This window comes from Oncorhynchus mykiss, chromosome 22 (genome assembly GCF_013265735.2).
Source record: "Oncorhynchus mykiss isolate Arlee chromosome 22, USDA_OmykA_1.1, whole genome shotgun sequence".
NCBI classification, from domain to species: Eukaryota; Metazoa; Chordata; class Actinopteri; order Salmoniformes; family Salmonidae; genus Oncorhynchus; species Oncorhynchus mykiss.
In genome coordinates this window covers 41,584,619-41,645,566 of record NC_048586.1, presented here as the reverse complement: position 1 = coordinate 41,645,566, position 60,948 = coordinate 41,584,619, and the positions used below count along the sequence as shown (strand labels likewise).

Genomic DNA, 60,948 nt, shown 5'->3' with positions numbered 1-60,948 from the left:
AGGCGGTGATACAGCCTGACAGGATGCTCTCGATTGTGCATCTGTAGAAGTTTGTGAGTGCTTTTGGTGACAAGCCGAATTTCTTCAGCCTCCTGAGGTTGAAGAAGCGCTGCTGCGCCCTCTTCACGACGCTGTCTGTGTGGGTGGACCAATTCAGTTTGTCCGTGATGTGTACGCCGAGGAACTTAAAACTTACTACCCTCTCCACTACTGTCCCGATGTGGATAGGGGGGTGCTCCCTCTGCTGTTTCCTGAAGTCCACAATCATCTCCTTTGTTTTGTTGATGTTGAGTGTGAGGTTATTTTCCTGACACCACACTCCGAGGGCCCTTACCTCCTCCCTGTAGGCTGTCTCGTCGTTGTTGGTAATCAAGCCTACCACTGTAGTGTCGTCCGCAAACTTGATGATTGAGTTGGAAGCGTGCATGGCCACGAAGTCATGGGTGAACAGGGAGTACAGGAGAGGGCTCAGAACACAACCTTGTGGGGCCCCAGTGTTGAGGATCAGCGGGGTGGAGATGTTGTTACCTACCGTCACCACCTTGGGGCGGCCCATCAGGAAGTCCAGTACCCAGTTGCACAGGGCGGGGTCGAGACCCAGGGTCTCGAGCTTGGTTTGGAGGGTACTATGGTGTTAAATGCTGAGCTGTAGTCGATGGACAGCATTCTCACATAGGTATTCCTCTTTTCCAGATGGGTTAGGGCAGTGTGCAGTGAGGTTGCGATTGCTTCGTCTGTGGGCCTATTTGGGGGGTAAGCAAATTGGAGTGGGTCTAGGGTGTCAGGTTGGGTTGAGGTGATATGGTCAGTGACTAGTCTCTCAAAGCACTTCATGATGACAGAAGTGAGTGCTACGGAGCAGTAGTCGTTTAGCTCAGTTAGCTTTCTTGGGAACAGGGACAATGGTGGCCCCCTTGAAGCATATGGGAACAGCAGACTGGGATAAGGATTGATTGAGTATGTGATTGATTGATTGAGCCGTGCGAGGGTTAACAAGTATAAATGTTTTAATCACGCAGGCTGCAGTGAAAGAGAGTCCGCAGGTTTTGGTAGTGGGTCGGTGTCAGTGGCACTGTATTGTCCTCAAAGCGGGCAAAATAGTTATTTAGTCTGTCTGGGAGCAAGACATCCTGGTCCGCGACGGGGCTGGTTTTCTTTTTGTAATCCGTGATTGACTGTAGACTCTGCCACATACCTCTTGTGTCTGAGCCGTTGAATTGCGACTCTACTTTGTCTCTATACTGACACTTGGCTTGTTTGATTGCCTTACGGAGGGAATAGCTACACTGTTTGTATTCGGTCATGTTTCCGGTCACCTTGACCTGGTTAAAAGCAGTGGCTCGCGCTTTCAGTTTCACACGAATTCTGCCATCACTCCATGGTTTCTGGTTTGGGAATGCTTTAATCGTTGCTATGGGTACGACATCATCAATACACTTTCTAATGAACTCGCTCACCGAATCAGCGTATTCGTCAATGTTGTTGCTGGATGCAATGCGGAACAAATCCCAATCCACGTGATCGAAGCAGTCTTGAAGCGTGGAATCAGATTGGTCGAACCAGCGTTGAACAGACCTGAGCGCGTGAGCTTCTTGTTTTAGTTTCTGTCTGTAGGCTGGGAGCAACAAAATGGAGTCGTGGTCAGCTTTTCCAAAAGGAGGGCGGGGGAGGGCCTTATATGCATCATGGAAGTTAGAATAACAATGATCTAGGGTTTTAGCAGCCCTGGTTGCGCAATCGATATGCTGATACAATTTAGGGAGTCTAGTTTTCAGGTTAGCCTTGTTAAAATCCCTAGCTACAATGAATGCAGCCTCAGGATATGTGGTTTCCAGTTTGCATAGAGTCAAATAAAGTTCATTCAGGGCCATCGATGTGTCTGCTTGGGGGGGAATATATACGGCTGTGATTATAATTGAAGAGAATTCCCTTGGTAGATAATGCGGTCACATTTGATTGCGAGGAATTCTAAGTCAGGTGAACAGAAGGACTTGAGTTCATGTATGCTGTTATGATCACACCACGTCTTGTTAATCATAAGGCATACGCCCCCGCCCCTCTTCTTACCAGAAAGATGGTTGTTTCTGTTGGCGTGATGCGTGAAGAAACCAGCTGGCTGCACCGACCCCATTAGCGTCGGTGGTGGGGGTGGGGGACACACGATCCTGTGAAGCAGTGGTTCCCAAACATTTTATAGTCCCGTACCCCTTCAAACATTCAACCTCCAGCTGCGTACCCCCTCTAGCACCAGTGTCAGCGCACTCTCAAATGTTGTTTTTTGCCATCATTGTAAGCCTGCCACACAAACACTATACCATACATTTATTAAACATTTTTAATATGTTTAATAATATGAGCTTGTGAGTTTTTGTCACAACCCAGCTCCTGGGAAGTGACAAATAACTTTTATAGGACCAGGGCACAAATAATAATATAATAATAATAAATACTTTTTCTCTTTATTGAGCCATCTTACATACAAAACCTTATTTGTTCATCGAAAATTGTGAATAACTCACCACCAATGAGAAGGGTGTGCTTGAAAGGATGCACAAAACTCTGCAATGTTGGGTTGTCTTGGAGAGACTACCAGTCTTAAATCATTTTCCAAACACAGTCTCTGCCTGTATTTAGTTTTCATGTTAGTGATGAGAATCTACTCTCATAAAGTATTCACCCCCTTCACATTTGTCCTATTTTGTTGCCTTACAACCTGGAATTAAAATATATTTTTGGGGGGGTTGTATCATTTGATTTACACAACATGCCTACCACTTTGAAGATGCAAAATATTTTATATTGTGAAACAAACAATAATTAAACTTGAGCGTGGATAATTATTTACCCCCCCCCCTACCCCCTCTTGAGAGAGAGAGACACCTCTTGCAGCAATTACAGCTGCAAGTCTCTTGGGGTCCGTCTCTATAAGCTTGGCACATGGGGATGGTGTTCTAGGAGTGATGAGAGGTATTGAGTTTGCATTAGACAAAACAATTTCCTTGATGACTTGAAGCTACATTTTAGTCTCATCTGACCAGAGTACATTCTTCCATATGTTTGGGGAGTCTTCCAAATGCCTTTTGGTGAACACCAAACATGTTTGTTAATTTTTTTCTTTAAGCAATGGCTTTTACTGACCACTATTCCATAAAAGCCCAGCTCTGTGGAGTGTGCGGCTTAAAATGGTCCTATGGACAGATACTCCAATTTCCGCTGTGGAGCTTTGCAGCTCCTTCAGGGTTATCTTTGGTCTCTTTGTTGCCTCTCTGTTTAATGGCCTCCTTGCATGGTCCGTGAGTTTTGGTGGGTGGCCTCTCTTGGCAGGTTTGTTGTGGTGCCATATTATTTAATGGATTTAATGGTGCTCAGTGGGATGTTCAAAGTTTCAGATATTTTTTTATAACCCAATCCTGATCTGTACTTCTCCACAACTTTGTCCCTGACCTGTTTGGAGAGCTCCTTGGTCTTCATGGTGCCGCTTCCTTGGTCGTGCCCCTTGCTTAGTGGTTTTGCAGACTGGGGCTTTTCAGAAGAGGTGTATATATACTAAGACCATGTGACAGATCATGTGACACTTAAATTGCACACAGGTATACTTTATTTATGTAATTATGTGACTTCTGAAGGTAATTAGTTGCACCAGATCTTATTTAGGGGCTTCATAGCAAAGGGGTGAATACATATGCATGCACCACTTTTCAATTTTTTTAGTTATTTTTTAAATTTCACTTCACTAATTTGGACTATTTTGTGTATATCCATTAGATGAAATCCAAATAAATATCAATTTAAATTACAGGTTGTAATATAACTGTAACGGCTTTCTTCTTCCTCTTCTTCACATTTTATATTTCAAAGTAGCCACCCTGTGCCTTGATGACTTTGCACATTCTTGGCATTCTCTCAACCAGCTTCATGAGGAATGCTTTTCCAACTGTATTGAATGAGTTACCACGTATGCTGAGCACTTGTTGGCTGCTTTTAATTCACTATGCAGTCCAACTCATCCCAAACCATCTCAATTGGGATGAGGTCGGGTGATTGTGGAGGCCATGTCATCTGATGCAGCACTCCATCACACTCATTCGTGGTCAAATAGCACTTACGAAGCCTGGAGGCGTGTTGGGTCATTGTCCTGTAGAAAAACAAATGATAGTCCCACTAAGGGTATCCCAAGCGGGATTCTATTGCTGCAGAATTCTGTGGTAGCCATGTTGGTTAAGTGTGCCTTGAATTCTAAATAAATCACAGACAGTGTCACAAGCAAAGCACCCTCACACCATTACACCTCCTCAGCCATGCTTCACGGTGGGAACCACACATGCGTAGATCATCCGTTCACCTACTCTGCATCTTCCAAACATGGAACCAAACATTTCAAATTTGGACTCATCAGACCAAAGGACAGATTTCCACCGGTCTAATGTCCATTGCTCGTGTTCATTGGCCCAAGCAAGTCTCTTCTTATTATTGGTGTCCTTTAGTAGTGGTTTCTTTGAAGCAAATCGACCATGAAGGCCTGATTCCTGCAGTCTCCTCTGAACAGTTGATGTTGAGATGTGTCTTGTTACTGTCACGACTTCCGCCGAAGTTGGCTCTCCTGCCTGTTCGGGTGGTGCTCAGCGGTCGTCGTCACCGTCCTACTAGCCACCATCGATCCCTTTTTCGTTTGTCTGTTGGTTTTGTCTTATTAGTTTCACCTGTATGTATTTTTGTTTATTGACGTCCTTATATGTGGTAGGTTGTCCCGCCCTTGTTTCGTGCGGGATTGTTTTGGTTTCATGTGTTGTCGTGAATACGTATTGTGTTATTTGCTCCGATACATTTAATCCTGTGTTGGATTATTTCACCCTGTATTTTGGGTTGACTGTGTTTGGTTCCGGAGAATAAACATTCGACTCACTGCACCTGCTCTCTGCGCCTGATTCCACCCACCTTGTTAATACGTGACAGAATCCCGCACCACCAATGGAATCAGCAGGAGCAGCCGCGTCTCCTCTCCCATCGATGGAGGAGAGAGTCCTCCACCACACCAGCGTGCTCCATCGGATTGGTTCTGCCATGGACCAAATGATGGAGAGGATGGATCGATGGGAGAGGAGTGGTCTTCCCACATCATCTCCAGCACCTCCTGTTCCTGCGACCACATCTGGCTCCGGGGCTCTGCGGTTGACACTCCCACGGGAGTATGACGGAACGGCGGCTGGGTGCCAGGGTTTCCTCCTTCAACTGGAGCTATACCTGGCTACCGTGCGTCCTGCTCCCTCTGGAGAGGAGAGCGTGAGCGCCCTCGTCTCCTGCTTGACTGGGCGAGCCCTCGAGTGGGCCAACGCAGTATGGAATGGTCCGGACTCGGCAAGGGATAATTACCCAGAGTTCACCCGCCGATTCCGAGCTGTTTTTGACCATCCACCAGAGGGTCGGGCGGCGGGTGAACGGCTGTTCCACCTGCGGCAGGAGACGAGGAGCGCACAGGACTTTGCTCTGGAGTTCAGGACCTTGGCCGCAGGAGCAGGATGGAACGACAGGGCCTTGGTCGACCATTTCAGATGCAGTCTCAGGGAGGACGTCCGCAGGGAGCTGGCATGTCGGGACACCACCTGCACACTGGATGAGCTCATTGACTTGGCTATCCGTCTCGACAATCTGCTGGCTGCCCGCGGGCGTTCGGATCAGGCCCTGTCGTTTCCACTTCCCAGCCCTCCTGCCCCTATCCCTATGGAATTAGGAGGGGCAGCTTCGAGGGAGACCGGAGGAGGAGTGTCCTCCTGCACCAGTTGTGGTCGACGAGGGCACACGTCAGACCGGTGCTGGAGGAACTCGTCTGGGAGTCGGGAGGGCAGGCGGAGCACTGCTCGATCACCCCAGGTGAGTAAGCACCAGACTCACCCAGAGCCTCCTGTCGGTCATGTGTATGTTTTGACTTCTTTCCCTGGGTTTTTTCCCTCTCTACAGCATAAGGCGCTAGTCGATTCAGGCGCAGCTGGGAATTTCATGGATCGTGGACTTGCGTTAAGGCTAGGGATTCCCCTGGTGTCGGTAGACCAACCTTTCCCCGTGCACTCCTTAGATAGCCGACCATTAGGGTCAGGAGTGATTAGGGAGGCTACGGTGCCACTGGACATGGTAATGCAGGGGGATCATAAGGAGCAGATTAGTCTGTTCCTTATAGATTCACCTGCATTTCCGGTGGTGTTGGGGGTTCCCTGGTTAGCTCAACACAACCCGGTGATTTCCTGGCGACAGGGGGCTCTTAAGGGGTGGTCAGAGGAGTGTTCAGGTAGGTGTAGAGGAGTTGCCGTTGGTGCGACTACGGTGGAGAGTCCAGACCAAGTTTCCACCGTGCGCATTCCCTCTGAATATGCCGATTTGGCTATCGCCTTCAGTAAAAGGAAGGCGACCCAATTACCACCTCATCGTCGAGAGGACTGCGTGATAAACCTTCTGGAGAACGCTGCACTTCCTAGGAGTCACGTGTATCCATTGTCCCAGGAGGAGACGGTAGCGATGGAGACATACGTTGCTGAATCGCTGAGACAGGGGTACATTCGGCCCTCCGCATCACCCGTCTCCTCGAGCTTCTTTTTTGTGAAGAAGAAGGATGGATGTCTGCGTCCGTGCATTGATTATAGAGGTCTAAATTCCATCACAGTGGGGTTTAGTTACCCACTACCTCTCATCGCTACGGCGGTGGAATCATTTCACGGGGCGCGCTTCTTCACAAAACTGGACCTGAGGAGCGCGTATAATCTGGTGCGTATCCGGGGAGGAGAAGAGTGGAAAACTGCATTTAGTACTACATCTGGTCATTATGAGTACCGCGTCATGCCATACGGGTTGAAGAATGCTCCAGCCGTCTTCCAATCCTTCGTAGACGAGATTCTCCGAGACCTGCTCGGGCAGGGAGTGGTAGTGTACATCGATGACATCTTGATCTATTCTGCCACATGCGCGGCGCATGTGTCTCTGGTGCGTAAGGTACTTGGGCGACTGCTGGAGCATGACCTGTATTGCAAGGCGGAGAAATGTGAGTTTTTCAAACAGTCCGTTTCCTTCCTGGGATATCGTATTTCCACCTCTGGGGTGGTGATGGAGGATGACCGCGTTACAGCCGTGCGTAATTGGCCGACTCCGACCACGGTGAAAGAGGTGCAGCGGTTTTTAGGGTTTGCCAATTACTACCGGAGGTTTATCCGGGGTTTTGGTCAGGTAGCTGCTCCCATCACCTCGCTGCTGAAGGGAGGACCGGTGCGCTTGCGCTGGTCAGCAGAGGCGGGCAGAGCATTCACTCGTTTGAAGGAGCTGTTCACCAATGCGCCCGTGTTGGCGCATCCGGACCCCTCTTTAGCGTTCATAGTGGAGGTGGATGCGTCCGAGGCTGGGGTCGGAGCCGTGCTGTCCCAACGCTCGGGCGTGCCACCCAAACTTCGCCCTTGTGCTTTCTTTTCGAGCAAGCTCAGCCCAGCGGAGCGAAACTATGATGTGGGGGACCGGGAGTTGTTAGCTGTAGTCGAGGCTCTAAAGGTGTGGAGACATTGGCTTGAGGGGGCTAAACACCCCTTTCTCATCTGGACTGACCATCGTAATCTCGAGTATATCCGGGCAGCGAAGAGACTAAATCCACGTCAGGCTAGATGGGCCATGTTTTTTAACAGGTTCCGGTTTACCCTCTCATACCGGCCCGGCTCCCAAAACACCAAGGCCGGCGCGCTGTCCCGCCTCTATGATACCGAGGAGCGGCCCGTTGAGCCAACTCCCATCATTTCACCGTCATGTCTCGTGGCACCGGTGGTATGGGAGGTGGACGCGGAGATAGAGGAGGCCTCACGGTCAGAGCCGCCCCCCCCCCAACTGTCCAGTAGGAACCCAGTACGTACCGAGGGGGGTCCGGGACAAGCTGATTCGGTGGGCTCATACTCTCCCCTCCTCGGGTCATCCTGGCATCGAGAGGACAGTGCGGAGTCTGAGAGTGAGATACTGGTGGCCCACGCTAGCTAAAGACGTGAGATTTTATGTCTCCTCCTGCTCCGTGTGTGCTCAGAGCAAGGCTCCTCGGCACCTGCCTAGAGGGAAATTACAACCCCTCCCCGTTCCACAACGGCCGTGGACACACTTATCGGTGGACTTTCTTACCGACCTTCCCCCGTCCCAGGGAAGTACTACGATCCTGGTCGTTGTGGATCGGTTTTCTAAGTCCTGTCGTCTCATCCCGTTGCCCGGTCTCCCTACGGCCCTGCAGACTGCTGAGGCCTTGTTTACCCATGTCTTCCGGCACTATGGGGTGCCTGAGGACATCGTTTCTGATCGGGGTCCCCAATTCACGTCCAGAGTATGGAGGGCGTTTATGGAGAGACTGGGGGTCTCGGTCAGCTTAACCTCAGGTTTTCACCCCGAGAGTAATGGGCAGGTGGTAAACCAAGAGGTGGGCAGGTTTCTGCGGTCCTATTGCCGGGACCGGCCTGGTGAGTGGGCAAGGTATGTTCCCTGGGCTGAACTAGCTCAGAACTCCCTACGCCACTCCTCAACTAACTTGTCTCCTTTTGAGGGTGTGTTACAGGTTACAACTTCCTAGGTATTACCGTATTAACCCCTCGTTTCATGTGTCTCTCCTCAGGCCGGTGGTGGCTGGTCCCCTGCAAGAAGGTGAGGTGCCTGAGGTCCCTCCGCCCCCCCTGGACATCGAGGGGTCCCCGGCGTACACAGTTCGGGGCATTCTGGATTCGAGACGCCGGGTGGGGGGCCTACAGTACCTCGTGGACTGGGAGGGGTACGGTCCGGAGGAGAGATGCTGGGTTCCGGTGAGGGACATTTTGGACCCTTCTCTCCTGAGAGATTTCCACCGCCTCCACCCGGATCGCCCAGCACCTCGTCCTCCGGGTCGTCCTCGAGGACGGTGGCGGCGCGCTGCGGGGGCCGCGCGTCAGGGGGGGGGTACTGTCACGACTTCCGCCGAAGTTGGCTCTCCTGCCTGTTCGGGTGGTGCTCGGCGGTCGTCGTCACCGTCCTACTAGCCACCATCGATCCCTTTTTCGTTTGTCTGTTGGTTTTGTCTTATTAGTTTCACCTGTGTGTATTTTAGTTTATTGACGTCCTTATATGTAGTAGGTTGTCCCGCCCTTGTTTCGTGCGGGATTGTTTTGGTTTCATGTGTTGTCGTGAATACGTATTGTGTTATTTGCTCCGATACATTTAATCCTGTGTTGGATTATTTCACCCTGTATTTTGGGTTGACCGTGTTTGGTTCCGGAGAATAAACATTCGACTCACTGCACCTGCTCTGCGCCTGATTCCACCCACCTTGTTAATACGTGACAGTTACTTGAACTCTGTGAAGCATTTATTATTTGGGTGCAATCTGAGGCGATAACTCTAATGAACTTATCCTCTGCAGCTACAGGTAACTCTGGGTCTTCCTTTCCTGTGGCGGTCCTCGTGAGAGCCAGTTTCATCATTGTGCTTGATAGTTTTTGCGACAGCACTATGATTTTTTTAACACTTTTTGGGGTTACAACATTACTCCATATGTGTTATTTCATAGTGTTGATGTCTTCACTAGTATTCTACAATGTAGAAAATAGTAAAATAAAGAAAAACCCTTGAATGAGTAGGTGTGTCCAAACTTTTGACTGGTACTGTGTACGTTTTTATTGTATAATTTTTTTAAATTAATTCAGATGGGCTTCGGCTAACAAAGGAAAGGAGGGGTGCTCAACAAAAAGGACAAAGTCATGAGAAGGGCTTACCAAGAAAAAGTTCCAAAAGGACTGATTCGAGGTAGAGAGGAGTTGGAGCACTCAACAACAACAAAAAAGCAGAGATTGATTTCTTTTAGCTCACTTTAATCCATTGTACAGGATGTGAACAGGTGACTGACATTTTGATGTCAAGCTGACATTGAAACATCAATCACCTGTTTGCATCCAGTACAATTGATTTATTTTAGCTCATTTTCACCAATCTCTGATTTTTTTGTTGAGTGCTCCAATCCCTTTCTACCTCGAATTAGTCATTTTGGACGTTTTTCTTGGTAAGCACATCTACTATTGTTTTATATATTATGTTAAAATAATAAAAAATATGTGCCTAATTTGTATAAATACAGGACATTCGGAAAGTAATTAGACCCTTCACTTGGTCCACATTTTGTTCACATTTTGTTACAGCCTTATTCTAAAATGGAGTAAATATTTTTTGTCCCTCATCAATCTTAACACAATACAATAATCACAATAATCACAATAATCACAATAATCACAAAGCGAAAACAGGTTTTTTGAAATGTATTTAAAAAAACAAAAAAACAGATACCTTATTTACATAAGTATTCAGACCCTTTGCTATGAGATTCGAAATTGAGCTCGCTATTGCTCTCCTATCCTCTGTTACATCTGCAATTGCCACACCCTCTACTGCTGACACTCCCGCTAACCTGCTGCCACTCCCCCAGTGCTCACTCCTTCTTTCTCTCTGTGTGTGTGTGTGTGTGTGATTGTGTGGGCGGAGACGTGTGCTGGAGGCAGAGCAGATCCCCACCAGTTGCAACCTGTACCATAATCAAGACCTCTACAAATAATCAGCCCTGCCAATTCCCCGCTGCCAGATCGTAACCTCTGCTCAGTCAGTCTGCGTTTTTATCCGTTTGTTCCGGCATAGATCATGGTTTCGTGTTGTGCCTGGTTTCCCTTGCCTGACGCTGTTTTCCTCTCCGCTACAGTTCTGTCCGCTCTAATTCTGGTCCCTGTCTCCAGTCCCATGTCTCGTCAGTCCTGCTACCATGTCCTGGACCCCCCACTCTAATGATTCCTTGGATTCCTCTCTGGACCTGCTTACCCAGCCCCAACTCCCCTCGCTCCAGCCTCAGCCTCAGCACCTGGCTCCCTGCAACCCGCCCGAGCATTCTCTGGCCTGCACCCCATCTTTCCCCTGTTTTTCAATAAATCCCTTAGTTACCTTATCCCTGTCTCCTCATCTGAGTCTACTCGAGTTCACCTGCTCCGCTCTGCGTAACACCCTCAGGTCGGCCAATTCCTCCATGCACTCTTTAAATAGCCTACCTCCATGTCAGTGAAAGGTTGTCAAGTTAAAACCAGGACATGAATTGAGGGGGTGTGAGAGGATATTTCATAGGCCAACTTTTTTTATTTAAAAAAAATGGCAAAAAGACCAGGCCTACCCATTGTTGGGTCTGATTATATAAAGTGATCTATAAAAGTGCTTTGGTCTACAATGCTTTATGCTAGAAACAAGCTGTAAAATACCTGTGAAAGACATGACTCTGATGCATTGGGGATATCAGTGTTTAGTTTCTTTGACATTTAGAGGCTGAGCTACAACATCCTATAGCCAAGGAGACCAAACATTTACTTTGCTTGGGAAAAAATCTAATTCTGTCACTATCAATTGAATAAGCTATTCACTTTCTGTACAATAGATGTTTAAATCCAGACAGCTTTTACAGAAACACTTGTAACATTCTCACGTTGGGTTAAGTCACATTGATCAGTAGCCAGCAGTTAAAACTGACGTTTTTTCTGCATTGGTAGACCTACTTTGTCTGGGGTGGAAAGGTAGGCCTTACTTTGTCTGGGGTGGAAAAGTAGGCCTTACTTTGTCTGGGGTGGAAAGGTAGGCCTTACTTTGTCTGGGGTGGAAAGGTAGGCCTTACTTTGTCTGGGGTGGAAAGGTAGGCCTTACTTTGTCTGGGGTGGAAAGGTAGACCTACTTTGTCTGGGGTGGAAAGGTAGACCTTACTTTGTCTGGGGTGGAAAGGTAGACCTACTTTGTCTGGGGTGGAAAGGTAGACCTACTTTGTCTGGGGTGGAAAGGTAGACCTACTTTGTCTGGGGTGGAAAGGTAGGCCTACTTTGTCTGGGGTGGAAAGGTAGGCCTACTTTGTCTGGGGTGGAAAGGTAGGCCTACTTTGTCTGGGGTGGAAAGGTAGACCTACTTTGTCTGGGGTGGAAAGGTAGACCTACTTTGTCTGGGGTGGAAAGGTAGACCTACTTTGTCTGGGGTGGAAAGGTAGACCTACTTTGTCTGGGGTGGAAAGGTAGACCTACTTTGTCTGGGGTGGAAAGGTAGACCTTACCTTTGAAAGTTTCATGCTCAGATTCCTAATTTAGTCTCAAATGTTATTATTTGCAAACAAGGACAGTTTCGTTGTAAACAAGACACTGATTTGGCATTGGAGAAATGTAAGATGAACCAATAGGCCTATCTATTTTGGTCATTTGTGTGGTATTAAAAATAGATTGTGCTAATATGTAGAATTGCATGAAATGTTCATTTTTTTCGTACCTGCAAGATTCATGCAATATGATGATAGAGCTCTTTCCACCCCTACTCTTCTCCACGGGATCTGAGAACCCACAACCTTCTGGCCCGCAGCCCTGTGCGCTATCAACATTCCCACGTTGCCATCTAATGCTAACAGGATGAAGAACAGTTTCTATAACTGAATATCTAAGGCTCTGGTCTCCAATAAATGAGGCTAAACTGACATGTTGTCTGCTATCCACTTTATGTTGTAATTATAGGGGAGCGTCATTTAATTACATTTTTTAAAATAACGTTCAGGGAGGGTTTAGATATAATATATTTTGCTGAAAGGAGGGCCATCCATTTTCATTTCAGAGAGTTACAATTTTCTCCATGTAACCCTTATTATGAATAACATTCAATCCCTCATATACACAACGGAAAGACAATGTACAGCAATCCATTGAGCGCATCTACACCATGTGTTTGACAGGTCATTGCAAAACATTTCCGCGGTCATAATGTACATGGGGGAAAAACAACAGGCACAAGCAAGAGTATGAAGAGTCGCAGGAGTAAAATAAAAGCAATCAATCAAGAGAGATTTAAGTGACAAGTGGAATTTTGCGTCCCTCAAACACAGGAAATAGATGGCTGAAGAAGACGGATCCTCAGGTGGGCGGGGCATGGACATTGCTACTCCCTGGCTCTCTGAAACTCTCTCTTTATCGTCTTTCTTTCGCTCCCTCTCTACTAGGTGGTGTGCCATCTATATGTTGTGGAGGTGGCTGGGTATTGAGTGGAAGGACAAACAGTGGGATGAAGGGATACATAGAGATGAAACCGAGAGGAATGTAGGTGAGAAGGAGAAATGAAGTGATAAAACTAATTGAAGATAGCATCTCTCTGTCATTATAATCTCGTTCCTATTTATTTAGTTATTTACGTTATCCATCATTTTGTTCCTGTAAATGGAGAGGCAATCAAAGGACATGAAATCAAATATTTATTCTCTCCCCTGCTACTAGAGGCAAAGAGACTAGAGGGACCACCTATTGAAAGAAACATTGCAGTTGCTGTGCTCCTAGTAAACCCTGATGCCATGGCAACCCCCAGAGTGCACCCTGGCAAAACGCCATAGCCTTTGTGTTGAAGAGAGAGAGAGAGAGAGAGAGAGAGAGAGAGAGAGAGAGAGAGAAAACAGGGGGTTGAGAGAGCTGGATAGAGGGAAGAGAGCAATACTACTAGTAGGATAGAGATAAATACTACATGTGGGGATATGGGTACACTGTGCTATACGCTGTTCCTAGAGGAAAATGGGGACACTAGGATTTATTACTGTGTACTAAACTACAAGCAAGTGATATATTCAATGATCAATAAAAAGTGCACAAATGGCTTTAATGAACAACAACCATATACCAGTAATCAGAATATCCAAACTTTGAGTGATGGGGTTTGTTGGAGCATGCATGTTCATTATTAGTTGGCATTGCAGACACCATTATCTCATGCTATTAATTCTGCATCCAAAATGTTTTGCCTCCTCATTTATTTATACGCAACATGGTATGTAAATTAGATCAAACTGTAGCTGCGAGATGGCTTGGTATATTCACATTAATAAAGGGCTAATGTCCACCTATTAGATTGCCATCTCTGCAGACAGCTGTGTGGAAGGGTATAATCAGTGGGCGAATTTGTTTTCATTTCCGCTCGTGTGATGGATCGCATCTCGCATCCTGAGGCCGAGGCTATCAGCATGTCCCCAGTTTGAGTGACGGCTAAGTTGATTTGGCTAGGGTTACATTTGGGAAGGCTGCTGGGTTCGAATACTAGTCATTTGAGGAATCTTGAATTTCATATCTCTATTACTCAGCTTGAAGTTATTAAGAGAAGGGCCGCAAGTAGCAATGAGATCCTACTCCTCTATCCAATACATGTTCCATGTTACATGTACAGTGGGGAGAACAAGTATTTGATACACTGCCGATGTTGCAGGTTTTCCCACTTACAAAGCATGTAGAGGTCTGTATACTGTACACTTCAACTGTGAGAGACGGAATCTAAAACAAAATTTTGTACGTTTGCCCACTGACAAAGAAATGATCCGTCTATAATTTTAATGGTAGGTTTATTTGAACAGTGAGAGACAGAATAACAACGACAAAAATCCAGAAAAACTCATATCAAAAATGTAATGAATTGATTTGCATTTTAATTTGCATTTTAATGAGAGAAATAAGTATTTGACCACCTCTCAATCGGAAAGATTTCTGGCTCCCAGTTGTCTTTTATACAGGTAACGAGCTGAGATTAGGAGCAAACTCTTAAAGGGAGTGCTCCTAATCTCAGTTTGTTACCTGTATAAAAGACACCTGTCCATAGAAGCAATCAATCAATCAGATTCCAAACTCTCCAACATGGCCAAGACCAAAGAGCTCTCCAAGGATGTCAGGGACAAGATTGTAGACCTACACAAGGCTGGAATGGGATACAAGACCATCGCCAAGCAGAGGGGTCAAATACTTATTTCCCTCATTAAAATGCAAATCAATTTATAACATTTTTGAAATGCGTTTTTCTGTATTTTTTGTTGTTATTCTGTCTCTCACTGTTCAAATTAACCTACCATTAAAATTATAGACTGATCATGTTTTGGTTTTGCCATGGCACTACACAGCTGATTCAAATAATCAACTAATTATCAAGCTACGATCATTTGAATCAGCTGTGTAGTGTTAGGGCAAAAAACACAACGTGCACCCCTTGGGTTCCAGAGGACTGAGCTTGGGAAACACTGCTTTGATTTAACATTTGTCAGTTAATGTATATGGTCCAGTACAATCTCAAGACCATGCAGAGTTGAAAAATATTGCAGAGTGAAACAAAAGCCAAAGTCGGATGTGTTATTGCTTGTGGGAAACCTGGTGTATTGGTACTGGTACTGGTACTGGTTGTAGATGGTGCAAAATCTGTTGTGTTGGTATGGGTTGTGGAAGAAGCATTTACCAGAGATATCCAAAGACGGAGTGTTGGTTTTTACCATGGCACAGTTTGATATGACCTAGTTCTATTAGTGTAATTCCTGAATGTTTAATGCATTCACTCTGTATCACAACGATACAATGACGAAACATGACAAGATGGAACATGGCATCAAATGTGCAGAAGTCAATGTGGTCGCTGGAGGGAAGACTAAAAGGATTTACCACAACCTGTGATGTACTGTGAGACTGGGGCTGACATATACCCACCACAGACTGGGGCTGATATATACCCACCACAGACTGGGGCTGACACTTACCCACCACAGACTGGGGCTGACATTTACCCACCACAGACTGGGGCTGATATATTCCCACCACAGACTGGGGCTGACACTTACCCACCACAGACTGGGGCTGAAACTTACCTACCACAAGCTGGGGCTGACATTTACTCACCACAGACTGGGGCTGACATTTACCCACCACAGACTGGGGCTGACATTTACCCACCACAGACTGGGGCTGACATTTACCCACCACAGACTGGGGCTGACATTTACCCACCACAGACTGGGGCTGACATTTACCCACCATAGACTGGGGCTGACATTTACCCACCACAGACTGGGGTTGACATTTACCCACCACAGACTGGGGCTGACATTTACCCACCACAGACTGGGGCTGATATTTACCCACCACAGACTGGGGCTGAAACTTACCCACCACAGACTGGGGCTGACATTTACCCACCACAGACTGGGGCTGACATTTACCCACCACAGACTGGGGCTGATATTTACCCACCACAGACCGGGGCTGATATTTACCCACCACAGGCTGGGGCTGACACTTACGCACCACAGATTGGGGCTGACATTTACTCACCACAGACTGGGGCTGAAACTTACCCACCACAGACTGGGGCTGACACTTACCCACTACAGACTGGGGCTGAAACTTACCCACCACAGACTGGGGCTTACCCACCAAAGACTGAAAAACATGTCTGGACACAGTCCAAATAGGCAACCTCCTTCTCACACGAAGACAAGTCTTCACAACAAAATAGTTGGTGAAACGAATAAATCACGTAACAAAATATTAGTTTGTATTACTCTCATGGGAAAAGTAAGGATTTACTCTGAAAGCGATCAATGATTTCTGAATCTTTAAATTCAACTGTAATGATGGATAAACTAAAGGTCTTATCAAAATGAGGAAGAGTGGAGGTAACTGAAGAAGATGATCAGTACTGCCAGCACAGATTCCAGGTTGAAAAACACTCCTCCTCATTCCCTCTTACTCCTTCTGCAAAATGACACACCTGGCAGTGTGTTTGTGTGTGTGTGTGTGGGGGGGGGGGGGGGGGGGGGTACAAGTGTTTCTGCAGTGACTAGTACACATAGGAAGAGCGATGAACAGTGTGAGTGTTAATATGTGAGTGTGTTTTTGCTGCCATTTTGGTATTTTAATAGGATCCCCATTAGCTGTTGTGAAAGCAGCAGCTACTCTTCCTGGAGTCCAACACAGAACATTAAACAAGACATAATACAGAACATTAATAGACAAGAACAACTCAAGGACAGAACTACATCCATTTTTTTTTTAATTGCACTCGTAGCCTACATATCAATAAATACACACAAACTATCAAGGTCAAAGAGGGGAGAGGCGTTGTGCCGTGAGGTGTTGCTTTATTGGTTTGTTTGGTTTGGTTTGTTTGTTTTAAACCAGGTTTGCTGTTCATTTGAGCAATATGAGATAGAAGGGAGTTCCATGCAATAATGGCTCCATGCAATAACATCAGTGTTGACTGGTGTTATATGGTACATTGGTTGATGTTGGGGACACAAGTGTGTTTTGCTGCGGCTCTGAAAACACAAAATACAGATGGTATTAAACCATCGACGGGGTGAACTCTACTTCAGTTATGAACTAGACCTGACCCTTGTCTCTAATCCTGGTTAGTGTAAATAGTACTATTTTAGCTTACTGTAATAACCTCTGAAGAAGATAGAACCTCGATGCAGATGTTTTGTGTCGGACTGCCATCTAGTGGACAAATAAACACTCTTTAAATGTATTAAAGTTCTGAGCGTTCTGAGAGTTTCAGTCAAGGGAGGAAATAACAAAAGGTTATTGTCATCATAAATGTATGAAGTTATTACCAGCCTTTTAATGTCACATTGTTGAACCTGTAGCACGATGTACTGAAAATCTGAAGCACAATGTACTGAAACCTTACAAATTCTGAGGCAATGATTCCGAGTTATATGAACTAAGTCATCTTCAGTTCCTCACCGAAGCCGTTATATATTAGGATGAAACGTAGAGAAACATATTCTAATATACTCCCACGATTATGAGCCATTTTCTAGGTAACCCGGCACTCCCCATGTCTCTCTGTGTGTGATTGTGAGTCCATTAGCAGGCTTGGTGCATCATGCCAGGCGGGCAGGCTGGTCGCTCAGAGAACCATTCCATTTGGCAGGGTCAGCAGGGGGAGGCGTGTGTGTGTGTGTGTGTGTGTGTGTGTATAGGGAGGAAGGAAAATGGATGGTGAGGCCTGAGAAGGGAAAGGAAGGGAGAGAGAGGCCCCCTCCAGTCATCAGTCTCAGAGCTCTCTGTTCTCTCCCTCTACTGCATTAGATTATATATGGCCTGTGGAGGACAGCCAACCTCTAATGAAATGATAAAGTGGCTAGCAAGGATCCCTTTTACATTATTATACATCTGGCTTCATAGCAACTCCGCTAATGGCAATTAACAATCACTTCCATATTCCCATGTCTTCCAAATTAAATAAATATTGTAATATTCAACACAATGAAATACTGTAAAGATTTGTCTGATCATTTTTAGAGGAAACATGGCATGGAAAGGGCTGGAAGGATTTTAATATAGAACATGCTGAGATTAATATGTGCTAAATTTAGACTATTTTAGGATTTCATTAGGGTCAAGTGGTGCATCTGAATAGCCTATGCCTTTTCATTCCCTCCAATTATTTTCAAAATGTCAGACCATCCAGGAACACATGGAACAGCACTGCTACCAGACATGTGCATGTGTTCTGTTATGTAAGAGGTTTATCTCTGTGTATTTGTGGATTGAATGATAATAGAATACAACAAGATTACAGTTGGTGTTCTGGGGCTTTTTAGGGTCAGGTTGAATGGCACATATTACTGATTTTCACAGTTTCATGTAAATCCTATCAATTCTACATTTATATAAGTGTGTGGGTGGGTTATTGTCTAAAATCAGGCCAAAAGCTCCTTATGTATCCCTTCACCTATTATATAATATATGCTCTACCTCCACACCATATGCAGTTTTCTGGTTACTCGTTCTAAATCACCGCTTGGACACCTCACTTTCTATGGTTTGAAATAATGCCACATTCAAGGGTTTCAAGTTTTATTTGTTGGAAATGTGCGACTTGGAAACCAGTTGTAGAAAGATAAAGTCAGGGTTTACCACTTGGAAAGTATCCAAGTAAACCAATAGTGAAGCGCTACGCAACAACAACAAAAAACCACCCACATTTTTCCTCGGATGTTCCGAGTTGTCTTGAACGCAGGCCCATTCATCTCAATCTGTGTGTTATTTCGGGGCATCGGATGAATTGAGAACTACGCAAGGAGAACGGAATGTTTGGGGTGTTGCTGACACGGGGATGCCTTTCACATGACATGCATTCCCGACCTACCTCAAAAATCCTTTTTACATCATGGTTACCTGATGCTCGGGTATCTTGGAATGGTAGCCTATAGCACAAAGGCAAATAACGTACCCCAGCCACTGACCATAAACCTACCCTAGGGGAGGCCTATCACATATCGGTGGGATTTTGAACCTACTAAAATATTACATGCTAAACGTGTCATCATTAAAATGTCCCGTTCCCATTCCCCAGAAAGCAACATGCGCATGCGTGACTAGGCATGATTCTATTTATTTTGCCTACAGGCTGTTATTGCTGGGCCTCGACACAAGGTGGCACCGTCCTCCATGTATTTGTAGCCTTCTTTCAAAAAACCTCTACCTTTATGAAAATACTGCATTGTAATCTCAGGAGGAGAAATCTGACATTGTTAAACCTATAGGCCTACTAACTCTCCACTGAACATAGCATGTCAATTGCAGTTATTCGTTTGTTCATTTATTTATTAACTTACTGTAAATAGTTACTAGCTCCAGTTCACTTAGTTTTAAACATTGAAATAGTAATTCGCAGCCTATTCAATAAAACGCTCATTCTCAATATTACTAGGCTACCCCATTTTAATTGATCAATATCTTACACAGCCTTATATACGGGCTTATGTGTTAAACCTGTGCTTTAAACCTGTGCTTTAAACCTGTGTTCTAACCCTGTGTTCTAAACCTGTGTTCTAAACCTGTGCTTTAAACCTGTGTTCTAAACCTGTGTTCTGAACCTGTGCTTTAAACCTGTGTTCTACACCTGTGTTCTAAACCTGTGTTCTAAACCTGTGTTCTAAACCTGTGCTTTGAACCTGTGTTCTAAACCTGTGTTCTAAACCTGTGTTCTAAACCTGTGTTCTAAACCTGTGTTCTAAACCTGTGCTTTAAACCTGTGTTCTAAACCTGTGCTTTAAACCTGTGTTCTAAACCTGTGTACTAAACCTGTGCTTTAAACCTGTGTTCTAAACCTGTGTTCTAAACCTGTGTTCTAAACCTGTGCCTTAAACCTGTGTTCTAAACCTGTGTTCTAAACCTGTGCTTTAAACCTGTGTTCTAAACCTGTGTTCTAAACCTGTGTTCTAAACCTGTGTTCTAAACCTGTGTTCTAAACCTGTGCTTTAAACCTGTGTTCTAAACCTGTGTTCGAAACCTGTGTTCTAAACCTGTGCTTTAAACCTGTGTTCTAAACCTGTGTTCTAAACCTGTGCTTTAAACCTGTGTTCTAAACCTGTGTTCTAAACCTGTGCTTGAAACCTGTGTTCTAAACCTGTGCTTTAAACCTGTGTTCTAAACCTGTGTTCTAAACCGGTGTTCTAAACCTGTGTTCTAAACCTGTGTTCTAAACCTGTGCTTTAAACCTGTGTTCTAAACCTGTGTTCTAAACCTGTGCTTTAAACCTGTGTTCTAAACCTGTGTTCTAACCTGTGCTTTAAACCTGTGTTCTAAACCTGTGCTTTAAACCTGTGTTCTAAACCTGTGTTCTAAACCTGTGTTCTAAACCTGTGCTTTAAACCTGTGTTCTAAACCTATGCTATAATCTCTATACATTTTCGTTATCATCATCCGGTCAGGAATATTCTCACACCGGTAATAATCCACAGGCCTATTGGGGAATTGAATAAAAACAGAATTAAGCAAAGGTTATTAGATCTCTAGACATATATTTCGATATGCATGTGACGTGCATGTGGACACCATAATAATACATGTGTATTTTGTTTGGCATGGCTCGAATAGGTGGAGCGTATGGTATGGTATGAGAGGGAGGCAGGCTACTACGCTGTTTAGCAGTCTGCTTCCTCATCCTCTCATCAGTGTGTATGCAGCGACCGCAGGGATAGGACCGTTTATGCCGTGACGCACCATAGAGATCATAACATCAACCCAAATATAGCTTCGATAACTTTAACGTCGTTTATGGACGCAGTGTAGGCATATCTCAGGATTACCCGAACTCATCGACAACCTCTGGAGTGAATTTATTTATGTCTTTCGTTCCCGGAACGGAGGCTAGTTTTTTTGGACAGCCAATGTGCCAGAGGAGACGCGGGTGACACAAGTGCGCAGTGTTCACGGGAAAAACAGCAGAGAGACCGCAAGGAGGGTGTTTTCGTCCTTAAGCTGTTCGGTGAGTGCGAGGAATTTGACTGTCACAACATGGAATCTTAACTGGAGTGTGTGAGGAGAATTGTAATGACCACCGCGTTGCGTCCTACAGACGCGGACACTGTCCACCAATGCAGCTGAGGGCAAAACAAGGATCAACCAGCCAGAGCGCACGGCGGGCCTGTAAACACCTTGACATTAGGTTTGTTGATATTATTTGTGTGGATTCATCGAAGAGCCTATTGAATATTAAAACGCTATAGCCTATTAGGCCATCCGATAGGTCCTACATAAAGGAGCCAGGCGTTCCCCTCAACTGTTTCGAGAATGGGCAACAGTTTCTCCAACATATCTGCTTTCCAATCACTACACATTGTGATGCTGGGTTTGGATTCCGCTGGCAAAACGACTGTTCTCTATCGTCTGAAATTCAACGAATTCGTAAACACTGTGCCAACAATTGGATTCAACACTGAGAAAATCAAACTGAGTAATGGTACCGCGAAGGGGATCAGTTGTCACTTCTGGGACGTCGGAGGTCAGGAGAAGCTGCGGCCCCTGTGGAAATCCTACAGTCGGTGCACGGACGGCATCATTTATGTGGTGGACTCAGTGGACGTTGACCGGTTGGAGGAGGCTAAAACAGAACTGCATAAAGTCACAAAATTCGCAGAGAACCAGGGGACACCTCTTCTGGTGATAGCCAACAAGCAGGACCTGCCCAAATCTCTTCCAGTCGCAGACATTGAAAAACAGCTGGCTCTCCACGAGCTCACTCCATCCACCTCATACCACGTCCAACCTTGCTGCGCCATAATTGGCGAGGGACTTCACGAGGGTATGGACAAACTATATGAGATGATAGTAAAGCGGAGAAAATCTTTAAAGCAAAAGAAGAAACGATAACGACCGCCCATGTGTCGTAACGTATATGGACAATTACTGTATCTAAATGCTTTTCGGGTATGCCGATGTTGCCCTAAAATCACGTTTACTTTGCGGTGATTTTTGTATTTCCTTTCATTGGGTTATTGTCATAGTTGCTGACGCTATGAACCCTATTAGCTGAACTATGCTTTTGTACACAAGAGGGTGCCTCTGTGTGTGCAAGATATATACCAAGGTTAACCAAAAAAAAACTTGAAATTACTTTTATCACAGGAACAAAGCATTGATAAATGACAACGGGCTGGCCCGTTATTTGCTGCTGTACGGTGGATTCTAATTCTGTAGCTCAACATGTGATTTTGAAGTAGCATCCCATAGCCTACCTGTAGGCCTACTGTGATTGACTATGGACAGCCTATCGACACGTCTTCACGGAGTGCTTCTTCGGACATCAAGTTTGACTTTGTACGTTAAGTGGATGTGGGTCAAAATGAAATGGACCCTGTTCATTCAGAGAAAATAACAAACAGATGTCTGTGTTATGACAGTCTCACCTCAGTCTCTGTCTCGGTATATTAATGAAGACGCCAACAAGGCTTTGGAGTGTTGAATTAGCTTTTACTATGCGTGATGGACTAAAGATAACATTGCCTGCAACGTGGTCCACTACTTTGCACTTTTCATTTCCTAACAAAATAATAAAGTACTACACTGTATAGCAAAACACAGGCTGTTTATGTACCTGAAAGCCAAAATTGAAGTATTTTTTTTATATTAAAATATATAAAATGCATTGTGACTGATTTACTTTTATTTACATGGTGGGAGATAGGAATTCTAGTTTGAACCTACAGGAATTGCATAACAATGTCAACAGCTGACCAGGGTGATGGTGATCCACCGGAGGTGTGGTTTTTATTGTGAATTATTGAGCTGACCTGATGTTTGACAAGGAGGGTGACTGAAGGGGTGGTCACCCAGTTCAATGACTTTAGTCTATCAGAGAGCTAATGGGTATATCTCTAGTCAATGCTGATCTGCCAGACTTTAGTACTTAGTCTGTTACTCTCAATCTAGAGGGTGCTGTGTAGCCTAATCATTTTACGATTTAATGAGTGACTAATTTGAGCTCACAAACCAGAAGGATGGGTATGGTGTTTCAGGTCTTAGAATGGAGGTGTTTTGGATAGGCCTACCTGTCACGCTTGCTATCCTCAAACTCCCTGTCATAAATCAACCAAGGCATGTAGTTCCACATCTTTTAATGAAAGTGAAACCGAAATAACCAAAAAACAAACAGGTAAACAGCAAAGAAGGTGACGCAACCGAGGTGCACACAAACACACACGGAAAAAATAATAACCCACAAAACACAGGTGGGAAAAGGCTAGCTAGGTATGGTTCTCAATCAGAGACAACGATGAGGTATTAGTAACTGGTTCTCTGTGAGGTATTAGTAACTGGTTCTCTGTGAGGTATTAGTAACTGGTTCTCTGTGAGGTATTAGTAACTGGTTCTCTGTGAGGTATTAGTAACTGGTTCTCTGTGAAGTATTAGTAACTGGTTCTCTGTGAGGTATTAGTAACTGGTTCTCTGTGAGGTATTAGTAACTGGTTCTCTGTGAGGTATTAGTAACTGGTTCTCTGTGAGGTATTAGTAACGGGTTCCCTGTGAGTTATTAGTAACTGGTTCCCTGTGAGGTATTAATAACTGGTTCTCTGAGGTATTAGTAACTGGTTCTCTGTGAGGTATTAGTAACTGGTTCTCTGTGATGTATTAGTAACTGGTTCTCTGTGAGGTATTAGTAACTGGTTCTCTGTGAGGTATTAGTAACGGGTTCCCTGTGAGGTATTAGTAACTGGTTCCCTGTGAGGTATTAGTAACTGGTTCTCTGTGAGGTATTAGTAACTGGTTTTCTGTGAGGTATTAGTAACTGGTTCCCTGTGAGGTATTAGTAACGGGTTCACTGTGAGGTATTAGTAACTGGTTCTTTGTGAAGTATTAGTAACTGGTTCACTGTGAGGTATTAGTAACTGGTTCTCTGTGAGGTATTAGTAACTGGTTCCCTGTGAGGTATTAGTAACCTTGTTCCCTGTGAGGTATTAGTAACTGGTTCTCTGTGAGGTATTAGTAACTGGTACTCTGTGAGGTATTAGTAACTGGTTCTCTGTGAGGAATTAGTAACTGGTTCTCTGTGAGGTATTAGTAACTGGTTCCTTGTGAGGTATTAGTAACTGGTTCCTTGTGAGGTATTAGTAACTGGTTCCCTGTGAGGTATTAGTAACTGGTTCTCTGTGAGGTTTTAGCAACTGACTGTCTCTCTCTGACTCGCTCTCTCTCTCTCTGACTCTCTCTCTCTGACTGTCTCTCTCTGTCTCGCTGACTGTCTCTCTCTCTCTCTGTCTCACTCTTTGTGTCTCTTTCTCTTTGACTGTCTCTCTCTCTCTATCTCTCACACTCTCTCTCTCTCTCTCTCTCTCACACACACACAGCTCCCCCTCCATTAGTCATTAGGAGTATCTACTGGAGTGTGAAAGAAGAAAAGAGATCCCTTGGTAACAGGACCTTCTGTGCTTTGTCTGTGACCTGTTGAACCCTACAGTGGTTGGGTATGTGTTCTATGTGCCAGGGAGATTAATCAGGAGGGGATGGCCACCTGATAAGGGCAAGACAGTTTGATCAGTCAGGCTGTGTGTAACTGGGTGTACCTACCATACAATTGTTCAAATCAAAATCACATTTTATTTGTCACATACACATGGTTAGCAGATGTTATTGTGAGTGTAGCGAAATGCTTGTGCTTCTGGTTCCGACAATGCTGTAATATCTAACAAGTTATCTAACAATTCCCCAACAACTACCTAATACACACAAATCTAAAAGGGGTGAATGAGAAAGTGATGGCCGAGCGGCATAGGCAAGGTGCAATAGATGGTATAAAATACAGTATGTAAGGTATGTAAACATTTTTAAAGTGGCATTATTTAAAGTGACTAGTGATCCATTTGTTAAAGGGCCAGGGATTGGTTCTCCATGTAGGCAGCAGCCTCTCTGAGTTAGTGATTGCTGTTTAGCAGTCTGATGGCCTTGAGATAGAAGCTGTTCTTCTGTCTCTTGGTCCCAGCTTTAAGGCACCTGTACTGACCTCGCCTTCTGTATGGTAGCGGTGTGAACAGGCAGTGTTGTCCTTGACAGGGTTGTTGTTGTCCTTGATGATCTTTTTGGCCTTCCTGTGACATCGGGTGCTGTAGGTGTCATGGAGGGCAGGTAGTTTGCCCCCGGTGATGATACAGCCCGACAGGGTGCTCTCGATTGTGGATCTGTAAAAGTTAGTCAGGGTTTTGGGTGACAAGCCAAATTTATTCAGCCTCCTGAGGTTGAAGAAGCACTGTTGCGTCTTCTTCACCACACTGTCTGTGTGGGTGGACCATTTCAGTTTGTCGTTGATGTGTACGCCGAGGAACATAAAACTTTCCACTTTCTCAACTGCTGTCCTTTCAATGTGGATAGGGGGGTGCTCCCTCTGCTGTTTCCTGAAGGCCACAATCATCTCCTTTTTTTTTGATGTTGAGTGAGAGGTAGTTTTCCTGACACCGGATGCCCTCACCTCTCTAGTCGTTGTTGGTAATCAAGCCCACTACTGTTGTGTCGCCTGCAAACTTGATGATTGAGTTGGAGGCGTGCAAGGCCACACAGTCATGGGCGAACAGGGAGTACAGGAGGGGGCTGATCATGCACCCTTGTGGGGCCCCAGTGTTGAGGGTCAGCGAGGTGAAGATGTTGTTTCCTTCCTTCACCACCTGAGCGCGGCATGTCAGAAAGTCCAGAACCCAATTGCACAGGGCAGGGTTGAGGCCCAGGGCCTACAGCTTGATGATGAGCTTGAATGGTACTATGGTGTTGAATGCTGAGTTGTAGTCAATGAACAACATTCTTACATATGTATTCCTCTTGCCCAGATGGGATATGGCAGTGTGCAGTGTGATGTCAATTGCATCGTCTGTGGACCTGTTAGGGCGGTATGCAAACTGAAGTGGGTCTAGGGTGGCCGGTAAGGTAGAGGTGATATGATCCTTCATGATGACAGAAGTGAGTGCTACGGGTGGTAGTCATTTAGTTCAGTTATCTTTGCCTTCTTGGGAACAGGAACAATATTGACCATCTTGAAGCATGTGGGACAGCAGTATGAGATAGGGAGCGATTGAATGTCCGTAAACACACCAGTCAGCTGGTCTGCACATGCTCTGAGGAAGCGGCTAGGGATGCCGTCTGGACCAGCAGCCTTGAGAGGGTTAATACATTTAAATGTTTTACTCACGTCGGCCACGGAGAAGGAGAGGGAGGAGGCGCAGTTCTTGTTAACGGGTCGCGACGGTGGCACTGTATTATCCTCAAAGCGGGCAAAGAAGGTGTTTAGTTTGTCTGGAAGCGTGACGTCCGTCACATGGCTGGTTTTCTTTTTGTAGTCCATGATTTCCTGTAGACCCTGCCAGATGAATCTCGTGTCTGAGCCATTGATTTGCGACTCCACTTGTTCTTGTACCGGCATTTCACTTGTTTGATTGCCTTGCAGAGGGAATAACTACACTGTTTATATTCAGCTATGGTTAGTGCTTTCAGTTTTGCGCGAATGCCACCATCCATCCACGTTTTTTGGTTAGGGTAGATTTTAATAATCACAGTGGGTACAACTTCTCCAATGCACTTCCCTACCTTAAAAATTCATTCACCAAGTCAGTGTATAGGTCGATGTTATTCTCTGAGGCTGACCGGAATATATCCCAGGACTCGTGTTCAAAACAATCTTGAAGAGGGGATTCCGATTGGTCAGACCACTGTTGATTGGTTCTAGTCACTGGTACATCCTGTTCGAGTTTCTGCCTATAAGACCGTAGGAGCAAGATGTATGTTCTTTCCGTGTTTGTGTGTCTCGACCGTGGCAGTACCATATTCTGGCCAGTAATACTGAAAAATGGCATTCTGAATCATGAGGGTGGGGTCCGACTTAAGGAGGGCACACGTTGGGTTTTCAACGTCTACCCTCACTCAAAGGCCACGTGCATTTTTTGATGGCGGTAGCTTTACCATGTGATAAGTTGACCTGGTTAGTGTGAAGTACAGAGACTAAGGGAGTTTGTCTGCATGTACGTCTGATGATCTCTACTTTAGATACAGCACATGTTTGGCTGTTGGATTAACATGGTCTGACAGATGACTCAATAGCATCTGGTGTATTCCCAGAAAGAGAGAGAGCAAGCTGAGCAAAGGAAGCCATTGTGGGAGCGCACTGAAGAACAGCTAGAGGCCAGTATTCTTAGGACATCCAATGTCTATGGAAACAACAGCAATGGGTTAAACCGTAACGGTTTCAGAGAACTAGCCGTTAGCCCCTTTGTGTGGTTTGTTACGCCCCAGGCGTGACCTTATTTTCAAAAATCATATAACTAACCATATTATTATTATTACAAATAAAACTATTGATTTTGTCACTAACTTCCTAATCATAATCTAAATGTTTGACCTGTTAGGGTTAGGGTCGTGAGGTAATTGCATATACAAAGGTTACTTGTCAGGTGATAGATTTTATGCTCAATTGAACAGATGTGCTAATGAGATGAAAGGTCAGAGATGACAGGAGCAAACCCAATACCCATTTGTCTCCTCACACCTTAATGATCGCTATTGAACTACTGCTGATTCCCTTTCCCTGCTTTTTTACATGTGGTCCCTCACTTTCTCTGTCAATACATGAATAACTACGAGAGTTAACGGGCTTCTGTTTTTACATTTTTTAATTTAACCTTTATTTAACTAGGCAAGTCAGTTAAGAACAAATTCTTATATACAATGATGGCCTACCGCGGCCAAACCCGGACGACGCTTTGCCAATAGTGCGCCACCCTATGGGACTCCAAATCACGGCCGGAAGTGATACAGCCTGGATAGCCTAATATCATGTCTTACCTCCATTGTTCATTACAGGAAAAGGATCGGCTGTACATTTGAGCCCAGACAACAATGTGACCTCCGGAAGTGCTTATTTTGTCATTTCTATGAGCTAGTTTCTCTTGATAAGGATGTGGTTATACTGTTACGAAGTCCTTTTGTGGGTCAAGAGAGAGACGATGACAATAGCAGCAGTGTACTGTTATTCCACCCCACCAGTATAGCAGATTGTTCCCTATTTCACAGGACCTGCTCTCCAATGGGGCGCTAATGAAATGCTAAATGTATCAGTTTGGAATGATTTGCTTAGCTTGATTCTTTGCTCTTAATAATTATTCTCCAGTCATTTGACACAGAAGGAAAGAAAAAAAGAAGTGAAATCCACATTATCATTATGGGTGGCACAGCTGTATCAAATTCATCACTGTTGCCGAGGAAACGTTAACCAAAATACCGACGACAACAACAAACATTAATGAAGGGATTATTAGTTCATGAGCTGTGTATACTTTAGGAGGGGCGCGAGGAGCCCGCCTCAGCCTCTTGTCTGGTACTGGAGTGGAAGGTCAGAGGCGAAGGTGAACCATGATGGACGTCCAAATTTAACGGTGACACATTTGACATGTTAACCTTCAGTTAGAAAAGGAAAGATGGTGAGGTGGTGGGGGGGAGGGGAATATGACAGTATGACGCTAAACATGTTGAAATTTAAACATCAACTTTCTCCTTCCTCTTCTTTGTTTTCCTACTGTAGCCTATAGAGGCAGGGCACATGTTCAACATACATACTGGGCCTGGACAACGGTTTGGTTTATACAGGATGTAAACAAGAAGAGACAGTGGATGTAGAAGTTAAAAACATCCCAAGAAATGTTGACATGCTTGTTGTATTAGCTAGTGTCTAAATATACAAGAGAGTGGAGGGGTAGTAAGAAGTCAATTGTTGCACACGCGCCCATCAAATTACACACATTCCCAATGTCAAGACAGACATCAAATCAAATTCTATTTGTCACTGTCACGCCCTGGCCATAGAGAGGCTTTTATTCTCTATTTTGGTTAGGCCAGAGTTGCCCTCCTTTCCGGGAGCTGCCACAGCCGCCCTCCTGTCCGGGAGCTGCCAGAGCCGCCCTCCTGTCCGGGAGCTGCCAGAGTCGCCCTCCTGTCCGGGAGCTGCCAGAGCCGCCCTCCTGTCCGGGAGCTGCCAGAGCCGCCCTCCTGTCCGGGAGCTGCCAGAGTCGCCCTCCTGTCCGGGAGCTGCCAGAGTCGCCCTCCTGTCCGGGAGCTGCCAGAGTCGCCCTCCTGTCCGGGAGCTGCCAGAGTCGCCCTCCTGTCCGGGAGCTGCCAGAGTCGCCCTCCTGTCCGGGAGCTGCCAGAGTCGCCCTCCTGTCCGGGAGCTGCCAGAGTCGCCCTCCTGTCCGGGAGCTGCCAGAGCCGCCCTCCTGTCCGGGAGCTGCCAGAGTCGCCCTCCTGTCCGGGAGCTGCCAGAGTCGCCCTCCTGTCCGGGAGCTGCCAGAGTCGCCCTCCTGTCCGGGAGCTGACAGAGTCGCCCTCCTGTCCGGGAGCTGACAGAGTCGCCCTCCTGTCCGGGAGCTGCCAGAGCCGCCCTCCTGTCCGGGAGCTGACAGAGTCGCCCTCCTGTCCGGGAGCTGCCAGAGTCGCCCTCCTGTCCGGGAGCTGCCAGAGCCGCCCTCCTGTCCGGGAGCTGCCAGAGTCGCCCTCCTGTCCGGGAGCTGCCAGAGTCGCCCTCCTGTCCGGGAGCTGCCAGAGTCGCCCACCTGTCCGGGAGCTGCCAGAGTCGCCCTCCTGTCCGGGAGCTGCCAGAGTCGCCCTCCTGTCCGGGAGCTGACAGAGTCGCCCTCCTGTCCGGGAGCTGACAGAGTTGCCCTCCTGTCCGGGAGCTGCCAGAGCCGCCCTCCTGTCCGGGAGCTGCCAGAGTCGCCCTCCTGTCCGGGAGCTGCCAGAGTCGCCCTCCTGTCCGGGAGCTGCCAGAGTCGCCCTCCTGTCCGGGAGCTGCCAGAGTCGCCCTCCTGTCCGGGAGCTGCCAGAGTCGCCCTCCTGTCCGGGAGCTGCCAGAGTCGCCCTCCTGTCCGGGACCTGTTGCGAGGCGCCGCCGTAAAGAATTCCCACCCCGACCCTCCCCTTTAGAGTCTGGTTTTGTGGCCGGAGTCAGCACCTTTGGGGGGGAGGGTGGTACCTTCACGCCCTGGCCATAGAGAGGCTTTTATTCTCTATTTTGGTTAGGCCAGGGTGTGACTAGGGTGGGCATTCTATGTTCATTTTCTATGTTTTGTATTTCTTTGTTGTTTGGCCGGGTGTGGTTCTCAATCAGAGGCAGCTGTCTATCGTTGTCTCTGATTGAGAACCATACTTAGGTAGCTTTTTCACACATGAGTTTTGTGGGTTGATTTCTGTTTAGTGTTTTTCACCTTTCAGGACTGTTTCGGTTATTCCTTTTGTTATTTTTGTATTTAGTGTTCAGTGTCAATGAACACGCTGCACTTTGGTCCTCATCTTCTTCCACCAACAGCTGTTACAGTCACATGCTTCGTAAACAACAGGTAAACTAACAAGGACTTTCTTACTTATGGGTATTTTAAGATAAGATAAAGAAATATTTAATTTAAAAAAAAATGTGACGGTAATAAATACACAGTGAAGAACAACAACGAGTTAAAATAACATGCCTATATACATGGAGTACCAGTACAGAGTCGATGTGCAGGGCTACGAGATAATTGAGGTCACTAAACTCAGCAAAAAAAGAAATGTCCCTTTTTCAGGACCCTGTCTTTCAAAGATACTTCATAACAATCCAAATAACTTCACAGATCTTCATTGTAAAGGGTTTAAACACTGTTTCTCATGCTTGTTCAACGAACCAAAAACAATTAATAACATGCACCTGTGGAACAGTCGTTAAGACACTAACAGCTTACAGATGGAAGGCAATTAAGGTCACAGTTATGAAAACTTAGGACACAAAAGAGGCCTTTCTACTGACTGAAAAACACCAAAAGAAAGATGCCAAGGGTCCCTGCTCATCTGCGTGAACGTGCCTTAGGCATGCTGCAAGGAGACATGAGGATTGCAGATATGGCCAGGGCAATGAATTGCAATGTCCGTACTGTAAGACGCCTAAGACAGCGCTACAGGGAGACAGGACAGACAGCTGATCGTCCTCGCAGTGAAAGGCACAAACCCACCTTCACTGGACCAGACAGGACAGGCAAAAAGTGCTCTTCACTGACGAGTCGTGGTTTTGTCTCAACAGGGGTGATGATCGGATTCATGTTTATCGTCGAAGGAATAAGTGCTACACCGAGGCCTATACTCTGGAGCGGGATCGATTTGGTGGTGGAGGGTCCATCATGGTCTGGGGCGGTGTGTCACAGCATCATCGGACTGAGCTTGTTGTCATTGCAGGCAATCTCAATGCTGTGCGTTACAGGGAAGACATCCTTCTCCCTCATGTGGTACCCTTCCTGCAGGCTCATCCTGACCCTCCATGACCCTCCAGCATGACAATGCCACCAGCCATACTGCTCGTTCTGTGATTGATTTCCTGCAAGACAGGAATGTCAGTGTTCTGCCATGGCCAGCAACTAACCCGGAACTCAATCCCATTGAGCACGTCTGGGACCTGTTGGATCGGAGGGTGAGGGCTAGGGTCATTCCCCCCATTAATGTCCGGGAACTTGCAGGTTCCTTGGTGGAAGACTGGGGTAACATCTCACAGCAAGAACTGGCAAATCTGGTGCAGTTCATGAGGAGATGCACTGCAGTACTTAGTATCTGGTGTGGTCACCAGCTGCATTGACTGTTACTTTAGATTTTGACCCCCCTTTGTTCAGGGACACATCATTCAATTTATGTTAGTCACATGTCTGGGGAACTTGTTCAGTTTATGTTTAAGGTGTTGACTCTTATGTTCATACAAATATTTACACATGTTAAGTTAGCTGAAAATAAACTCAGTTGACAGAAGACATTTCTTTTTTTGCTGAGTTTATGTACATATACTGTAGGTAGGGATAAAGTGACTAGGCAACATGGTATATAATAGACAGTAACAGCAGTCTACTGTAGGTAGGGGTAAAGTGACTAGACAACAGGATAGATAATAGACAGTAACAGCAGTATACTGTAGGTAGGGGTAAAGTGACTAGACAACAGGATAGATAATAGACAGTAACAGCAGTATACTGTAGGTAGGGGTAAAGTGACTAGACAACAGGATAGATAATAGACAGTAGCAGCAGTATACTGTAGGTATGGGTAAAGTGACTAGACAACAGGATAGATAATAGACAGTAACAGCAGTATACTGTAGGTAGGGGTAAAGGATAGATAATAGATACTAGCAGCAGTGTGTGTGGTGAGCGTGCTATGAGGGGGTGTGCGTGTTGTGATGTCAGTGTAAGTATTCCCTGTGCATGTACATAGTCAGAGCAGGGGAGTTAGTGGAAGAACGGGTCAGCTCCTTTTTCCTGCTGACAGTGAGAGAGAAGTTGTTCCTCTCAAAATGAAAATGGGCAACAGTTTCTCCAACATATCTGCTTTCCAATCACTACACATCGTGATGTTGGGTTTGGATTCAGCTGGCAAAACGACTGTTCTTTAGCAATTCGATTCAACACTGAGAAAATCAAACTGAGTAATGGTACCGCGAAGGGGATCAGTTGTCACTTCTGGGACGTCGGAGGTCAGGAGAAGCTGCGGCCCCTGTGGAAATCCTACAGTCGGGGCACGGACGGCATCATTTATGTGGTGGACTCAGTGGACGTTGACCGGTTGGAGGAGGCTAAAACAGAACTGCATAAAGTCACAAAATTCGCAGAGAACCAGGGGACACCTCTTCTGGTGATAGCCAACAAGCAGGACCTGCCTAAATCTCTTCCAGTCGCAGACATTGAAAAACAGCTGGCTCTCCACGAGCTCACTCCATCCACCTCATACCACGTCCAACCTTGCTGCGCCATCATTGGCGAGGGACTTCACGAGGGTATGGACAAACTATATGAGATGATAGTAAAGCGGAGAAAATCTTTAAAGCAAAAGAAGAAACGATAACGACCGCCCATGTGTCGTAACCTATATGGACAATTTTTTTTTTTTGAAGTAACATCCCATAGCCTACCTATAGGCCTACTGTGATTGACTATGGACATGCTGGTTTTTAATGTGAACTATTGAGTTGACCTGATGGAGAAACTCAGTACAGGTACATTAGTACAGGTGTTTGACAGCGAGGGTGACTGAAGGGGTGGTCACCCAGTTCAATGACTTTCGTCTATCAGAGAGCTAATGGGTATCTCTCTAGTCAATGCTGATCTGCCAGACATTACTACTTAGTCTGTTACTCTCAATCTAGAGGGTGCTGTGTAGCCTAATCATTTTACGATTTAATGTGTGACTAATTTGAGCTCACAAACCAGAAGGATGGATATGGTTTTTCAGGTTTTAGAATGGAGGTGTTTTGGAAAGGCCTACCTGTTGGTGTTGGATGTGTTTCAAACCTATTCTGTTTTTCCAGTCCACCAACAAGCAAAGCAAGGGTTAATTTGTGTGTCATTTATATTTCTATTATAGAGCTGCAAAGCATGCACAGACACTGGGTTCCCTGTGAGGTATTAGTAACTGGTTCTCTGTGAGGTATCAGTAACGGGTTCCCTGTGAGGTATTAGTAATTGGTTCTCTGTGAGGTATTGGTAACTGGTTCCCTGTGAGGTATTAGTAACTGGTTCTCTGTGAGGTATTAGTAACTGGTTCTCTGTGAGGTATTAGTAACTGGTTCCCTGTGAGGTATTAGTAACTGGTTCTCTGTGAGGTATTAGTAACTGGTTCTCTGTTAGGTATAAGTAATTGGTTGTGTGTGTGTACAAGAGTTTGAAATTGTTGAGTTTCCAATCACTCTCAGCTAAGGAAAACACACAGACATTATTCTGTCTCTCTCTGACTGTCTCTCTCTCGCTCTCTCTCTCTGACTGTCTCTCTGTGTCTCTCTGACTGTCTCTCTCTATCTCTCGCACTCTCTCTCTCTCTGACACACACAGCTCCCCCTCCATTAGTCATTAGGAGTATCTACTGGAGTGTGAAAGAAGAAAATATATCCCTTTTAAACAGGACCTTCTGTGCTTTGTCTGTGACCTGTTCAACCCTACTGTGGTTGGGTATGTGTTCTATGTGCCAGGGAGATTAATCAGGAGGGGATGGCCACCTGATAAGGGCAAGACAGTTTGATCTGTGTAACTGGGTGTTCCTACCATACACCTGTGTGTGTGTGTGTGTGTGTTGACCATGGCAGTACCATATTCTGGTCAGTAATACTGTGAAAAATGGTATTCTGAATCATGAGGGTGGGGTCCGAATTAAGGAGGGCACACGTTGGGTTTTCAACATCTACCCTCACTCAAAGGCCACAAGTGTTTTTTGATGGCGGTAGCTTTACCATGTGATAAGTTGACCTGGTTAGTGTGAAGTACAGAGACTAAGGGAGTTTGTCTGCATGTACGTCTGATGATCTCTACTGTAGATACAGCACATGTTTGGCTGTTGGATTAACATGGTCTGACAGATGACTCAATAGCATCTGGTGTATTCCCAGAAAGAGAGAGAGCACGCTGAGCAAAGGAAGCCATTGTGGGAGCGCACTGAAGAACAGCTAGAGACCAGTATTCTTAGGACATCCAATGTCTATGGAAACAACAGCAATGGGTTAAACCGTAACGGTTTCAGAGAACTAGCCGTTAGCCCCTTTGTGTTGTTTGTTACGCCCCAGGCGTGGCCTTATTTTCAAAAATCATATAACTAACCATATTATTCACAAATAAAACTATTGATTTTGTCACTATCTTCCTAATCATAATCTAAATGTTTGACCTGTTAGGGTTAGGGTCGTGAGGTAATTGGATATACAAAGGTTACTTGTCAGGTGATAGATTTTATGCTCAATTAAACAGATGTGAGTGCTAATGAGATGAAAGGTTAGAGATGACAGGAGCAAACCCAATACCCATTTGTCTCCTCACACCTTAATGATCGCTATTGAACTACTGCTGATTCCCTTTCCCTGCTTTTTTACACGTGGTCCCTCACTTTCTCTGTCAATACATGAATAACTACGAGAGTTAACGGGCTTCTGTTTTTACATTGTTTTATTTAACCTTTATTTAACTAGGCAAGTCAGTTAAGAACAAATTCTTATATACAATGACGGTCTACCCCGGCCCAACATGAACGACGCTTTGCCAATTGTGCTACCCCACGGCCGGAAGTGATACAGCCTGGATAGCCTAATATCATGTCTTACCTCCATTGTTCATTACAGGAAGAGGATCGACTGTACATTTGAGCCCAGACAACAATGTGACCTCCGGAAGTGCTTATTTTGTCCCTTCTATGAGTTTGTTTGTTTTGATATTTCAAACTGTGTGCCCTGATCACGTCTGGTGTGGGTCGACAAAATTAACATGTGCGCGCGGACGGTTTGGTCAGCATGTTAGGGTGTTTGTGTAAGAGACTCTTTAACTTCCTGGTATAATGAACGTTAAGAAGCAGAGGTCATGCTGATGGAGATTTAAAGTTAGATCAACAATAACATCCAGTGAGTGTAGTGGACTAGAGGGCTCAATACAAAAAAAAAGTGTAGGATAATTCCTGTCGTCATGACGTTGTGTTCTTATGAATGAGCTATTTTCTCTTTTGTGTCTCAGGCATGTTTGTGCTGGACATTACCCTCCCCTCATAGATATTATTATTTCAAGGAGAGTATTTGCCATTTTACAATATTAAGATAGGGTAAAATAACTGTTGTGGACCGTATTAGAATGTATATATTTTTTTCCTACAGTATAGCATCTTCCTCTTCTGTCCCAACTTCTTCTTTGTTTATTTTTCTTTACTTCTTACTTGTTTTTGTTGCTCTTTGAAGAAGTTATTCAACGTTTTAATTTTTGGTGCTTTTTACTCCTTTTTCGTGATGTCCAATTTACAGTCTTGTCCCGTCGCTGCAACTCCCGTACGGACTCGGGAGAGGCGAAGGTCGAGAGCCATGCATCCTCCCGAAACACGACCCCGCCAAGCAGCACTGCTTCTTGACACACTGCTTGCCTAACCCGGAAGCCAGCCGCACCAATGTGTCGGAGGAAACACTGTACAACTGCCGACTGTGTTAGCGTGCATGCACCCAGCCTGCCACAGGAGTCGCTAGAGCATGATGGGACAAGGACATCCCGGCCAGCCAAACCCTCCCCTAACCTTGACGATGCCGGGCCAATTGTGCGCTGCCTCATGGGTCTCCCGGTCGCAATGCGACACAGCCCAATATCGAACCCAGATCTGTAGTGACGCCTCAAGCACAGTGCCTAAACACACTGTACCACTTGGGAGGGCCCCTGTTGCTCTTTACTTATCCAGCTATAGGAGTCATCGTGTCAGGGCTAAACAAACCGTCTCAACTGAGGACAAACACTATACAGCAACTTGACTTTCATGTCTTTTTTTGGTTTTACCTACTGTGTTCTGATGTGGTCATAGAAATGCTCTTACATTTAAAAACAAAAGTAAGGCTAGCACATCTGTATTATTCCAGATTTCTAAACGTAAGCTTTTACAATCAATACCGCTGTCACGTCGTGTATGTAGGTGGCAGGGAAGTCAAGCGCAGGAGAATCAAACTTGGTATAAATGGAATATTTTGATAACTTATACTGTAGGTAGGGGTAAAACACAATCTCCAAAACCAAAGTCCATAATAAAATAAATGTGGGTGCAAGAACCCATCGCACATCAATCCATAAAACATGAACATAACAATAAACAATCTCTGACAAGGACATGAGGGGAAACATAGGGTTAAATACACAACATATAATGAATGGGATTGGAACCAGGTGTGTAAGAAGACCAGACAAAACCAATGGAAAATGAAACCTAGATCAATGATGGCTAGAAGACCGGTGACGTCGATCGCTGAGCACCGCCCGAACAAGGAGAGGCATCAACTTCGGCAGAAGTCGTGACAACCACTGAATCGCTCACTGTTGATCACTTCCATCGATTCAGTTGTCGGACTGACCGTGCCAACACAACGGTTCTTGTGACTGGCTGTTTTCTCCGCTGCATTGGGTCCTGCAGGGGTGATAAGACATGTATTGTTTTGGTTGGTCCCAGCATGCCATATGTAGGTGTGCGTGTATGTAGGTGTGTGTATCTTATGCTTGATGTATTGCCTCAGACATCATTAGTGTGATCGAGAAGGCACTAACCAAGAAAGAATATCCCTAGTAATTGTCTGTATTGAATCTGTAATGGTAAAGATTATTGTGTTTTTTCCCCTGTGCCTTCATTCAGACGATAGAGGCAGTGCAGAGACACATGGCATGTAACACATGTATTATCCCCATAGCATGGAAACAATGGACCCCCTGTCTATCTGTGAGACTCTGACCCTCATGAAAGCTGGTCATTTCAACAGAGGGAAGGTTGAACAGTATGTGGGGGATGAGAGAGGGAAGGTGGAACAGAAGGTGGGGGATGACAGAGGGAAGGTTGAACAGTATGTGGGGGATGACAGAGGGAAGGTGGAACAGAAGGTGGGGGATGATAGAGGGAAGGTTGAACAGTATGTGGGGGATGACAGAGGGAAGGTGGAACAGAAGGTGGGGGATGACAGAGGGAAGGTTGAACAGTATGTGGGGGATGACAGAGGGAAGGTGGAACAGAAGTTGGGGGATGATAGAGGGAAGGTTGAACAGAAGGTGGGGGATGACAGAGGGAAGGTTGAACAGTATGTGGGGGATGACAGAGGGAAGGTGGAACAGGAGGTGGGGGATGATAGAGGGAAGGTTGAACAGTATGTGGGGGATGACAGAGGGAAGGTGGAACAGAAGGTGGGGGATGACAGAGGGAAGGTTGAACAGTATGTGGGGGATGACAGAGGGAAGGTGCAACAGAAGGTGGGGGATGATAGAGGGAAGGTTGAACAGTATGTGGGGGATGACAGAGGGAAGGTGGAACAGAAGGTGGGGGATGACAGAGGGAAGGTTGAACAGTATGTGGGGGATGAGAGAGGGAAGGTTGAACAGAAGGTGGGGGATGAGAGAGGGAAGGTTGAACAGTATGTGGGGGATGAGAGAGGGAAGGTTGAACAGAAGGTGGGGGATGAGAGAGGGAAGGTTGAACAGTATGTGGGGGATGAGAGAGGGAAGGTGGAACAGAAGGTGGGGGATGACAGAGGGAAGGTTGAACAGTATGTGGGGGATGACAGAGGGAAGGTTGAACAGTATGTGGGGGATGACAGAGGGAAGGTTGAACAGTATGTGGGGGATGACAGAGGGAAGGTGGAACAGAAGGTGGGGGATGACAGAGGGAAGGTGGAACAGAAGGTGGGGGATGACAGAGGGAAGGTGGAACAGAAGGTGGGGGATGGAAACCAGAGTCTCTAAGAGCAGGAACGGGCTGTTGTTGACGTTTCAACATGTTACTTAGCTGGAGGTGAGCCAGCCAGTGGAGTTAATCATCCCATTCCCACACATGTCCTTGTCAGTGTCAGGAGTGACAGTCAGACCTCCCCTCAGCCCCTGTCTCTCTGGCCAGTGATATGTGTGACATGACATGCAGGCGTTCATGTAGTGGTTATCCCTCCTAACTATAGCTGACGAACACTGATGTGCACACTAACTCTGGCACCTCATGACATGGACATCAATAACTCAATACATAATGTCAATATGTTCACCTGTGTATAGTTAAGTAAACACTATTAGTATGGACACTGGTAAGGGGAATTGATCTGTTGAACTAGATATGGTGTGATGGTTTGAATGCTCTTTTACTGAGCTGGACTGGTGTAGTTTTAACTTACCGTTGACCAACTGAAGACCCCCCCCCCCACACACACACACACACAGCCATCTTCTCAGATTTTAGTTGATTTACTATTGTTGTGAGGACTTCTGGTACTCACAATTATAGTAAAATGTGTACACACATCTGTCAGAATCTGCACACAACCACACACAAACACATACACACACAGTTATTTACAACCAAATATCCTTCTCAACTAAAATGTTTAGGTGCTGGCGCTTGCAGAACAGCCAGCGAGGCTGACAGAGGCTGAATACTTTGGTTTTAGATTAGATGTGGCGCACACAGGCTCTAGGGGGTAGGGAGGGATGAGGAGGCCTGAATACAGCCAGCTGGGTGTTTAAGCAAACAGAATCTGTCAAGGCCCAGCGACCGCTAGTCTTCCCACCAGTTCATTTGACCATGACCTTTTCAGTTCTGGCAGATAGCTGAGTCGTAAGAGATGAATGGTCATGCAGCTCTCTCTCTCTCCCTCTGTTTCCCTTCCTCTCCCACTCTTCCCCTCTCCACCCCCTTCACATCTCTCTCTCTGTTTCCCTTGCTCTCTCACTCTTCCCCCTCCCCATTGCTCTCTCTCCCTCCTCACAGCATGGCTGGCTGCCTATATACTCCTAGACATGGCCGAGGGCGTCTAGTCTGTTAAGGCTGGGAGCTTGAGTCACGCCGGGCCACAGGGCAAGTGTTTACAGAGCCCTAACTGCAAGTCTTGAGTAAACTCTACTGTTTAATCCTTTCGAATGGCATCAGGATTAGTGGGAAATGCTGTGTGTGTGTGTGGTGTGCTGCAGGGGGTTGGGGAGTAGAACTAGAAAGTGAACAGGATGGAGAGATGTTTATCTGGATAGTCAGTTAGTGTGAATTGCTGATTTTAGGACAGCAAGCTGGTCAGGCAACCATGTGTATAGGTGTGTGTGTGTTCATGTACTTGTGTGTGTGTGTTCTCTTATAAGACTGGGTCCATGTTTTGCACTCTCCTACTTAGAGACCCCACTGCAGTGTCTGATTAATGTGTTCTGCTGGTGTACAGTTAAGTCTGTCAGAAAGCCTTGCTCTGGGGCTCATGCCTCTATATGGTGAGAGAGGAGACCTCTGGGACATGTGCTAATGCTACGCTACAGTGTGACGCAGGCTAGCATTACAGCCAATTAATCTTAGCACCAACACTCCCCTCCACCCCACACACACACTGGGAAACCAGGTTCTATTCTGCTCCCGTCGTTCCTTCCTGGTTAGTAATGTATTTAATAATGAATTATGTATTTAATCTGATGAAAAAGGGGCCCTGTCAAATGTTGAATAAGGAAGTAGACAATCAAAATGGCTGTCTGAGGACATCCATCATGGGCTGGCCCAGAGGCTGGTCTCAACATGGCTGTCTGGGGACATCCATCATGGGCTGGCCCAGAGGCTGGTCTCAACATAGCTGTCATGGGACATCCATCATGGGCTGGCCAAGAGGCTGGTCTCAACATGGCTGTCTGGGGACATCCATCATGGGCTGGCCCAGAGGCTGGTCTCAACATGTCTGTCTTGGGACATCCATCATGGGCTGGCCAAGAGGCTGGTCTCAACATGGCTGTCTTGGGACATCCATCATGGGCTGGCCCAGAGGCTGGTCTCAACATGGCTGTCTGGGGACATCCATCATGGGCTGGCCCAGAGGCTAGTCTCAACATGGCTGTCTGGGGACATCCATCATGGGCTGGCCCAGAGGCTGGTCTCAACATGGCTGTCTGGGGACATCCATCATGGGCTGGCCCAGAGGCTGGTCTCAACATAGCTGTCTGGGGACATCCATCATGGGCTGGCCCAGAGGCTGGTCTCAGCATGGCTGTCTGGGGACATCCATCATGGGCTGGCCCAGAGGCTGGTCTCAACATGGCTGTCTGGGGACATCCATCATGGGCCGGCCCAGAGGCTGGTCACTCAGCTAAAGTGCTACTGAAAACCAGGAAATGAAATGTACACGATGGAGAGGGAGGATTCCCCTTTCATGACTGTGTTTTCAATATTTGTTGGTGTGTTGGGACATGTATGTGTGTCTACAGACAGGTGAGATGGCTGATACTGCTGCACTGTCTTCACCTGGTAGGCAAGCGCAGCAGCTTAATAAATCCAAAACAGACTTTTTGCTTCGCTGGGTGTAAATACGTTTCCACAGAAGTGGCCTCTTTCCTTGATGTGTTCTACCACCTCCACCTCCTAGGAAGAAGAGTCTGAGAGTGGGTTATATTGGAATGTTCTGAACAGTTAGCTTTGTATTGACCAGGACCCAGAGCTTCATTTTGAAATGGTCACACACAGTTCAAATTAAAGGTTTCATAGAGGATTTTAACGTTCATGATGGCCTGATGGTGAGGTTTCATAGAGGATTTTAACGTTCATGATGGCCTGATGATGAGGTTTCATAGAGGATTTTAACGTTCATGATGACCTGATAGTGAGGTTTCATAGAGGATTTTAACGTTCATGATGACCTGATGATGAGGTTTCATAGAGGATTTTAACGTTAATGATGGCCTGATGATGAGGTTTCATAGAGGATTTTAACGTTCATGATGGCCTGATGATGAGGTTACATAGAGGATTTTAACGTTCATGATGGCCTGATAGTGAGGTTTCATAGAGGATTTTAACGTTCATGATGACCTGATGATGAGGTTTCATAGAGGATTTTAACGTTAATGATGGCCTGATGATGAGGTTTCATAGAGGATTTTAACGTTCATGATGGCCTGATGATGAGGTTTCATAGAGGATTTTAACATTCATGATGGCCTGATGATGAGGTTTCATAGAGGATTTTAACGTTCATGATGGCCTGATGGTGTTAAGCAGCAAGCGTCCCATTCATGAAATAAAACGGACACTTGACATTCCATCCGGACCAACTTCCTCATGCTTGGCCAGTTTAGTCTATAGTCTACAGTTAGCTTCACTAATTGCAAAAGGAATTACGTTTCTAAAGAATTTATCACCTAATTTTAGCGTAACTTGTCAGAGAAATAATGACTGTTATTAGTGGATGTATCTTTCAAGAGAGTTATTTGATATTTAATTCTAATAAGAAAACAAACATTTGTCCATATCTGAGGATATGGATCAAATACGCCCCGGGACATTCACACACTACATGCTTTCTCTTTCCCTGTCTTTCGCTTCTCTCTCGAATATCTCCTCAGATTACATAGATGTGAATAGAAATTGAACTGCAGTTTGGGTTAAACATAACTGGCCATGAGTGACAGCAGTGTTCCCATCCGAAACAGCCAATTGGAGGGTCTTGTTTGAGTGGATTCTAGAGTGGTTTGAGTAGATTCTAGAGTTGTATGTTTTTGAGAGGACACACTAGTCATTATGCTTGTGGTTTTGTTTACATTACACACTTTGATCGTGATGGTGTCCCTCTTACTTTGATTTCCCTAAAAATCATCATTATCCATCAATATAAAACACAGGAGTCAAAATGGAGTGGTCTTCTCTTCTACTCTGACCCAACTCTGCCCATTTGGACTGAAAGCAGTAACTTTCCTCAGTGTACTATACAAAATGTCATCAAAATAGCTCCTGAAGTTTCTAAATTGTATGTTTGTTAATTGTAAAATATGGAAGTTTTTTTCATTTTCCTGAAAAATGTCTTGTTTTTGGAGATGAGGCTTTCTTCCGACAGCAACATGAAGCATGACCAGATTTACTATGATGTATGGCTTCATCTGTGGTACTCCTGTGGAACGACTTGCAACATAGTTTACAACATGAAAGACAGAAATAGGACATTGTGGTGAATCCAGACATTGTTAGAGCGGGTTACCCAGAGGCAAGGTGACGTGAGGTGTAGCCCGTTGGCAGGAACTGCAGCAACACTCTCTGTTCTGCATGGTTCACTGACTTTCAAAAGCAGACAAGCTGCCTACTGCTGCAGAAAATACACACTACACACACCGGCTATGACACAAACACACACACACACACACACACACACACACACACACACACACACACACACACAGCATCTTAGTTCATAGATCGGTCCAATCTAATAGGTTTATTGTCTCACACCTGGTCCTGTACTCTAGTTACACACCTGGTCCTGTGCTCTAGTTACTCACCTGGTCCTGTACTGTAGTTACTCACCTGGTCCTGTACTGTAGTTACTCACCTGGTCCTGTACTCTAGTTACTCACCTGGTCCTGTACTCTAGTTACACACCTGGTCCTGTGCTCTAGTTACTCACCTGGTCCTGTACTGTAGTTACTCACCTGGTCCTGTACTGTAGTTACTCACCTGGTCCTGTACTCTAGTTACTCACCTGGTCCTGTACTCTAGTTACTCACCTGGTCCTGTACTCTAGTTATTCACCTGGTCCTGTACTCTAGTTATTCACCTGGTCCTGTGCTCTAGTTACTCACCTGATCCTGTAGTTACTCACCTGGTCCTGTGCTCTAGTTACTCACCTGGTCCTGTGCTCTAGTTACTCACCTGGTCCTGTCTTCTAGTTACTCACCTGATCCTGTAGTGTAGTTACTCACCTGATCCTGTAGTTACTCACCTGATCCTGTAGTTACTCACCTGATCCTGTACTCTAGTTACTCACCTGGTCCTGTGCTCTAGTTACTCACCTGGTCCTGTAGTTACTCACCTGGTCCTGTCCTCTAGTTACTCACCTGGTCCTGTACTGTAGTTACTCACCTGATCCTGTAGTTACTCACCTGATCCTGTAGTTACTCACCTGGTCCTGTACTCTAGTTACTCACCTGGTCCTGTACTCTAGTTACTCACCTGGTCCTGTTCTCTAGTTACTCACCTGGTCCTATACTCTAGTTACTCTCCTGGGCTTGTCCTCTAGTTACTCACCTGGTCCCATAGTTACTCACCTGGTCCCATAGTTACTCACCTGGTCCTGCACTGTAGTTACTCACCTGGTCCTGTGCTGTCGGTAAAGTGCTGTGATCAGTTGCCTTTCCAGGTTTGTGGTTTACAACAGGAGCCTTTGTACTAATGTTTTTTTCCCTCTGTACTGAATGAAAGAGTTATTTCTCTCCGAGCTTCACTGACCTCACACTAGTCTGAAATCTAAACCACACTCACTTTAATGTATTGAAGCAGTTTTTCAAAGACAGACCATTGCTATACAGTACACATCATGCATTGTACTGTAGTTACTCACCTGGTCCTGTACTCTACTTGCACATTATGCATTGGCCCACTCCTAGAAAAATGTTCTGTTCAGTCCTTATTGTTTCTTATAGCACTTTTCACATTCATTTTCATCATACATTTGGGAACTGAAACAGCAGTGTTGAATCAATTCTCTATTGAAAAATGACACGTTTAGCTTGTGACAGATATTGAATCATTTCCACAGACCCACAGACACAGACATGTGTAACCAAAGTGTGTTGAAATCGCTCCACAGAGAGATCACTGTCACAATCTAATGATGAACACTGATCTTGAATTGATGTGCTTGCGTCAAAGACCGTGTGACCTTTCTATAAGAAAATCAACTGAAATGTTCCAGCTGTCTTACACTTAGCTTCTACAGAATTTCCAAAAAGGTATATATATATATATATATATATATATATATATATTGACATATCACTGAATACTGTGTATGTTTTCACCATCTCAGTATTTCCTTTGAAAATAGCATCAATCTTTGCTCACTTTGTGGGTATTCTTAAAAGCAAACATCTCAAAAACCTTTTCAAATCCCATTCTTCCTGTTTTTAAGACTTCGTCCAAAGAGGAAGGCTTTTAGATTCCGTCTCTCACAGTTGAAGTGTACCTACGATAAAACTTACAGACATCTACATGCATTGTAAGTAGGAAAGCCTGCAAAGTCGGCAGTGGGGAGAACAAGTATTTGATACACTGATGATTGTTTTGAGCAACATTATAATGAAACAAACTGTATTTACAGTTAAAGTCAGAAGTTTACATACACTTAGGTTGGAGTCATTAAAACTATTTTTTTCAACCATTCCACAAATGTCTTGTTAACAAACTATAGTTTTGGCAAGTCGGTTAGAACATCTACTTTGTGCATGACACAAGTCATTTTTCAAGCAATTGTTTACAGACAGATTATTTCACTTATAATTTACTGTATCACAATTCCAGTGGGTCAGAAGTTTACATACACTAAGTTGACTGTCCCTTTATACAGCTTGGACAATTCCAGAAGCTTCTGATAGGCTAATTGACATCATTTGAGTCATTTGGAGGTGTACCTGTATTTCGAGGCCTACCTTCAAACTCAGTGCCTCTTTGCTTGACATCATGGGAAAATCAAACAAAATCAGCCAAGACCTCAGAAGAAAATTGTAGACCTCTACAAGTCTGGTTCATCCTTGGGAGCAATTTCCAAATGCCTGAAGGTACCACGTTCATCTGTACAAACAATAATAAGCAAGTATAAACACCATGGGACCACACAGCTGGCATACAGCTTAGGAAGGAGACGCGTTCTGTCTCCTAGAGATTAACGTACTTTGGTGTGAAAAGTGCAAATCAATCCCAGAAAAACAGCAAAGGACCTTGTGAAAATGTTGGAGGAAACAGGCACAAAAGTATCGATATCCATAGTAAAACAAGTCCTATATCGACATAGCCTGAAAGGCCGCTCAGCAAGGATGAAGCCACTGCTCCAAAACCGCCATAAAAAAGCCAGACTGTGGTTTGCAACTGCACATGGGGGCAAAGATTGTACTTTTTGGAGAAATGTCCTCTGGTCTGATGAAACAAAAACAGAACTGTTTGGCCATAATGACCATCGTTATATTTTTGAGAAAAAAGGGGGTTGCTTGCAAGCCAAAGAACACCATCTCAACCTTGAAGCATGAGGGTGGCAGCATCATGTTGTGGGGGTGCTTTGCTGCAGGAGGGACTGGTGCACTTCACAAAATAGATGGCACCAGGAGGGAGGAAAATTATGTGGATATATTGAAGCAACATCTCAAGACATCGGTCAGGAAGTTAAAGCTTGGTCGCAAATGGGTCTTCCTGATGGACAATGACCACCAGCATACTTCCAAAGTTGTGGCAAAATTGCTTAAGGACAACAAAGTTAAGGTATTGAAGTGGCCATCACAAAGCCCTGACCTCAATCCCTTAGAGAATTTGTATTCAGAACTGAAAAAGCGTATGCGAGCAAGGAGGCCAACAAACCTGACTCAGTTACACGAACTCTGTCAGGAGGAATGGGCCAAAATTCACCCAACTTACTGTGGGAAGCTTGTGGAAGGCTACCCGAAACATTTGACCCAAGCTAAACAATTTAAAGGCAATGCTACCAATTACTAATTGAGTGTATGTAAACTTCTGACCCACTGGGAATGTGATGAAATAAATAAAAGCTGACAAAAAATGTGTTCATTAGTTCTCTAGCACCTGTTGATGTGGTCATCTGTTTGAACTCGACAGAGTTTCATTTCCATCTTCAAGCCATAATACCAGGTCCAGAGAAGAGCAGTAGAGAAGTTGAGTACAGATGCTTGTACTGTACAGGCAGGCCAGTGTGTTTATAGAAGGGCCAACAGACACGTGGGGGCTGGCCTGCTGCTAAGACAAATGAAAACATCTCTGGGTTTGTTTGCTCTGAGAGAACATTGCTTTGTCTGTGGAGGGCTAGTCATTGTCTGAGGGGTTCAGTAAGTGTATAGTGAGTGTCTGTGTGGGAAGGAGCTTGTGGTTTGCCATGATGACCCTTTGGCAAGGATCTGGAACACCCAGATTGGGTCCGAAACAGCACCCTATTCCCTACTACTTTTGACACTATATAGGTGCCAGGCCCCCAGATTGAGAAATTGCGCTGCTCCAGATTGAGCTGCTGTCCTAAAGCTTTGTTGTTCACCCTCTGGGGTCTGACCACTGATGTGGCGAAAGGAATTTGATTTCTGCCTGTCCAATCAGTCAAATATGTAGACACTCCAACCCAGAATGTCAGGGGGTCTCAAACCCCATCACAGATGATGACACTAGGATTCCTCCCTCTCATTCTCTTCCTAAAGTCCCACTCAGGACCCCATGCTGCTGTGCAAATTCAGCAAAAAGCTCCCATTATGTTCTTATAAAATAAACACTGCTTTGTTTTTCTAGGAATGAGACACAGATTATCTGGAAGTTCTTCTATCCATAAAATCAAATGCCTTACAATTTAGGCAGGCAGGGGGCCCCTTAAGCAGCGTGCATATCGGACTTCTGTCTATTTTCCCAATTCATTCACTGGCTGCTTGGATGTTCTATTTGCATCCTCACAGCGGGTGTGTTTTCCTAATCTTTTCTAAGTTAAGTCTAGTTTTTTTTTGCAGACAGCTGGTGGTTGTCGTGGTGATGTGGAGAGTGGAAAAAGGAAGCCAACCTGTTAAGAAAAGATATCAACAGTTCTGTGGTGTGATCACCAGATTGTCACCTCCCACATGTGAAATGCTGATATCAAGTCATTATCACTTCTCTGTAGGGAAGAAAAAAATATGCAGAGAGAATTATTTATTTTTGGCTGTCTGTAGAAACAGTTAGGTCTTTCACTTTTACTTATGGGCCAAAATCTATTCCCCACACAACATAATGAGTTCTGTCTAGTAACCCATATTCATAGCTCTACACAGAGTGTACCAAATATTAGGAACACATTCCTAATATTGAGTTGCCCTCAGAATAGCCTCAATCGATTGGGGCATGGACTCTACAAGGTGTCGAAGCGTTCCACAGGGATGCTGGCCCATGTTGACTCCAACGCTTCCCAAAGTTGTGTAAAGCTGGCTGGATATCCATTGGGTGGTGGACCATTCTTGATACACACGGGAAACTGTTGAGCATGAAAAGCCCAGAAGCGTTATAGTTCTTGACACAAACCGGTGCGCATGGCACCCACTATCATATCCCGTTCAAAGGCACGTAAATCCATGTCTCAATGGTCTCAAGGCTTAAAAAATCCTTCTTTAACCTGTCTCAAATCAAATCAAATGTTAGATAATATTTGCATAGATAATATAAAAGTGAGGGGGGGGGGGGGGGGGGGGGCAATACAATCCCCTTCATCTACACTGATTGAAGTGGATTTAACAGGTGACATCAATAAGGGATCATAGCTTTCACCTGGTCCGTCTATGTTATCGAAAGAGCAGGTGTCAATCCCAATACATTTCATATCAAACATGTCGGACATACTTGAAATAAAATGTATTGTGGTGATGCAGGACTGATGTTCGTGCTCCAGCGATGAGTAACCATCCTCAGAGGATTAGAGAGGAGTCATGTTAGATATGGCATTCTCTCGGTTACCTGTCTTTCTGGCAAGTGGATCAGAGGAGTCGTTTCCCCAGCAACCAAATTGACAAAGAGGTTTGGGATTGAGCAGCAAGAATGAAAATGAAAGTGAGTCTGTTTTATTGTTTTATTTTTTGTTTGGGTCTTTAGAGATGGCATAATTTTTGTGTAGAGTGCGGGGACATGGTATTGCAGCCTAATGAAGATTAATGACCGGTGGGAGCAGAACCACAGCTCAAAAGCACAACAAGCCATCCGAAAAGTCTGGGGCCTTATTCAATGACTTTGTTGGACTGACAAACTGGGGATTGGATTAAAACGGGGTTGTTGTGGTCACCCCATTTGTTTCAGGATTAAATGGTGCAAGAGGTTGACATAGCAACCAGTCAGCTGGTCTCAGTCCAGCTGTCTGTGGGAGTAGGGGTATTTAGGAGAGAGCCGTCAGAATGCAGCGGATTACTGGTGAACAGTCCAGTGCCCTGGCGCGCCTCTCTCTCGCCTTCTCTTGCTCTCTCTCTCTCTCTCTCTCTGTCTCTGTCTGTCTGTCTGTCTGAATGTGTGTTTTTCTGTGTGCGTTTCACTTTCGCTCTCTTCATGGTGACAGCTCTTGTTTTGGTGAGCCAATCAATCCCCCTGCATTCAGACATCAGACAAAGCCCAACACCAAGAAGAATCACATATTCGGAGTGGACTGCCATTCACATAGGATCCGGAAAGTTTATAGTCTTTGCTTTTCTTATGAAAGGGGTATGAAAGACAACATATTGACTTTTGATTACTCCAATTGGCCAAAGGATATTGAGTGAATAAAGCATACCAAATGGCCAACCAAGGCATGCTGCAGCTTGGCGTATAGGCTTTGTACATGCAAAAGGACATTCACTTACTAGTTGTAAGCTTATAGTACATTTAATTAAATTGCACACCTTACACAACAGATCTCATTCGACGGGGCCTTCTCATCTGTCTGGGTCAGCCCATCAGTGAAATTCCTATTCCGCTGTGGTGGAACATTTCTAAAAGTGGAGAGGGGTGGAAGGGACATCATTAGTGATAGTGTCCTTGTCTGATTTCTGGGGCTCCTTGACGACTCTCATTATGAATTTAATTACGGTTGCAGAGCTGATCTCTCCTGGAGCCGTGGCTCGGCCTGGATATCTCTCTCACTCAGCCGCACCAAGCTGATTAATAGAAAGTGATTTGAAAGGTTAGAAAGTGAGACTTGTATAGTGGTTTTAACACCACCCCTACCTTAAACTCTTTAAGAGTGAACTGTCCTTTTGGCTGTATTTAATAACTGTCATTTTTGGCTGTCTTTGATAAGGAGATAGATTGTGTAAGAAAACCCCTTACATCAAAACCCCTGATCCAGTCTGCTTTTAAATTATACAGTTCAGCCTTATCTCCATTACAGAATCATGAATGGGCCCGGGTTACAGACAGGACACCCCTCAATGCTCACAAGGTCTCTGTGTAGAGGAAAAGAGGGAGGTGACCCTACAGTTGCGTTATAGAGAGAGAGAGAGAGAGATCTCTGCCTTCATCTTGAAAAAGGATTATAGACAGTGAGTGGACCATGATTCAATCATTACATCATCAGCATTTACTGTAAGTCCTAGAGGATTGTTTGGTTAAGTTTATTATGCATCATGGTTGGTTCATGACTTTTAAGTGATTACATAAGTCTTTTCTTATCCTGGATTTAATCCTGGCATGTATTACAAGTTCAGCTGCTCGTCTATGAATCGTTATGGGTTAAGGGTTACACTAGCTCAAGCTGGCCTTTAGTCTACCCGTGAGGCTAACCTTAGGGGGGGGGGGGGGGGACAGTAACATCACCAATGGCCAACTGCACAAGACTTAGGAGGGATAAAACATATGGATTTGGTTTAGCAGCGATTTGCTTTGGCTGTGTGGCTAAGATAGAGAAATCCCAGTCAGTCACAGCTGTTGTGTTCTGTACCAATGTAGCATCGAGCACTTAATAGCCAAACTAAGACACCTTTATTAATTCTCCTGAGAGCACGCCAACCTCATACAGGAAGAGAAATCCCTGAATGAATGCAAAAAAAATCTGTTTTATAAAGGTAAGGCGAGACAGAAGAGAGCTACTCAGTATCCACCTTTCACACCAAGAAGTATAGTAATGCTTCTGCTAAGTTCCTTTATGACACTAGAGGGTTGGGAAAATGGTGCAAGAGTCATTCCCCCATGTGGTTATGATCCCCCACCCATGCTCTATAGAAGGAAGAAGAGAAGAGTTGCTTTGGAGGTTTCATGTTGAATTTTCTGGTAGACACCACTGTCATTTTCTTGATGAAAGATATTAATTTCCCCTCAGAAGTATTATGGTCAACTGATTCTCCCTTTAAAAAGCTGAGGATTTCATTATTATTTACACTAAAACCCTGACGTTTCAGCCTGCAAGACTGAATAAATTGGGACGTCAGTCTTTAGCAGAGTTCAAAGGCTATGGCTGAACCAAGGACTGGAGGCCATTTTCCTCCCCAAAGCCAAAACCTGCTGTCTGCTATTGTTTAGTCTGGTGAAATCAAATCAAAGTTTCTTGGTTGCGTACACAGATCTGCAGATATTATTGCAGGTGCTGCAAAATGCTTGTACTCCAACAGTCTGGTGAGATGATGGGGGTGATGTGATAAACATCATCCCCTGTGCTCTGGGGACACGCCACATTCACTCCAGGAGACACAGAGGCATGATCTCGTTCTGAAAGTACATTATTGATATGAAAATGTTATATTTGAAACTGGCCTAATGGCAATTTGAGGAAAGTGCAGTAATCTGAGCAGTTTCACATCATTTAAGCCCTGTCTCGTGACAAATGAGGAATCGATGTCCATGTTGTGTTTCAAATAATATATCTGTCCAGTTTATTAGGTGTTGTTAGTGACCATTTTGTTACACTTGTATTATTATATTTGTATCACAAGTTGACCATTTTAAGTCTTCTTCCAAATGAATGTGGAGCACATTGGATGCATTTGTAAAATCATCAATCTTTTCATTGGCTGCTGTCTGATATCACTCGGCACAAAAGTAGTTGGTATTATGGTAGTAGTAGGGGTTAGGGGTAGTTGAGAGTATGATAGTAGTAGGGGTTAGGGCTAGGGGGGGTTGGTAGTATGGTAGTAGTGGGATTTAAGGTAGTTGGTAGTATGGTAGCAGTAGGGGTTATGGGTAGTTGGTAGTATGGTAGTAGTAGGGGTTAGGGGTAGTTGGTAGTATGGTAGTATGGTAGGGGTTGGGGGTAGTTGGTAGTATGGTAGCAGTAGGGGTTAGGGGTAGTTTGTAGTATGGTAGCAGTAGGGGTTAGGGGTAGTTGAGAGTATGATAGTAGTAGGGGTTAGGGCTAGGGGGGGTTGGTAGTATGGTAGTAGTAGGGGTTAGGGGTAGTTGGTAGTATGGTAGCAGTAGGGGTTATGGGTAGTTGGTAGTATGGTAGTAGTAGGGGTTAGGGGTAGTTGGTAGTATGGTAGGGGTTGGGGGTAGTTGGTAGTATGGTAGCAGTAGGGGTTAGGGGTAGTTGGTAGTTGGTAGTATGGTACTTGTATGGGTTAGGGGTATTTGGTAGTATGGTAGTAGTTGTGGTTGGGGGTAGTTGGTAGTATGGTAGCAGTAGGGGTTAGGGGTAGTTGGTAGTATGGTAGTAGTAGGGGTTAGGGGTAGTTGGTAGTATGGTAGGGGTTATGGGTAGTTGGTAGTATGGTAGTATGGTAGGGGTTATGGGTAGTTGGTAGTATGGTAGCAGTAGGGGTTATGGGTAGTTGGTAGTATGGTAGTAGTAGGGGTTATGGGTAGTTGGTAGTATGGTAGTAGTGGTTAGGGGTAGTTGGTAGTATGGTAGTAGTAGGGGTTATGGGTAGTGGGTAGTATGGTAGCAGCAGGGGTTATGGGTAGTGGGTAGTATGGTAGCAGTAGGGGTTAGGGGTAGTTGGTAGTATGGTAGTAGTAGGGGTTAGGGGTAGTTGGTAGTATGGTAGTAGAGGTTAGGGGTAGTTGGTAGTAGTAGGGTTTATGGGTAGTTGGTAGTATGGTAGCAGCAGGGGTTATGGGTAGTTGGTAGTATGGTAGTAGTAGGGGTTAGGGGTAGTTGGTAGTATGGTAGTAGTGGTTAGGGGTAGTTGGTAGTATGGTAGTAGTAGGGGTTATGGGTAGCGGGTAGTATGGTAGTAGTAGGGGTTAGGGGTAGTTGGTAGGGGTTATGAGTAGTTGGTAGTATGGTAGAATGGTATGGGTTATGGGTAGTTGGTAGTATGGTAGCAGTAGGGGTTATGGGTAGTTGGTAGTATGGTAGCAGTAGGGGTTATGGGTAGTTGGTAGTATGGTATTAGTAGAGGTTAGGGTAGTTGGTAGTATGGTAGCAATGGGGGTTATGGGTAGTTGGTAGTATGGTAGCAGTAGGGGTTATGGGTAGTTGGCAGTATGGTATTAGTAGAGGTTAGAGTAGTTGGTAGTATGTTAGCAGTAGGGGTTATGGGTAGTTGGTAGTATGGTAGCAGTAGGGGTTATGGGTAGTTGGTAGTATGGTATTAGTAGGGGTTAAGGGTAGTTGGTAGTATGGTAGCAGTAGGGGTTAAGGGTAGTTGGTAGTATGGTATTAGTAGAGGTTAGGGAAGTTGGTAGTATGGTAGCAGTAGGGGTTATGGGTAGTTGGTAGTATGGTAGGGGTTATGGGTAGTTGGTAGTATGGTTGTAGTAGGGGTTAGGGGTAGTTGGTAGTATGGTAGTAGTAGTGGTTAGGGGTAGTTGGTAGTATGGTAGTAGTAGGGGTTAGGGGTAGTTGGTAGTATGGTAGGGGTTATGGGTAGTTGGTAGTATGGTAGCAGTAGGGGTTATGGGTAGTTGGTAGTATGGTAGCAGTAGGGGTTATGGGTAGTTGGTAGTATGGTATTAGTAGAGGTTAGGGTAGTTGGTAGTATGGTAGCAGTAGGGGTTAGGGGTAGTTGGTAGTATGGTAGGGGTTATGGGTAGTTGGTAGTATGGTAGCAGTAGGGGTTATAGGTAGTTGGTAGTATGGTAGCAGTAGGGGTTATGGGTAGTTGGTAGTATGGTATTAGTAGAGGTTAGGGTAGTTGGTAGTATGGTAGCAGTAGGGGTTATGGGTAGGTGGTAGTATGGTATTAGTAGAGGTTAGAGTAGTTGGTAGATGGTAGCAGTAGGGGTTATGGATAGTTGGTAGTATGGTATTAGTAGGGGTTAAGGGTAGTTGGTAGTATGGTAGTAGTAGGGGTTGGGGGTAGTTCGTAGTATGGTAGCAGTAGGGGTTAGGGGTAGTTGGTAGTATGGTAGCAGTAGGGGTTGGGGGTAGTTGGTAGTATGGTATTAGTAGAGGTTAGGGTAGTTGGTAGTATGGTAGCAGTAGGGGTTATGGGTAGGTGGTAGTATGGTATTAGTAGAGGTTAGAGTAGTTGGTAGATGGTAGCAGTAGGGGTTATGGATAGTTGGTAGTATGGTATTAGTAGGGGTTAAGGGTAGTTGGTAGTATGGTAGTAGTAGGGGTTGGGGGTAGTTCGTAGTATGGTAGCAGTAGAGGTTAGGGGTAGTTAGTAGTATGGTAGCAGTAGGGGTTGGGGGTAGTTGGTAGTATGGTATTAGTAGAGGTTAGGGTAGTTGGTAGTATGGTAGCAGTAGGGGTTATGGGTAGTTGGTAGTATGGTAGCAGTAGGGGTTAAGGTTAGTTGGTAGTATGGTAGCAGTAGGGTTTATGGGTAGTTGGTGAAATGGTAGCAGTAGGGGTTAAGGTTAGTTGGTAGTATGGTAGCAGTAGGGGTTATGGGTAGTTGGTAGTATGGTAGCAGTAGGGGTTATGTGTAGTTGGTAGTATGGTATTAGTAGGGGTTATGGTTAGTTGGTAGTATGGAAGTATGGTAGCAGTAGGGATTAGGGTTAGTTAGTTGGTAGTAGGGGTTAAGGTTAGGAGGTTGTATGGTAGGGGTTAGGGTTAAGGTTAGTTGGTAGTATGATAGCAGTAGGGGTTAGGGGTAGTATGGTAGTAGTAGGGGTTATGGGTAGTTGGTAGTATGCTAGCAGTAGGGTGTAGGGTTAAGGGTAGTTAGTAGTAGGGGTTAGGGGTAGTTGGTAGTATAGTAGTAGTAGGGGTTAAGGTTAGTTGGTAGTATGGTAGCAGTAGGGGTTATGGGTAGTTGGTAGTATGGTATTAGTAGAGGTTAGAGTAGTTGGTAGTATGGTAGCAGTATGGGTTATGGGTAGTTGGTAGTATGGTAGCAGTAGGGGTTAAGGTTAGTTGGTAGTATGGTAGCAGTAGGGTTTATGGGTAGTTGGTGAAATGGTAGCAGTAGGGGTTAAGGTTAGTTGGTAGTATGGTAGCAGTAGGGGTTATGGGTAGTTGGTAGTATGGTATTAGTAGGGGTTATGGTTAGTTGGTAGTATGGAAGTATGGTAGCAGTAGGGATTAGGGGTAGTTAGTTGGTAGTAGGGGTTAAGGTTAGGAGGTTGTATGGTAGGGGTTAGGGTTAAGGTTAGTTGGTAGTATGATAGCAGTAGGGGTTAGGGGTAGTATGGTAGTAGTAGGGGTTATGGGTAGTTGGTAGTATGCTAGCAGTAGGGTGTAGGGTTAAGGGTAGTTAGTAGTAGGGGTTAGGGGTAGTTGGTAGTATAGTAGTAGTAGGGGTTAAGGTTAGTTGGTAGTATGGTAGCAGTAGGGGTTATGGGTAGTTGGTAGTATGGTATTAGTAGAGGTTAGAGTAGTTGGTAGTATGGTAGCAGTATGGGTTATGGGTAGTTGGTAGTATGGTAGCAGTAGGGTATGATAGTAGTAGAGGTTAGGGGTAGTTGGTAGTAGTAGGGTTTATGGGTTGATGGTAGTATGGTAGCAGCAGGGGTTTTGGGTAGTTGGTAGTATGGTAGCAGTAGGGGTTATGGGTAGTTGGTAGTATGGTAGCAGTAGGGGTTAAGGGTAGTTGGTAGTATGGTATTAGTAGAGGTTAGGGAAGTTGGTAGTATGGTAGCAGTAGGGGTTATGGGTAGTTGATAGTATGGTAGGGGTTATGGGTAGTTGGTAGTATGGAAGTAGTAGGGGTTAAGGGTAGTTGGTAGTATGGTAGGGGTTATGGGTAGTTGGTAGTATGGTTGTAGTAGGGGTTAGGGTTAGTTGGTAGTATGGTAGTAGTAGTGGTTAGGGGTAGTTGGTAGTATGGTAGCAATGGGGGTTATGGGTAGTTGGTAGTATGGTAGCAGTAGGGGTTATGGGTAGTTGGTAGTATGGTATTAGTAGAGGTTAGAGTAGTTGGTAGTATGGTAGCAGTAGGGGTTATGGGTAGTTGGTAGTATGGTAGCAGTAGGGGTTATGGGTAGTTGGTAGTATGGTATTAGTAGGGGTTAAGGGTAGTTGGTAGTATGGTAGCAGTAGGGGTTAAGGGTAGTTGGTAGTATGGTATTAGTAGAGGTTAGGGAAGTTGGTAGTATGGTAGCAGTAGGGGTTATGGGTAGTTGGTAGTATGGTAGGGGTTATGGGTAGTTGGTAGTATGGTTGTAGTAGGGGTTAGGGGTAGTTGGTAGTATGGTAGTAGTAGGGGTTAGGGGTAGTTGGTAGGGGTTATGGGTAGTTGGTAGTATGGTAGGGGTTATGGGTAGTTGGTAGTATGGTAGCAGTAGGGGTTATGGGTAGTTGGTAGTATGGTAGCAGTAGGGGTTATGGGTAGTTGGTAGTATGGTATTAGTAGAGATTAGGGTAGTTGGTAGTATGGTAGCAGTAGGGGTTATGGGTAGGTGGTAGTATGGTATTAGTAGAGGTTAGAGTAGTTGGTAGATGGTAGCAGTAGGGGTTATGGATAGTTGGTAGTATGGTATTAGTAGGGGTTAAGGGTAGTTGGTAGTATGGTAGTAGTAGGGGTTGAGGGTAGTTCGTAGTATGGTAGCAGTAGGGGTTAGGGGTAGTTGGTAGTATGGTAGCAGTAGGGGTTGGGGGTAGTTGGTAGTATGGTATTAGTAGAGGTTAGGGTAGTTGGTAGTATGGTAGCAGTAGGGGTTATGGGTAGGTGGTAGTATGGTATTAGTAGAGGTTAGAGTAGTTGGTAGATGGTAGCAGTAGGGGTTATGGATAGTTGGTAGTATGGTATTATTAGGGGTTAAGGGTAGTTGGTAGTATGGTAGTAGTAGGGGTTGGGGGTAGTTCGTAGTATGGTAGCAGTAGGGGTTAGGGGTAGTTGGTAGTATGGTAGCAGTAGGGGTTGGGGGTAGTTGGTAGTATGGTATTAGTAGAGGTTAGGGTAGTTGGTAGTATGGTAGCAGTAGGGGTTATGGGTAGTTGGTACTATGGTAGCAGTAGGGGTTAAGGTTAGTTGGTAGTATGGTAGCAGTAGGGTTTATGGGTAGTTGGTGAAATGGTAGCAGTAGGGGTTAAGGTTAGTTGGTAGTATGGTAGCAGTAGGGGTTATGGGTAGTTGGTAGTATGGTAGCAGTAGGGGTTATGTGTAGTTGGTAGTATGGTATTAGTAGGGGTTATGGTTAGTTGGTAGTATGGTAGTATGGTAGCAGTAGGGGTTAGGGGTAGTTAGTTGGTAGTAGGGGTTAAGGTTAGGAGGTTGTATGGTAGGGGTTAGGGTTAAGGTTAGTTGGTAGTATGATAGCAGTAGGGGTTAGGGGTAGTATGGTAGTAGTAGGGGTTATGGGTAGTTGGTAGTATGCTAGCAGTAGGGTGTAGGGTTAAGGGTAGTTAGTAGTAGGGGTTAGGGGTAGTTGGTAGTATAGTAGTAGTAGGGGTTAAGGTTAGTTGGTAGTATGGTAGCAGTAGGGGTTATGGGTAGTTGGTAGTATGGTATTAGTAGAGGTTAGAGTAGTTGGTAGTATGGTAGCAGTATGGGTTATGGGTAGTTGGTAGTATGGTAGCAGTAGGGTATGATAGTAGTAGAGGTTAGGGGTAGTTGGTAGTAGTAGGGTTTATGGGTTGATGGTAGTATGGTAGCAGCAGGGGTTTTGGGTAGTTGGTAGTATGGTAGCAGTGGGGGTTATGGGTAGTTGGTAGTATGGTATTAGTAGAGGTTAGAGTAGTTGGTAGTATGGTAGCAGTAGGGGTTATGGGTAGTTGGTAGTATGGTAGCAGTAGGGGTTAAGGGTAGTTGGTAGTATGGTATTAGTAGAGGTTAGGGAAGTTGGTAGTATGGTAGCAGTAGGGGTTATGGGTAGTTGGTAGTATGGAAGTAGTAGGGGTTAAGGGTAGTTGGTAGTATGGTAGGGGTTATGGGTAGTTGGTAGTATGGTTGTAGTAGGGGTTAGTGTTAGTTGGTAGTATGGTAGTAGTAGTGGTTATGGGTAGTTGGTAGTATGGTAGTAGTAGGGGTTATGGGTAGTTGGTAGTATGGTAGTAGTAGGGGTTAGGGGTAGTTGGTAGGGGTTATGGGTAGTTAGTAGTATGGTAGGGGTTATGGGTAGTTGGTAGTATGGTAGCAGTAGGGGTTAAGGGTAGTTGGTAGTATGGTATTAGTAGAGGTTAGGGAAGTTGGTAGTATGGTAGCAGTAGCGGTTATGGGTAGTTGGTAGTATGGTAGGGGTTATGGGTAGTTGGTAGTATGGAAGTAGTAGGGGTTAAGGGTAGTTGGTAGTATGGTAGGGGTTATGGGTAGTCGGTAGTATGGTTGTTGTAGGGGTTAGGGTTAGTTGGTAGTATGGTAGTAGTAGTGGTTAGGGGTAGTTGGTAGTATGGTAGTAGTAGGGGTTATGGGTAGTTGGTAGTATGGTAGTAGTAGGGGTTAGGGGTAGTTTGTAGGGGTTATGGGTAGTTGGTAGTATGGTAGGGGTTATGGGTAGTTGGTAGTATGGTAGCAGTAGGGGTTATGGGTAGTTGGTAGTATTGTATTAGTAGAGGTTAGAGTAGTTGGTAGTATGGTAGCAGTAGGGGTTATGGGTAGTTGGTAGTATGGTAGCAGTAGGGGTTATGGGTAGTTGGTAGTATGGTATTAGTAGAGGTTAGGGTAGTTGTTAGTATGGTAGCAGTAGGGGTTATGGGTAGGTGGTAGTATGGTATTAGTAGAGGTTAGAGTAGTTGGTAGTATGGTAGCAGTAGGGGTTATTTGTAGTTGGTAGTATGGTAGCAGTAGGGGTTATGGATAGTTGGTAGTATGGTATTAGTAGAGGTTAGAGTAGTTGGTAGTATGGTAGCAGTATGGGTTATGGGTAGTTGGTAGTATGGTATCAGTCGGGGTTAGGGTTAGTTGGTATTGTGGTAGCAGTAGGGGCTATGGGTTGTTAGTGGTATGGTAGTAGTAGCGGTTATGGGTAGTTAGTAGAATGGTAGTAATAGGGGTTATTGTTAGGGGTTGTTGGTGGTATATTAGAAGTAGGGGTTCGGGTTAGGTTATTTGGTATTGTGGTAGTAGTAGGGATTAGGGGAGTTGGTAGTATGGTAGTGTTAGGGGTTTGGGGTAGTTGGTTGTATGGTAGTAGTACGGGTTAGGGTTACGGGTAGTTGGTTGTGTGGTAGCTGTAGGGGTTATGTTAGTTGGTAGTATGGCAGCAGTAGGGGTTATGGGTAGTTGGTAGTATGGTAGGGGTTATGGGTATTTGGTAGTATGGTAGCAGTAGGGGTTATGGGTAGTTGGTAGTATGGTAGTAGTACGGGTTAGGGTTATGGGTAGTTGGTTGTGTGGTAGCTGTAGGGGTTAGGGTAGTTGGTAGTATGGCAGCAGTAGGGGTTATGGGTAGTTGGTAGTATGGTAGCAGTAGGGGTTATGGGTAGTTGGTAGTATGGTAGCAGTAGGGGTTATGGGTAGTTGGTAGTATGGTAGCAGTAGGGGTTATGGGTAGTTGGTTGTATGGTAGTAGGGTAGCAGTAGGGGTTATGGGTAGTTGGTAGTATGGTAGCAGTAAGGGTTATGGGTAGTTGGTAGTATGGTAGTAATAGGGGTTATGGGTAGTTGGTAGTGTGGTAGCAGTAGGGGTTATGGGTAGTTGGTAGTATGGTAGTAATAGGTGTTAAGGTAGTTGGTAGAAATGGTAGCAGTAGGGGTTAGGGTAGTTGGTAGTGTGGTAGCAGTAGGGGTTAGGGTAGTTGGTAGTATTGTAGCAGTAGAGGTTAGGGTTAGGGGTAGTTGGTAGTATGGTAGCAGTAGAGGTTAGGGTTAGGGGTAGTTGGTAGTATGGTTGTTTCCTATTCAAAGTCAGACCACGTTCATATATATATCCCACCAATTATTTTTTAATGAGCTCATCTCCATGAATCATTGAGAATTTTCATGACAACCCCATTTTAATCTGTTCACTACTCAAATGTGCACAATTGATCTTCATCTCGGGCACATTTCTGCTCTCACAGATGAGAGATCTATTTGTCACCATAATGCAAAATCAAAAAGTCTTACGACCATCCTGCTGTGCAATAGTTGTTTTGACCGGGTAGGAGTGACCTGGCCTGAAACCCTAATGCATAGAGATCAACAGTTTTGAGCAGGATATTGTCTGTGCCAGATACCTGACTCTCTGTGGACACAAAGTCTTAGCCCTCCACCTCTTATATAAGCCAGGGACAGAGCTCTCTGTGCTCCAGCCCTTGTAGGGGTGATGGAGGGGAATGTTCTGTTTTCAAGTAGAATAACGGTGTTAGCTTCCATAATCTTCACTCTCACCAACCACTCATCCAGTTTCATGCATGACTGGGTTATTTGCTAAGGGAACTAATAGGACCACTGCTTCTACTCTGACTGTAAAAAGCCTCTTTCTCTTTCTGTCAAGCTCTCACTCTCTCATTCTCTCATACGCACATAAACACAGTTATTATAGAAAGAGAGAGTAAACCATATTCATGTGGTCAGTCGTGCTTTTTCAGCAGGGCTTTATCAGACCGCCATTACCTCTCTTTCCTCGTTCCCACCGGATTAGGAAAATGAAAAGTGACATAAGACCCACCTCTCCAATAATGAAGAATGATTTGCACCACAGCTACAAAATACATATTGGGTCAGTCACGCATAGTTCCCATGGTGAGTGATCAGCATAGTTCCCATGGTAAGTGATCAGCATAGTTGCCATGGTATGTGATCAGCATAGTTCCCATGGTAAGTGATCAGCATAGTTCCCATGGTATGTGATCAGCATAGTTCCCATGGTATGTGATCAGCATAGTTCCCATGGTATGTGATCAGCATAGTTCCCATGGTAAGTGATCAGCATAGTTCCCATGGTATGTGATCAGCATAGTTCCCATGGTATGTGATCAGCATAGTTCCCATGGTATGTGATCAGCATAGTTCCAATGGTATGTGATCAGCATAGTTCCCATGGTATGTGATCAGCGTAGCTCCCATGGTATGTGATCAGCATAGCTCCCATGGTATGTGATCAGCATAGCTCCCATGGTATGTGATCAGCATAGTTCCCATGGTATGTGATCAGCATAGTTCCCATGGTATGTGATCAGAATAGTTCCCATGGTATGTGATCAGCATAGTTCCCATGGTATGTGATCAGCATAGTTCCCATGGTATGTGATCAGCATAAGTCCCATGGTATGTGATCAGCATAAGTCCCATGGTATGTGATCAGCATAGTTCCCATGGTATGTGATCAGCATAGTTCCCATGGTAAGTGATCAGCATAGTTCCCATGGTATGTGATCAGCATAGTTCCCATGGTAAGTGATCAGCATAGTTCCCATGGTATGTGATCAGCATAGTTCCCATGGTAAGTGATCAGCATAGTTCCCATGGTATGTGATCAGCATAGTTCCCATGGTATGTGATCAGCATAGTTCCCATGGTATGTGATCAGCATAGTTCCCATGGTAAGTGATCAGCATAGTTCCCATGGTATGTGATCAGCATAGTTCCCATGGTATGTGATCAGCATAGTTCCCATGGTAAGTGATCAGCATAGTTCCCATGGTATGTGATCAACATAGTTCCCATGGTAAGTGATCAGCATAGTTCCCATG

General features: G+C 45.1%; 1 protein-coding gene and 1 pseudogene across 1 annotated transcript; both read left to right on the top strand.

Annotated features, from left to right (window-relative positions):
• The first annotated feature begins 20,770 nt into the window (after positions 1-20,770).
• LOC110501887 (ADP-ribosylation factor-like protein 4C) lies at positions 20,771-22,746 on the top strand. The gene has a single exon (XM_021579741.2). The coding sequence runs from the start codon at positions 21,393-21,395 to the stop codon at positions 21,969-21,971; it is 579 nt and encodes a 192-aa protein (XP_021435416.2). The 5' UTR covers positions 20,771-21,392; the 3' UTR covers positions 21,972-22,746.
• Positions 22,747-32,430: 9,684 nt separating this feature from the next.
• On the top strand, positions 32,431-33,005 carry LOC110502151 (annotated as a pseudogene).
• Positions 33,006-60,948: the final 27,943 nt, after the last annotated feature.

Coding starts and splice junctions, on each gene's coding strand:
- LOC110501887 (XM_021579741.2), top strand. CDS start 21,393: ATGGGCAACAGTTTCTCCAACATATCTGCTTTCCAATCACTACACATT.